We start from the raw sequence: 72,089 nt of genomic DNA on the forward strand, positions 1-72,089 counted from the left end.
TATGTATAGACACCATTGCCATAGTTGGGGATTCCCTTTATGTACTAGCTTCCACCATTGACTAGTATTGTTTAATATTTGACTATTTAGTCCCTGACAAAATGTTACATATATACGGTATAAGTTTTGTACAAATCACGTGCGTAAGCTATTTCATATAAATGGTTGTGAATTTATTTAATTTTTAACAGCTCATTTTTCCTTTGATTCGCTCCTTTAATGAGAAAGCGCTCACCCATGACATCTACCTTCTCAACCACCTTTAATGTTTTACAGCCCAAATGATGTTTAACAGTGTTGTGTGAGTGAGTGAGTGAGGCCGGAAAGTCACCCGCTGATCAACGGCAGCAGATCTGGAAAAAGAGACCTGGATACGTCTTTCTGACTGAGAAATAAATGACATGATTCTACGTTTTGTGACATCGCGGCTTTTTTCAAACATGATTTTTTCCTAATAAATTGCATTCAGTATCTTATCTTGAGAAGAATCTCGATTGGATCCATGAAAAAAAACAAAAAACAACAATAATAATAATAAGAAATAATAATTGGAATAAAACAGTCATCAAACACTTGCTGTTTAAAATAGAAATACTCCAGTATACACACTCTACGCAATAGTAGATAGACCTGAAGGGATAGTATCGGCCTGGGCCTATAGTCTACACAGCACTATTGTGTTCTCTGTGATAGCAGGGGATTAATGTTGCCCCTTTATGATGGTAAAGGGGTTGTATAAGACTAAAGAAGAAGGATTTGCTGTTTTTCCATTAGGCTCTGTTCACACTCACATCATAGGTTCCATGTTCAGAGAATCCATCGTGGATATGATGAATACATTTTGCAATGGATCCCGAGGGTTACCATTGGCTTGTATAGGAATCATCAGGATTCTTGATTTTTTTTTTTAGTGATGCATATCGCAATAAACAACTATTCCGGCTGTAAAACAGCAGCAGAAACTTTACAGAATGAAACCTAACACTAGTGTGAACATTGCCGTATTTGTTATTTATAGTCTTTTTTTTGTAAATGAGGCATAACCCTACACTAACTGCATAGGCCGTATGATACATGGAGCCGCCTGTGTACCTTTTAATAGATAATAAACGCGTCTCACAGAACAGGAAATTCTAGTAATTCCATGTCATAAGTATCACAGATTCCATATTGCTCACTAGGTGGCGCTGTTGCTTCATGTTGTAAGAAGCAGACATTTATGGAAAGTCCCATGACACTCTTTAAATCATTGTTCAGCTCGCAGCTCGCCACATGAAAGTGGAAAAAGCTTTAAATTGCCACTTTCTGCACCGCAAACACTGTTAACAACCAAATTCATTAACTGGGCCATCCATTTTTCACTGACAATTGCACGGGGCTCGCCGAGTTGCCTGGAGTCATGCATACTGCTGCTTGCACGGAGATTATTCGGAATATAGAGACAGGCTTCTCACATGGTACAGGTCTTCCTAGGAGTCACACTGTAGTGTCATGGAGGGATTGAGCAAGATAGACAGCAGCCATATTGCCTACAACACGATCCTTTCAATACCGGCATCACAAGAGTTAAATATGCTCCATATTACAGCTTCTTAACGGTTTCCCGGTAATAACTGGGAATGTAAATGCGCTGAATATATTACATGGAAATCTGTCTTATTTTAATATCTGGGAATGATGCCTTGCAGATATATAGGCCGTCTCCCCCTTCTTTTACAGGCCTCAGATACAAAGTCACTTCTAGGACAAGACGACACATACTATAGTCACGTCACGTCACCATCAGTCCGCACTAATGTGGACTATTTCAACATACACATTGGTTGTCTGTTGTATATGAATATTATTCTGTACAGGGGATGACCGGCTGAGATTGCAGGTCTACCTGCCAGCTGGCGATCAAGATTTCTGATGTGATCCTTTATGATCGGCTCTAATCTTAATATAGCGTCAATCTAAATTCTTGTTTTTTCTTGGAGAACAGGGAATGGACACCTATAGTCCCCCACAGCACTGGATCGGGTTGAGGTACCCTTTGATATTAGCTCCACATGCTCTAATAGGAAAAAAGAAGAGGTTGTCTAATGTAGAGACCCCTTTAAGAGAGGATGACATTTACATTCATAGGGCCATTTACATGAAGTCATCTTTCTTCAAATCCGAAGGACAATGAGAAGTAGAAAAGATTGTCCCCTTGGTTCACCAAGGAGAATGACGATGACAAATGTCATTCATCATTCAGAGAACTGGTTGTACATTTTAAAGACTTCCGGTTGGGGGAAATAGAAGCTGATATGGTTAACTTGGTGGTCGCTCTGTGTAAATGGTCTTATAGCAGGAGCCCCACATAAACCCAAGAACTTGCTGCATTTCTGACATGTGAAAGAGAACCCCAAAAATCCACAATAATTCTAAAAATCAGACGCCATCTGAGAATGAAATTCTGTCCGTCTGCGTGGAAGATAGTTATGTATTTCACAATGATCCTTCTCATGTTGAACATGTTTATTTAATAATTACATGAGAACTTTCCCATACTTTTATAGCAATGAGATAATTATAGGTGTAGTCGTCATAGACGAACTTGTAATATCTATTATTACAAGATATATTTATACGTTAGCATTAGAGCTCTTAAAATAAACAGAAACATGAGCACAGTGTGGGGGAGGGGTAGGAGGATTGTGGTAATGGGTGGGAGTGATAAGGGGGAATATGGCAATCCGAATACCATTGAAAGCATTATTTCTAATTTACAGTGAATCTTTTTTATAGCGACATCATCAGATCTACTGGCACGTCCAGTACTTCAATGACTAACAGACAAGATCCCTTTCAGTACTGTATAAATGGCTGTCAGAAAGAGCGCCAAATTATAGCATGAGATAAATGGGCAGCTCATTGTAAAATTGGGAATAATAGAGCCAGCTGCGGTATTATGTAGGTACTATATGGTAGTATTATTTAGGCACTATATAGTAGTATTATGTAGGCACTATATGGCAGTATTATGTAGGCACTATATGGCAGTATTATGTAGGCACTATATGGTAGTAGTATTATGTAGGCACTATATGGCAGTATTATGTAGGCACTATATGGTAGTAGTATTATGTAGGCACTATATGGCAGTATTATGTAGGCACTATATGGTAGTAGTATTATGTAGGCACTATATGGCAGTATTATGTAGGCACTATATGGTAGTAGTATTATGTAGGCACTATATGGCAGTATTATGTAGGCACTATATGGAAGTATTATGTAGGCACTATAGGGCAGTATTATGTAGGCACTATATGGTAGTAGTATTATGTAGGCACTATATGGCAGTATTATGTAGGCACTATATGGTAGTAGTATTATGTAGGCACTATATGGCAGTATTATGTAGGCACTATATGGAAGTATTATGTAGGCACTATAGGGCAGTATTATGTAGGCACTATATGGCAGTATTATGCAGGCACTATATGGCAGTATTATGTAGTCACTATATGGTAGTATTATGTAGGCACTATGTGGCAGTATCATATAGGCACTATATGGCAGTATTATGTAGGCACTATATGTTAGTATTATGTAGGCACTATGTGGCAGTATCATATAGGCACTATATGGCAGTATTATGTAGGCACTATATGGTAGTATTATGTAGGCACTATATGGTAGTAGTATTATGTAGGCACTATATGGCAGTATTATGTAGGCACTATATGGTAGTAGTATTATGTAGGCACTATATGGCAGTATTATGTAGGCACTATATGGTAGTAGTATTATGTAGGCACTATATGGCAGTATTATGTAGGCACTATATGGAAGTATTATGTAGGCACTATAGGGCAGTATTATGTAGGCACTATATGGTAGTAGTATTATGTAGGCACTATATGGCAGTATTATGTAGGCACTATATGGTAGTAGTATTATGTAGGCACTATATGGCAGTATTATGTAGGCACTATATGGAAGTATTATGTAGGCACTATAGGGCAGTATTATGTAGGCACTATATGGCAGTATTATGCAGGCACTATATGGCAGTATTATGTAGTCACTATATGGTAGTATTATGTAGGCACTATGTGGCAGTATCATATAGGCACTATATGGCAGTATTATGTAGGCACTATATGTTAGTATTATGTAGGCACTATGTGGCAGTATCATATAGGCACTATATGGCAGTATTATGTAGGCACTATATGGTAGTATTATGTAGGCACTATGTGGCAGTATCATATAGGCACTATATGGCAGTATTATGTAGGCACTATATGGCAGTATTATGTAGGCACTATATGGTAGTATTATGTAGGCACTATGTGGCAGTATCATATAGGCACTATATGGAAGTATTATGTAGGCACTATATGGCAGTATTATGTAGGCACTATATGGCAGTATTATGTAGGCACTATATGGCAGTATTATGTAGGCACTATATTGCAGTATTATGTAGACACTATATGGCAGTATTATGTAGGCACTATATGGCAGTATTATGTAGGCACTATATGGTAGTAGTATTATGTAGGCACTATATGGCAGTATTATGTAGGCACTATATGGCAGTGTTGTGGGTTATTTGGCACTGAATGATGGAATTACCTAGATGATGTATAGATCTTTTATTTAGATAGTATTATGGCAATATTTCTCTAAATCTCCCTCCAACATCTAAGGTCTTTGACCTTGCCCTGGATGGAAGCTTAGCTGCTCTCGCTCCTCCCTGGCTGGTGACCACATCTGCAATTTATTGCTTCAGTGCTGCTGACGGATCTTTGATAATGTTTCTTGCTTGTGTCCATTCTGAGCAGGAAGATATCTATTAGGCTAGGTTCACACCACATTTTTTTATATCCAGTTAAAAGTACTGTTTTTTTTTTATTGGACAAAGAACACCAAAAGGATGTCGGCTAGATAAATCTTGTTTCTTTGATGGGTACCTTTCTTTCTAAGGGCCTGTTCACATTTGCGTTCAGTGTTTCCGTTGCTCTGCTCCTAACGGAGCCTCCATTGAAGATATAAACAGGCTCTACTCTTGAAAAAGACAGGATGCAATAAGATGGGGTGAACAGAGCCTTATTTGATCTGTATCGCAATTGACCCTGATCTTTTCAACATCACCGGGTGCAGAATAAAGCAAGGACAACATGATAAAGGATCATGGAAAGCAAAGGCTTTCCATTTTCTATGGTGCAATGCAGTTCTGCATCATAGGTTCAAATAAGTGAGATGCTGCAGATTCAGATCCAAGGGGGATTATGTTTTAATAGCAAAATGATTGCTTGCAGCCATAGCAAGAAGTGAAGCAGCAGTGTCATGAGAATGCGCTCCCAGGCGTGTGCATGCCTATAATACTTCACATGAGCCGCTGGATGTGCGAGTGGCCGGGGACACGGAGTCAATGGCTGCACTTGTGTGACATGCCGGGGCAAAGCTAAACCTGGGGAAGTCCAGGTGTGAATAACATCATGGCACGTCGCCGTTACATTCTCCACTTCCTCCAGCACTGGGTAGATAACATGCGGATGTCTAGACACAGGGGGGTCATCTACAAAAAATGTCTCCGACAGGCGACATATGCATACAAATGTCTTACGTTTTATGAGGAATATGTCACAAAGGAGAATCCTTGCGATCGCAATTTGCTATCATACATTTCCGGCACTTTGTGTTATAGTAAAAGTAAATGTCGCACAATGACCAACGCTACATAGAAAACACAAATAACTTTACATCAATTTTTCTTTTTTTTTTCCTAAGGACATTTGTCTTAGTCGTATGTGAAAAAATGACTCACACTGTATATGTCACCTATAGGACCATTTATCACAGTTGTGTGTTTTATAATGTCGCTACATATTTATCTAATGAATGACAAGTGTTACGTTTTTGTCAAGACAACATAAAAAAAATGGCTGTAACTTTTTAAATATATTATTGTAACAACTATGTGAACCATTTTCCATAACAATATGGAAAAGGGGCAGTTTATGGGTTAATAAAAGATAGATAATAGATACATAGATAATATAGATAGATAACAGATAATTGGAAAGATAGACAGACAGACAGACTGACAGAGAGAGAGAGAGAGAGAGCGAGAGGGATGGATAGATAGATAGATAGATAGATAGATAGATAGATAGATAGATAGATAGATAGATAGATAGATAGATAGATAGATAGATAGATAGATAGATAGATAGATAGATAGATAGATAGATAGATAGATAGATATTAGATAGATATGAGATAGATAGATAGATAGATAGATAGATAGATAGATAGATAGATAGATAGATAGATAGATAGATAGATAGATAGATATGACATAGATAGATAGATAGATAGATAGATAGATAGATAGATAGATAGATAGATAGATAGATAGATAGATAGATAGATAGATAGATAGATAGATAGATAGATAGATGGATAGATAGATAGATAGATAGATAGATAGATAGATAGATAGATAGATAGATATTAGATAGATAAATAGATAGATAGATAGATAGATAGATAGATAGATAGATAGATAGATAGATAGATAGATAGATAGATAGATAGATAGATAGATAGATAGATAGATAGATATGAGATAGATAGATAGATAGATAGATAGATAGATAGATAGATAGATAGATAGATAGATAGATAGATAGATAGATAGATAGATAGATAGATATGAGATAGATGATAGATAGATAGATAGATAGATAGATAGATAGATAGATAGATAGATAGATAGATAGATAGATAGATAGATAGATAGATAGATAGATAGATAGATAGATAGATAGATAGATAGATATGAGATAGATGATAGATAGATAGATAGATAGATAGATAGATAGATAGATAGATAGATAGATAGATAGATAGATAGATAGATAGATAGATAGATAGATATGAGATAGATAGATAGATAGATAGATAGATAGATAGATAGATAGATAGATAGATAGATAGATATGAGATAGATAGATAGATAGATAGATAGATAGATGATAGATAGATAGATAGATAGATAGATAGATAGATAGATAGATATGACATAGATAGATAGATAGATAGATAGATAGATAGATAGATAGATAGATAGATAGATAGATAGATAGATAGATATTAGATAGATAAATAGATAGATAGATAGATAGATAGATAGATAGATAGATAGATAGATAGATAGATAGATAGATAGATATGAGATAGATAGATAGATAGATAGATAGATAGATAGATAGATAGATAGATAGATAGATAGATATGAGATAGATAGATAGATAGATAGATAGATAGATAGATAGATAGATAGATAGATAGATAGATAGATAGATAGATAGATAGATAGATAGATATGAGATAGATGATAGATAGATAGATAGATAGATAGATAGATAGATAGATAGATAGATATGAGATAGATGATAGATAGATAGATAGATAGATAGATAGATAGATAGATAGATAGATAGATAGATAGATAGATAGATAGATAGATAGATAGATAGATAGATAGATAGATAGATATGAGATAGATAGATAGATAGATAGATAGATAGATAGATAGATAGATAGATAGATAGATAGATAGATAGATAGATAGATAGATAGATAGATAGATATGAGATAGATAGATAGATAGATAGATAGATAGATAGATAGATAGATAGATAGATAGATAGATAGATAGATAGATAGATAGATAGATAGATGATAGATAGATAGATAGATAGATAGATAGATAGATAGATAGATAGATATGACATAGATAGATAGATAGATAGATAGATAGATAGATAGATAGATAGATAGATAGATAGATAGATAGATAGATAGATAGATACATAGATAGATGATAGATAGATAGATAGATAGATAGATAGATAGATAGATAGATAGATAGATAGATAGATAGATAGATAGATAGATAGATAGATAGATATGAGATAGATAGATAGATAGATAGATAGATAGATAGATAGATAGATAGATAGATAGATAGATAGATAGATAGATAGATAGATAGATAGATAGATAGATAGATAGATAGATAGATAGATAGATCTATGTCCCAGTGAGCAGCACCGGGCTGGCTGAGGCAGTGACTCTCCGTAGGTTATAAGTCTCAGTCTCTCTCTCTCTCTCTCTCTCTGTCTCTCTCTCCCTCCGTCTGGAGATGACGGGCCAGTCCAGGTAAATGGGGAGGGGCATGGTCTACCCCTCTCGCCGACCCTCTCCCTGTGATTGGTTGAAGGAATATTGAGTGAAGGAAAGCCCAGCGGCCCCGCCTCCCTGGCAATGTCTTGCAGCCGTACTAAAACTTGAAGCATTTATTCCACTGGGATACTGCAGGGAAGTAGAGCGGGCACAGAGTGTGCAGTCCCCATCATCATCATCATCATCCTCCTCCTCCGTCCACAGCTCCAGCAGCCACCATGGCTGGGATTATTGTACACTGCATCTTGTCTTCTCTGTTCTTTGGCCTCAGTTGTGCAGTTACGGGATCTAGGATCTATCCAGCCAGTGAAGGTAAGACTGGGATCACTGCCGATCACTACTACTGCAGCTACTGCTACTCCGCGGATCCTCTGGGCTTGGTATATGCACGGAGCTCTCGGGTCAGGGCTCTGGAATGGTGGTGACCCTAATATTAGACAGAGGTGGATTTATGGAGATCTACTGGATCCAACTACGGAAGTTTCCTCGTGGATGAGGTGTGCAGCACAAGGACGAAGTTTCACTGTGATGTTGCCGGTGGATGGAATAGAAGTTGGATGTGGATCTGATCTGGATCATCACTCCTGGGGTCCTGTGTATAGTGTCTGCACTCCGCAATAGACTTGACAGCTCTGCACGGGGTATATGTGCAGCACCATACTACTAGGCTGCCCGGTGTATATCTGGGTTACTATATATATATGTATATGTGTGTATATATATATATATATATATATATATATATATATATATATTACTAAACTGCATAGACTATATGTGGATTAACACATAAATATGCGGATTACTAGATTGCTAGGCTGCACGGTGTGTATGCGGATTACTAGATGTTTGGACGAGTGTATATGTGGATTGATGCACTTTATAAATGGAAAACTAGATGTACATTATCAGATTACTAGTATATTTATTCACATAATTCGATACCTACATGTGTATTATTTGATCTATATGTGGAATACTGGATTACTAGGGGGTATGACGTGTATGCAGAACTCTGAATAAATATGTTGGAATGTAGATATAATGTGTGTGTATGATATGAGATGTATATGTGGATTATTAGCCTGTATTATTTAATATGGATTATTGCATGTATATGTGGATTATTAGATTCAAAATATTGTGGTAAAGCTATATTGTCTGTGTATATATAGATGTATATAAAGAATAATATATGTATATGTGGATTATCGGATGTATATTTGGAATACTAGAGTTTAAGTATGTCTGTAGAATACTAGGATGTATGATGTATCTATGGATTATTAGGTTACTATGATGTTTGTATGGATTATTAGGTTACTATGATGTTTGTATGGATTATTAGGTTACTAGGATGTATGATGAATATTTAGATTACTAGGATGTATGATGTGTATTTGTTTACTAGATTACTAGGATGACTGATGTGTATGGATTACTAGAAAGTATGATATATATATATATATATATATATATATATACACACGGATTACTAGATTACTAGGATGAGTAATGTGAATATGGATTACTAGTTTATTAGGGTGAATGATGTATATATGGATTACCAGATTAATATAATATGTAGAATAGGAGATATGTCTGTGAGACACTAGATGTATATGCTGATATGAGAATCTGGTAGGAGCTGTGTACTGCACATAGTGTTGTGTGTGCTGCAGGGCTGCGATACCCGGGCACACAGAGTGCTCACCTTGGCACCTGAGGGTATAGTGCGCTCATTGGGGTGCCAGCTCCCGCTATTATCCCCGCACCGGACGCGCAACCTGTTAGTAGATGTGGATTCGCGGAGCCACACTATGTGTACTGGCCACCAAGGATGGACTCTGGAATCTGCAGATTCGTGGGATATTCTAGGGAATATAGCTTTATATTGGGGTGTATGGAAGGACATATAGCTTTATATTAGGGTGTATGGAAGGACATATAGCTTTATATTAGGGTGTATGGAAGGACATATAGCTTTATATTGGGGTGTATGGAAGGAGATATAGCTTTATATTAGGGTGTATGGAAGGGCATATAGCTTTATATTAGGTTGTATGGAAGGGTATATAGCTTTATATTGGGGTGTATGGAAGGGTATATAGCTTTATATTGGGGTGTATGGAAGGACATATAGCTTTATATTGGGGTGTATGGAAGGACATAAAGCTTTATATTAGGTTGTATGGAAGGACATATAGCTTTATATTGGGGTGTGTGGAAGGACATATGGCTTTTTATTAGGTTGTATGGAGGGGCATATAGCTTTATATTGGGGTGTATGGAAGGACATATAGCTTTATATTTGGGTGTATGGAAGGACATATAGCTTTATATTGGGGTGTATGGAAGGACATATAGCTTTATATTGGGGTGTATGGAAGGACATATAGCTTTATATTGGGGTGTATGGAAGGACATATAGCTTTATATTGGGGTGTATGGAAGGACATATAGCTTTATATTGGGGTGTATGGACGGACATATAGCTTTATATTGGGGTGTATGGAAGGACATATAGCTTTATATTGGGGTGTATGGAAGGACATATAGCTTTATATTTGGGTGTATGGAAGGACATATAGCTTTATATTGGGGTGTATGGAAGGACATATAGCTTTATATTGGGGTGTATGGAAGGACATATAGCTTTATATTGGGGTGTATGGAAGGACATATAGCTTTATATTGGGGTGTATGGAAGGACATATAGCTTTATATTGGGGTGTATGGACGGACATATAGCTTTATATTGGGGTGTATGGAAGGACATATAGCTTTATATTGGGGTGTATGGAAGGACATATAGCTTTATATTAGGGTGTATGTAAGCACATACAGTAGAGCTATTTATTTGGCTATATCACAAAGTATTATCTTGATATTGGGTTGCATATAGCTGTGTGCTGGGTTGTATCTAAGGGTATATAGCTGTGTGCTGGGTTGTATCTAAGGGTATATAGCTGTGTGCTGGGTTGTATCTAAGTGCTGTAGTTTTGCACTGGGTTGTATCTAAGGACATATAACTTTATGCTGGGATTTATCTAACTGCTTATAGCTTTGTGCTGGGTTGTATCTAAGGGCATAATTCTTAGTGCTGGGTTATCTAAGGGCATAAAGCTTTATGCTGGGATGTATCTAAGGGCAAATAGCTTTGTGCTGGGGTGTATCTAAGAACATATAGCTTTGTTCTGGGATGTATCTAAAGCTATATAGATTTGTGCTGGGATAGGGCATAAAGCTTGGTACTTTGTTGTATCTAAGGGCATATAGCTTTGTACTGAGGTGTATCTAATCGTATGTAGCATTGTACTGGTGTGTATCTAAGTACACTTAGCAGTGCATTATACCTTCTTTCGTAGAAATATCATCTGTGCATGGTCTATCTATCTATCTATCTATCTATCTATCTATCTATCTATCTATCTATCTATCTATCTATCTATCTATCTATCTATCTATCTATCTATCTATCTATCTATCATCTATCTATCTATCTATCTATCTATCTATCTATCTATCTATCTATCTATCTATCTATCTATCTATCTATCTATCTATCTATCTATCTATCTATCTATCTATCATCTATATTATATGGTGTGTGCCTTTTTTTAAGATGCAGAGCTTTATGCCCATGGTAAACTTGGCAGCCATAAAGTTGCACTGGAGGCGGTGGTGTGAATGCTGGTCACGTCTGCCTTTCTCTTTCCCCTTATTCCCTCTTTTTGTATAAAATGAGACCCATTGTTCTCTTTGTATCTCCCATCTACCTTAAAGGAATCCAGATGAATGTAGATTTCAGGGCTGCCGAGTAAGTGCGGGATCGGGGGGATATTTTCCTGAAAATAGAGACATTGGGATTTGGTATCAATTGTAGAAGAAAACTGGAGAATTATTATCCATGAGTCACATTACTGCCTCGATGGCAGAGGGGACTTCACCCGTGTGTGTGAACTTATATATGTATTGAAAATGTATATGTATCCTGATGCATATACAGTATGTGCATGTATATATATATGATACAGAAATCTTTAAAGGTAATTAAACACAAGAAATATGAGATACTGTATTACAGTAATGCAGATACATAATCTATGGGTCCCACCATATGGCCTATAACGAATGAGTTCCTCTACAATGTATTAACAAAGGAATTTGTTTAACCTTTTATATATATAAATATATATATATATTGTTTCTGTATTCAGACATATATGTTTATAACAACAGTGCATTTTGTATATAAAATAAGAATGATTTCATTATTGTCTCAATGCAATTCTCTGTCATATTCTGAGATGGAGCACATAGACTATTGTCACATATTCCAGCATGGATTTCATAGACTATTGTGAACCAGTTCTGTATAGTATCCCAAGATGGAGCCCTTAGACTATTGTGAATCATTCTTTATTGCACATGTCGCTTACAAGTATCCACGCTCTTCTCTTTTCAGTTACCCTCTTGGATTCCAGGTCTGTACAGGGAGAACTTGGCTGGATAGCTAGTCCTTTAGAAGGAGGGGTAAGTTCTTGATTTTGTACAATTAATAGAAGATAATGGGATGATTGACCCTTTGTGATTCACAGAGGCTCATTTTGGGCTGATTATACAGAGTGGCCTATTACCTCTGCAGTCCTCCATATCAGTTACCCTTTCTGGGCCTGTAACTTTATATTTTAGTTGGTTAACTGTCGCCGACAAATTATTATTTTTTTTGTGTGTTTTTTTTGTGAAAACTAAGATTGTGCTGGATCACTTACCAATAATAGGCAACATAATATAGTTATCAGGGGTGAAGAATTTCTTTTATGGTATTTTATATTTGTGTAAATTCATCGAATAGAGATAGAAGTTATAATGTTTTTGGATTTGTCAATAAGATTGCTATTCTAATTTGTATTATTTTTCCTGGTAGTAAACCCTAAAATACCTCCGAGGACTCTGTACGTGAATTGTTACAACCACTAGGGCATACATTACGCATACGAGGTGTGAATGTTAAATAGATTCATTTACATAAGATATCCATATCAAGGGAATATAGGTATTCTGCATATAGGGAACTAACCATCCCTATATCTGACCTGCTCTACCTCTGGATTCTCTAGTTGATGTAATGGTCGGAGCAGATGTCGGCAGCAGAGGATCCAGGGGGACGGACAGGCAGCTGGCATCATGTCCAGCTTATATTTGCTTCTTGATTGTTGCAGTAGACGGTTTGCTTCACATTTCTTTAGCCTATGGGGCTTTGTTCCGAGAAACAGCCTGTCCCTTTCCCACACAAGCCATGTAAGGTGTAAGAGTTTGGGGAGACCGAATCACATGCATGTCAAGGTTTGGTGCCGTCCATCTGATGATTTTTCAGTATGACCTTGAGGAACATCATCATTTATCTACTGAGGCTTCTAACAATGTAACATAATGCTGCGGAATATGCAGTAAACTGTAACTTTGTTCTATGGACCAATGATGTCTTAAATGGGTGACATAGGTTGGTCCACTTTTCTTGCACTATATTAGCCCTTCGCCTCATCATCATTTGGCCCCATCAATTGTTCAGGATCGTATTTTGCATAGACCTGGACATCTTTTTCTGAGTAAGGCCTATTTTATATAGTCAAAAAATAAATTGCCTTTTTTATTTCTGTTTATTTTTATACACCAGAATTTTATTGCAGCTCTTTGCCATACATTCCAGCCCCAGAAATGTATTAGAAATAGACATATAATCTTGACAGTCACCTATAACCTGACATGATATGAATGTCTTGCAGTATTGGTAATATGGAGACTGGCAGGGCTACAGTAATAGTTAAGTGATGCTGATTTCAGTTGCCACTCTCCTGTCTCCCTGTGGATATGACAGTTTCCTCCAAACCTTGCATACGTATGTAGGTTATTTTTATACTGCTAGTAAAAAATTTAATAGTACATGGACAGTCAGAAATCCTCTGTAGGTGGTAGCATTTGTTCTTTCTCAATATTCACTTAGGTTCTCTGCTGAAAAAAAGAATAATACTTTATTCTGAAATTGAGGTTTTCTTAAATAAAATATATTTTGATAAACAGTTTAGTCGATGGCTTATAACAGAGGCTCACTTTTTTTGAAAGGGGACACAATTTAGGTTGCAAAGGTTAATTTTTGAATACTGGGCTTGACATCTGACTAGATAGTAAATATTTTTTGTATAATATATATATATATATATATATATATATATATATATATATATATATATATATATATATATATATATATTTGTTCATTTGTTAAATATAATTTCTCACTGTCAGCAACATGCACTTTATTTTCTGTGACCAACAGGAGGCGCTAGACAAGAGTACTGTGGTTTAATATAATAAATTATTCTGTGCTAAGGAAAAATATGTGTAAGAAAAGAGTTTCTAATGATTGATTTCATTGCAGTGGGAAGAGGTTAGCATTATGGATGAGAAGAACACACCTATCAGAACCTATCAAGTCTGCAATGTAATGGAACCAAGCCAGAACAACTGGTTAAGGACTGACTGGATCCCCCGAAGTGGGGCACAAAGAGTGTATGTTGAGATTAAGTTCACTTTAAGGGACTGTAACAGCTTGCCTGGAGTGATGGGCACTTGCAAAGAGACCTTCAATTTGTACTACTATGAATCCAACAATGATAAGGAACGTTATATCCGTGAAACACAGTATGTTAAAATTGACACAATTGCAGCAGACGAAAGCTTCACTCAGGTGGACATTGGAGACAGAATTATGAAACTCAACACTGAGGTCAGAGATGTAGGTCCACTTAGCATGGAGGGCTTCTACCTTGCTTTCCAGGACGTGGGAGCATGCATTGCTCTTGTATCTGTTCGTGTTTTTTACAAGAAATGTCCATTGACTGTGCGAAACCTGGCCCAGTTTCCTGACACCATTACAGGGTCTGATACCTCTTCACTGGTGGAAGTTCGGGGTTCCTGTGTCAATAACTCCGAAGAGAAAGAAGTGCCTAAGATGTACTGTGGAGCTGATGGAGAGTGGCTGGTGCCTATTGGGAACTGCCTATGTAATGCTGGGTATGAAGAGCGCAATGGAGGGTGTCAAGGTAAGAAACCCAACTATATGTTTCCATCTGGTGTTAAATTGTGTAATTGAATCTGACATAAGACGAATAGAAACAAGTCATTAATTAGCCGATCCCCTGGGATGGCTGTTGACAGAAGGGTTGTACTCACAGGGCCAAGAGGTCCAGGTGGCAAGGGCTGGCATGGAAGGTAGAATGAACACATGGCATGGCAGAAGGCAGGGAGACGTATTCAAGATCTGGCTGAGTACATATGACTATGAATTAATCATTTTTATATCCAAAAACTACTTAAGAAGGCTGGATGAGTTAAATTCCAACCATCACTACCTGGGGTAATTTTACTAACACATACAGTTATGCATTCTAGATAGTGGATATATGTGAAGCATTTAAAGCACTCACCCAGGCCACAAAACTGAGATTAACCCAGTATTTTATTTACTGGTTTCTATTAGGTAAGAAAATGTGTGCATAGCAAATAATGTCACTTGTAAATATTCTGTTTGCATTTTGTGTGTGGAACCCTTGTCTTCTGTTCAATGTATCTGTATCTTGACCTCACGACTTTGGAATACAATCTTACAAAACGACTTATTTTTGACATTTAATATTTGAGTGGGTCAAGAGAACAATCTACTTATTTATTGCTTATTCTCTTCAGTAACGTTGGATACATTGTGTGTGGCGCATTGGTTGGCAATACAGTGTCTAGTTTGCGGTTTTAGGTTATCTGACGATATTTAAAAATATATATATAATGCTTGACACAGGAATAATTCTTTCCTTTGGCAAAGACATTGGTCTGCTAGTGGAATGGTGTTTTCTAAGAAGCAACAGGTTGCCCATGATCTGTTTAATTGAAAGGACTGTGAACTGCTTTTAAGTCTTGCCACCCTTTTGTGTCCCAGAGTGCCATAATCCCTGCACAGGTCCTCAGCAAATTACTCAGGGTTCAATTCTCTTGTAAAGCATTTATGGCACCAGTCCTAAATGGATCCATGCCTCAAACCCTTTGTCAGATTAGGAGAAGATGATTAGTAGGCCAAATAAAAACGGGTAAGTCCATGTAAACTCACACACAGATGTATAATATAGATGCGCATAGATACATTCTCTGTACCCATGACTTTATGTATCTCATTTTGTATGGCCTTGTGGCCTGAGCTTCGCTGGTAACGTTTCGTTTGATGGTTGCAGCATCTGGCATGCCGGACACCATTTGTCCGGCTTTGTATCATATCCCTGCCAACATACTCACTCCATGATGTCAAGGCACTGTGCCTGATATTAAATTATCGGCATTCATTCAACCTCTTGGGATTTCCCTCTTCAATGTCCAGTTTTGTCATAGATCTTATACAGATGAAAGCTATGGACGTACATTTCGAGAAAATGAATTGTCTCAGTGAGAGCATAAGAAAGCTACACCAGCCTGGAGGTTGTGACCCCTGCTAGCAGGTTGTTCCTTCACTGTCCATAGGAGGTTGGACACAAGCAGAGCGAACACAAGAAGGAGGTCCTGCGGTCATTCAATCCCTCATCTATCTTCTTCTTGTCATTCCCTGGCCACAACCAAAGATTGATTAAGATCTTCAGTTGGACAAAGGCCCGCAGGCTCTCAGTGGACAAGGGTCAGGGCTAGAGAATCTCCAACCTGAAGGCCTTTAAAGGTTACCTCGTTGGTTTAGGGGCATCAGAAACACATTGATCTCAGGTCAAGTAGTCAAATACAAGCTCTCGTGTCTACAATTACCTGATCAGAAAGATAGCATTTTATTCTGCTGATGGCCAGAAGCTATTCATATATAAAGTATATATTTAATAGATACATTTATAATCTGATAGGAGCAAAAATGTAAAGGTCCTTGTAAATGATATCTTGATATCTGGCAAGTAGCGATCTTATCAGTGGTGTTTAGTGAAAGCGATGACACATTATGATAGAATACACTATTATTGAGGGCATTGCACTGAGATAAGTATCACAACATGAAAGCAACATGATGAAACACTTGGCCTCTATCCTTGTATATTTGTTTTTCTAAGAGGTGTATTTGATCCTTATATACATTTACTTTAGAGGTAGTAAACTATATATGAGAGACATTTTCTTCAATCCGCCAATGATACATCTTATTTTCCATAAAATAAATACCAAATAAATACCCATTCTAAAGGCTTCAGCATTATTAAATTGTAGTAGGGACATTGCTGCGTAACTAACAACCATTTTCAATGGAGCAGCAGGTGAATAATATTCAACTTTGCAAACAATAATTTACCTAACTACATGTTGATATCATGAATATTCATGAGTATCATCTCCCATACCAAATACTGTCTAGGAAACCATTTCTATGTGTATCTTCTTTGCTTTTGTGTCTTCTGTCCTTCTGAATGGAGATTGTCAGCTATCTGTAGAGCTTCTCCCATTCTGTTGCATGGCATGGTTTCCCATTTACATATTGCATATGATTCTTTGTACATATTGAACATTGCTTTATCTGGCCACCAAGGAAATAAACATAATTTTACAAGGATTGGGGCCTAAACCTCCTACCTATTGAGGGCCTGGCGGATAGTGATCAAATCATATGCCGTTCACAAGTTCAGAAGGGAGAAGTGTTTAGAAGCAAACGTCTTTTTAAATCTGTCTCTCACCCACCTCCTGCGAGATTTTTCTGGGGGGTCTACAATAGTCTCTCCCCAGTGTCCCCTCTTTATATTTAGTTTTACACTGCAGCGAGCCCTTTGGTATGGGAGATTTTGCATTGGGAGGTTTGTGAGGGCTTGAATTTATTCACTTTTTTATTAAGGGTCTAATCACAGGATAAACAGTAATTAGGACACAAACCGGCTCGCTGAGCCGATCTAAATTTTTTTATTCCTATCAGCATGAAGTCTTAGCAGTGTGTTTCAAAGCAGTTTGTTGGTTGACACTTGGGTAGAAGGAGGGTTAATTCCATGAGGCCATGGTTGGATTTTATGGCCTATACAGGGCCTGAGAGAGAATTAACCCTGGATGCATATTTCTTGCTCCTAGGCTCAATAAACTCTAATATTTCGATGAAACCTAGTGAAGTATCACAATGACGTCATCAAACCAGTTCATTTAGTCTGTGTACAATACAACACTTCTCTTTTGAGAATATGATAAAATCATTAATGGTAGAAGTTTTTTTTTACTTCTAATTTTGGATTTCAGGTCTACAATGACACACACGGTTGGCTCCAACTGTTGGAAATCATTGCCACCATGTATGCAAATAAAAGCAATATAAGTTAATAGGTTGTAACCAAAGTTAACAGACATTTGAATAGTCTAAGATTTTCCAGCAGTGTACTTTGCCACGGCAGTGACCCTCATCTGTAAGTCCCTAAAAAAAACATTCAGACTTGTTGCCCAAAAAAATAAAAAATGATCCTCCACAATTGTATTAGTGGGTGGTGCTGCTAACATAATGAATTTTCCAACATATTTTCCTGTAGAGGGAAAAACTGAGCCGAGTGTTACGCTCCAGGAATTACGAAGGGTGAGTTCTATTACTGGCTTTCAGCAGTATTGCTTTGTGGCTGTTTTAGAAGGGATTTTCCAATGTCCCATGAGTGCACCCGAGCCCAGTCCACCCCTCCTTGAACAGTTTGTTTCCCATTTTAAGCTTACCCTGTGCATGAGCAGCGCAGAGGAAAAAAAAGGGAAGGAAAAAAATCTACTATCGAAAATCCATCTCCTTTTTGGAGTGTGCCAGCAATGGACCAAAACAAGAGCAGGACCGTTGCAAATGAATTAGCATGTCAGTGCTTTCCTTGAATCAATACTCTTTCTGTTTTCCATTGCCTCTTTTTTTTAATCGCCCCCATCTGCTTCATGTTTTTGGCGCTGTCCGTTCTCTACTGTGCCACCTTCACCCTCAGTGCAGATTTCTGGCATTGGATATTGGAAGAAATACCCCAGATGATCCGTCTGTCCTTGGGAAAGAGGATGTCATCTTTATTATATTTTCCATAAGTACCAGAGGCCTAGTCAGTCGTAAGAACATGAGGACAGTGCGAAATAAGTGTTGTTAACCCATTCCATTTGTCATTTTATGGAGAATTTGGTGCTCGGTAAAAATCCATATAGACCTTGGCAGGGTTAAATGGCATGTCTAGCCACGGATTATGCAATTTCCCTCAGCCTTAGTCTGCAAATCTTTTAGAGGTAATTTTGTTTAATGCGAGCTTCCATAGCAAAATTTGAGCTAGAGGTCTTATTTTTCCAGAATGTTAAGGCTGAAAGCAGTAAAACACATCCGGGACATGCCCCCCACCCCCCATTATACCCTGTGCATTTCATGTTTGCTGTCCCTGTCCCATAGGTAATAACTAGGCTGTGGTCAGGAGTCATTCTGTTTATCCACGTACAATATGTGAAGTGTCCGGTGATTCAGAGCCCTGAACCCTGGGTGGAGGGTGTAACACACTCAGAAGGGTGGGTCAGGGCTGCGCCACCTTTGACGCTGGTCTGAGTTCTTTATGTTTTCTAGAACTTACATGTTCTCATACTGTTCTTATTCTGCATATTAAGTACATGTTTTGTGTTGTAGTAAAACAAAATCGACTTCCTTCCTCTGTATTTGTGTGACTCTTCCTATTACTGCTATTTGCTGATAAGAATTTCTTGCTGTTTTCCACCTTTTAACTCCCAAAGGGAGTCCTAACAATTCATTAATATCTGCCTGCTTGTTATGGAGGATCATGGGAACTGTAGGGGACGGCGTTCCCTCTTTTTAACAATTGTTGCTAGTAGAAGTTAAAGAAAACAAACAAAATTATTTTGCATATTGAAAAATATATACACCAAAAAATATATAATAATTTAAAAAAAAATACAAAAAATATGTTACAATATACTGGTAATATAATATACTATTGTGATTCCATTCCTAGATGTGCAATATTGCTACCAAAATTTTGCGTTTTAGGACTTTTTATTAAATTCCAAGAGTCCCACGTTTGTGAGCAGTAGTGCACTCTTCTAAATTGATCACTGGGGGTCCCAGGGGTGAGGCCACCTGCGATCATAGATTTAGGTGGTAAATGTTCCTAGTAGGGAAACCCCTTTCATAGTGATCCCGGGTCCACCATAGACTATAATTCCATTCTAAGTAAGTTGACTGGTGTTGGTAGTATAATATAGCTTAGGGCACGGGCTGCATACAAGTTGCGTAGCTGTAGAATGCATTTTAATTCATGTGTGTGCCTTTTTTCTTACAAAATCTAGAATTTGTTAACATCCAGATGCAGGTAAACAAAGCTCCAATTTGCATTTGTAATGCTTTAGTATGTTTTGTCAATAACCACAAGGTTTTAATGCCCCCCAGCTCCCTATTGTCATCCCGCACACCGTAGGGGGCAATTAGAAGGACTTCAGTACAGTTCATGATGTATACTACTGCTGACACCTGGAGTTGTTTCCATAGACAGACAAATCCCAGACGACAGACATACATTACCCTAAATAGGAAGTCCTAGAATGCAATACTTCAGTGTAGGCAGGTAAAGCTGTGAAAATATGGGCACAAACACACCTGAGAACAGAGGATGCACCTCCAATGATCACCTTGGATAGCAGCCCCGTACGTGTTTGCTCAGGAAGGCAGTAGGAGTGGGGTTCGGCACTGACATGACTGTCTTGTTTGTGTTGAAATTCCGAGTATTTGAACATTTGAGTCCTGACATACAGTTCAGATCTATGGGAATGGAATGGGAGCTTGGTGGTAACATACTAGTCATCACTGTGAAATGAGAACAGATGCCAGGTTAACATAACAAACCAGAAAGTAAATATTGCTAGAAAGAAACTGATTATGTTGTTCAACCAGTGTATGAAATCTTGCCTAGAACACCAGACCTACCTGTCACATTTACTCTACAAACTATTTTTCATTACTGAGATCATTATATAGGCAGATTTTTTTTTTCTAACCTTAAAAACAACTTTGAAATTTGGCAGGTAGCCCTGGACCTCACATTAGAGATGTCAACTAGGGTAATCTGGCCACCAGACCTGACTGCTTAGTGATGGGTTAAGAGCATCAAATAGGTCTACTCCAGATGGAAGAAAACTGTGTCTAGTGCCACCTATAGGTGTCTATCCTGTAAAGTCAATATCTAGCCCCTTAAAGGGAATCTGTCAGCAGATTTGATCCCATAAACTCTTAACAGTGTTGAATAGGTACTGGAGAAAAAAAACACAAATATCTCCCAAGTTTTCTATCATAATCCAATTACACCAGAGAAAATGATCTTTTATCCTCTCATAGCCATATGTTAATGAATTAATAAGCATCTCCTGGGCGTTCTTTTATCTGTGAAGTGTCCTGCGGCATTGGCGGCAACCTCTCTTAAATCTCACCCATTTCCCTCCACCTTTGACTAACGTCTCCTGCCTCATCCGACGTCCTTTCCAGGAAAAGTCAATTAAGATTGGAGGATTTTAGGAGGGGTGGCCGCCAATAACTCATTAGACTTTACAGATGTAAGAACACCCAGTAGACACTTAAAGGGGTTATCTAAGAAGTGATTTTTTTTGTCTAGTAGGGGCTGCAAATGAAATAAATAAACCAAAAAAGCAACACTTACCTATCCTTGTCCCCCAACGATCCAGCGCTGAGGCTCCGGTGGCATTTACATGCACATAGCATGTGACCACTGCAGCCAATCAGAGGGCTCAGCGGCCATATGTTGCATTTCTGGCATTATGCCAGAAATATGATTTGTCACCACAGGGTCCCGCTGAGCCCTCTGATTGGCTGCAACGGTCACATGCTACATGCATGTAAAGAACCACCAGGACTGCCGATGGCGTCTCAGCGCTTGATCGCCGGGGCTAAGATAGATAAGTATAAGTAAGCACCTATTTAGCAGTGTTAAGAGTTTATGGGGGTCATGTCTGCTGATAGATTCTTTTTAAGGGGCCTTTATGCCCTAAAGACTCCCTATTAGCCAGATCTCTGCAAGGAAAATCAGTATGTTTCCTGGGTTAAGCATTAGACAGGCATCACAATAAAATTGACCAGTACCCAATGTCGTTGACTAGAAGACACCTTATGTATCCTACTATATAGTCTGATGTTTAGCTACATCCGGGTATACTGACAGACCTCATAACTGGGTGATATGGCGTCTTGTCACCTATGATTGGTAATGGTTCTCTCATGTCCTTGGGGAGATTGCAACATTAAATCCTCCCAGGGTTCCCTGCCCCCTTGTAACACGCCTGAGAAACTGCTGCTTCATTATCTGCCTGGCTGTGCAATGGTTGATTTATAAAGCACCCGGCACTAAGGGGACGCAGCGGTCATTAATAACTCCGGGAATTGAGCGATGGCCTCTCTTACCAGCCCTCTGTGCATAAGAGATGAGCTTCCAAGTTTTCTGGAATTCACCTGTGTGTTGTCCTGGCATTTTGCCCAATTTCGCGATAAGGAAATTCCTATCAAGTTATTTCCAAGCGGAGCTTATTGCGCTGATGTAAAAAGCCAATTCACACTGATGAGGGCGCTCCTGATAGCTTAATATGATGAGATGTATAATCAATACTGAGGAGAGTTGGCTAAAAAATACAGCGTATTCTTCTCTTCATTTCTTAGGAATATCAAACCTAAGATCAGACTGATAACAAATGGAAAAAAGTTAAAAATTCTTAACACAGCTGCTCTTGGCCAATCTATCTGGTGAAATATAAGCAGAAAATATTGAGCCACATAAATGTCTACCTGATGAATTTGGTCATCTGGTGCGTCTGGAAGTGATTGTAGGTTCTTATGCATAAACATGACGGTATAACGGAAGTCAATCAGGGGAACGATACGTTTCTTATAAGAAAAGCCTCAATTATTTCCAAAGGTCATCTGCATATTTCTAATCTGTGTATGTGAAATGAGCCATTTGCATTGAAAGCCCTACAGGTCATGATAGACACGTTTATTATTAGGATGCCCGTCCATTGTAGAGTGGCAGGGTTACTGACGGGTGTATTAATAATTTGCTTTGCTTTAAAGCCATTCACTTGATTAGAAAATATAATTACATAAGGTATATACTTTACGCATAATTACATAAGGTATATACTTTACACATAGCTTCTCAGCAGTATGTAGGGTCAATTCCATAATCCAACTCCCGCTGACGGCTTATTTTCCATAGTAATTGCTTCAGCTCATGCTTGCAAACTTAGAACGTGTCTGTAATCATTGTATCAAAGGGCATTTCATTGGTTTTATTAGCCATGATTATTCATCCTCTGTATGCTGAATATGTCATATCTTGATCTTGGATCCATACACAGTGATGGGGGCACTAGTGCAGAATTAACTTTTAGTGCATCCTCAGATTTGTAGTTCAAACACATTCTCAGGCATTTTAACTTGTACAAAAAGGACAGAAGAGAGTCCTGAAGAGGTTACAATTCCAAGTATAAGAGGTTTGGTGGAATAAATGATGGAGGTATTTCATAGTCTCCATAAAAATGTCAGCAGGAGTCACAACCCCTTGAAGATGTCCTGCATGTCTTTGTCTTTTCTTTTTGTGGAAGACCACCCATTTGGGCCAGTCGTCGCTTTTGGTGGGCAGAAAATGTTACAATCCATCATGGCTACCATGACTCTCGATGTATAGAGTAATGCAAATACAAAAATTGCAGTGAGTAGAAAGGAGAAAGAGGTCAGTGCTATTAATATGTTCACAAAACACCAAGGGGGGCCGCAGGGAACATTTACTGCCGCCCCTAAATAATATGCACAATGCGTATAACAAAAGTGTCCGCCCCAATTCATTTCTTTCATAGATACGTTGTGGAAGGCCAAAGAAATGTATCAAATTTGGGTTGTGCATCCCACACGGAAAGCATTATCCTTCAAAGGGAGGTGATAAGAGGAGAACTTCCACTGACACGCATAGAATTGCGATTGTGTAATTGGACAAATGGTAAATTTTACCCGACCCCAGTATATAACGTTATGGTCGTAAAGCCTTCAGTATCTTCTATTATTACAACTATTGGCCTCAATAGACAACAAGGGCGTAAATACAGGGGTCTAGCGTCATCACACTCAGATTTTGGAAAATTATGTGGTGCCGAACCGGGAGAGAGAAATTTTATTTTCCGGCTACAGAACTGGAAAACTTTGTTCTGCCAACGCTTTGCCCACAACAGCTGATTCCTCCCGCTGCATCTTCTGAACAGATTGCTAAGTGATGGCTGTTCAGTTAGTTAGGATGAGATCTGAGCTTAGCTGCATTTCAAGCTGCTGAGTCCTTGCAAAATAATGCTACAAACTTCACAGACGATGATAACATCTTGACTAGTCCTTTGCTATATAGTCTTTTAATGTTCTATTAAGCCCCCTCTTAATGGCATTATGGGTGGCATTACAGCTTCCGCATGGTCTGCCACTCCGCTTTCCCAGACTACGAGAAGGCAAATCTGCTTAGTTATGCAACACTATGGGGGGAGAGGGATGTGGTACTGGACAACTTGGCGGAATTGCTCTTCAGGAGTCTGGGTAAGAATGGTGGCAACCCATGGGGAGCTGTTAGGACAGTCATATTGGTTGTCATCCAGCTTGGTCAAAACATAAACTAAGACACGAAAGACCCAACAGTACAGGACAATTGAAAGGATTTATATTTGCAGTTCAATTTAGAGGGAAATACTGGAAACATTATTATTTATATGGCAATAATTCATTTGTTATTCCATACAGGGTAATACAATCGTTAAAAAATTATAGCATTAGTAAGCCAGATCGAATAGGGAGCAGAAACCTGCCCAAACAAGCTTACCGTAATATATCCTCTACATTCATGGCTGGGGTATGCTTCTTTTCCCACTATTTATCTGCTGTCAGATCCCAGGTTATGGGAAAATTAAAGGATAGATTCCAACTATTTACAGAGAAGACGGGGCAGAAAGTCGTTCCTCTCTCTAGGGTGAGAGCGCAGAAGAAAGGGCTTTAAATAACAGGATTAACAGATGTCACTCAGCAGTTAATCAATTAATTAGCTCAGGGCATGGGCAAGCAGGCGACTGGCACTTTGGCATTTTGCTTTCTGCAGACACGGCACCCTCTTATTGAGCTTTTCAAGCTTCTTACAAAGGGAAAAAAAATATTGCATTGTTGAAGGAGTTTTTCGGTTTGTCGTTTTCATTTTCTTGATCATGATGACAGCCTGTTTGTGTCTGAAATATTCTATAATTCTGTTGGTTTGGTAAAATATAGTCACAACCCAGTGACTTGACTCTTTTTCCAGCTCAGTAAAGTATGCATTTTAGCTTAAGAATACATGTATATAATTTGTATAAATCACGGTGTGCATAATGCATGGATCCTGTGCTGCAGCTCTTGCTTGACAGCAACTACAGAAGGCGCCATATTTCCTACCTCCTGAATATATAATATGTTATATTAAAATGATGGAAGCTTTTTTTGGCCCGGTAATGCACCCTGCCCATACTTCCTAAGAAATAGAAGAATCATATGGATTGTAAACAAGGCAACTTATTGGAGGCACCCGTCATAATTATTCATTGTAATACTTGCTGGGAGTTGTAGTTAATTGAAACAGTACTTATGTCATAAAGTAGTGGGTGCAAAGCAGCTAGAGCTCAATCCACCGCTCAAAATACCATGCGAGAAAAAAAGGTTGCAGGTGCAGCACTCCTACAAGGGCCAGTACACAATCTGTGGTTTGATTTGCCCATGTTTAAAGCCAAGCGAAGTTTCAGTTCCATCATGGATCTTAAGATTAGATAGATAATAGATATGACATAGATAGATAGATCAGACGGACGGACGGACGGACGGACGGACAGACAGACAGATCATCTGGGACCTTCATCCAAGGGATTAAAGGGTCACTTTCTGTGGATGTAGATGTGTGTGTGCATCCTGATATGGCTGATCTATAAGGACAGGGCTGTGTATTCGAGAATCCTTCTGTTGTGTTTAAGATTCTTTTTCTCACCAGTCTTGATCCTAAACCTTAACCCGTTGGTGTTTCTGTGTCATCTGGGTTGTGGATCTCCTTTTGTTGACTAATGAAATAGAAAACTCATCAAAGCCATGCCAAATATATTGAATTTGTGGCTTGTATTGAACATGTGAACTAAGCTGAGGACAAAGAGGATGGACCTAAAGCTCCGGCAATAACCCTTTTCCTCCTCCTCATTCCCCCCACAATCTTACCCAGCAAATCCTTAGCAGAAAAGCATAAGGACAAAACACAGGACAGAGAATTAAGCATGCACCACAGACTTTAATTTGTGGCACAGAGAATAAGGATTTGGTGTGAGAATGTATTAACGAGACACAATGAGGCACACAATGGCATCACATACACACTTAATGAGTATCTCTGGCAAGCAGGGTGCCTCCAGCATTGGTCTTATTAAATGTACATATATAGGAAATAACTTTTACCATTGAATATACACAATCAGGATCGTATGATAATCTTTACACCGGAAGATACAGGCCAAGGAAGCATATTAAGACTAAAAATCACCTGCCCATGCGATGACATCCCTGGTGGGAGCTGAAAGGCATTGATTGTTATTCATCTTCTCCAGTAACAGATGTATACACCCTTAAATCTAGATATTTTTTTTAGGTAAAAATCCAATTTTAGAGCGGTTGCCAGATTTGCAAAATCCCTTCTTGTTTGAAGGTTCCCCCGACAGTGAGCTGGTCACAGGGTGTCCCGCTACTAAGACCCTTAGTGATCACCTGTAGTTTTTAGGTACATCCAGCAGCAAGTGTTACATTTCCCTACAGTGCCACCATAGGAGACATGAGGTATTACACAGTTTCCATAGAAATCAATGTGCTGCCTATACGTGACAAGTCCTCTAGAGCTGCTCTGTATTCTGGTTTATAGATGAGGGTCCTAAATAGAAGGACCCTCTTTCTATTCCCTAGGAAGGTATTTAAAAATGGATCTTAACCAGACGACCCTATTCAGTCATCTCACTCCATAGCATTTACTAGTATGTAGTGTATGTAATATGTTGATTATTAAAAATAAGAAAAATAAGAATAGTAATAATACTACTAATTATATCATGGTTTAGTAATGCTGTCATTGTTATAAATTGATTTCATTTCCTTAGAATCTATCTGTTTTTCTTTCAATACGGACACATAACCGAGATTTTCTAGAGCGAGCAGTTCAGCGCCATGCTATAAAATGCAGCATATTCATTTCACTGGGAGCATTTTGTTCCTGCTGAACATGAAATGCAGCGGTAAATACACAGAGGCGACTGTGTTCATTCAGCCGTATTTAAAATGTTGTCAAGTCCAAAGGAGAAAAGTGAGGCCTCCTTGCACACAGTGGCGGGCTGTACACAAGCTGTCTTTGTTTATCGGTGACGGCTGAGTGACATGCACTTTCCACTGGGTTTGGATTCTGTGTGCAGGGGATGAGGCCCTGTTTGATGTGGGATCGAGGCCTGACCTGAGCCTATCTGTCTGCCAAGCTGTGGTTTGTGATTCGTATCAATCTCTCCCATGGGTCTGTTTTCAAATGAAACTAATCAAACACCTAGCAAGTCATCAGGCCGATGCAACACACTAAGCAAAGTTTACTCGATGGCCTGGGAAAGAGATCTATCACAGAGCAAATAAAATAATCAATACTCGCCATATCACACCGCCATGATGGCAGAATGGATACAACTAGCAAAATACCCACATCACATTGACATGTAGCAGAGCTGAGAGTGCCATTTGGCACAAATCATCATGATATCATCACTTAGTTGTAGTTTTTACATTGTACTGTAGACAAAACGATTAGATTATTACCCAATGCACAAACAATGGAGCACCCATTAACAAACTAATTCCACTCTGCTACATCTCTACAATTACTAGAGCTAGATTAAGAATGACTGTCACTTCTGTATGGCAGGGGCAACTATTTTGTTAGCTGCACCAACTCTTGAGTATTTATTGAATCAGCCTAAAATGTCCACAATTTTTATACATTATTCAAGTAATTCATGAAAAATTGTATTATAACATGTTTTATTCACAATGATATTTTTCTCCGCAGCCTGCAAAGTTGGCTACTATAAGGCCCTCTTATCGGATAAAGCTTGCTCCAAGTGTCCTCCCCATAGCTTTGCACTTCGAGAAGGCTCTACCTCCTGCACCTGTGATCGGGGCTATTTTCGAGCTGACAGTGACCCTGCCTCCATGCCGTGCACCCGTAAGTTACATGATGCTTCACTAAATCCCTCTCTTGCCTCCCTGCATGCAGTCACTCTCTAAACAGTGGTCCTTGTCATCTTGATATATGCCTCTTCTATCTTTTGTACTGTACACTCCATACAGTATAGCGGTTACTTGACAGCAGCTGTCACAAGTACAGGGGCATTTCTGACGGTGCCACCCATTGTGCAGCCAGGGTTTATGTTGCACTAAAAGAAGCTGAGATCAGTGGTTCCCACAGCCTCGCTGACCTCCCAGCCATGGCTCACAGTGAAGAGACTCATTGTCATCTAGAATCGTTTGTGATCACATATCAGCTGTTTTGCAAATACCACTAATATATCTAATTTTTAGAACTCTTGATATGTTGTGTTTTCATAACGCTCTAGAAATGTCAGCCGATGCTCACAGCAGCGTAGAGTAGTCCGAGGCCTTGTTCAGAAGGGCGCATGGTGCCCCTATTGAACTGCCCGTATTGCAGATATAAGAACCGAAGTACCGCGGCAGTACTACTGAACTGAACTTCTAGCGCTAAAGGTTGCACTCTCCCGTCCGAATGAGCCCTAAGCCCAACTATACAATTTAAAACCCCAAATTATCAAATGTCCTCAAACTCAAGATTAATTTTCCAAGGGATATCATACTGCTCAGTGACCAATTTATGAATAATTGTTTGCATACACTCTATTAAAACAGCTCCGGGCCTTGTTGTTAGTTTCAATACCATTATATAATTCATGTATTTAGATGCCATAAAAATATTTTGTGTGAATACAGGTTGGTAAAACAGTCCACACCTATCAACAGTTTAATGTTTTCTAAGTCAAGTAATAACTAATAGGGGAATAAAATAGTATTTGAAATAATAGAAAGTAAATGGAGTAACTAAGATCAGTGCACTCTAGAGCGCTCTCTAGAATGTCAACAGTGTATTAGAGAGTGGCAAGCTACAACCGTTTATATAGCTTTTCATTGTATTTTTTTTCACCCATTAGTCCTGTCAGTACCTGATATCTCAAACCAGTATTATTGAATGAAGATAGATCCTGTCAAGAAAGACCCGGCGATTAATGCGGATTGTTGGAGAGATAAAATAAACCTGTACATAAAAATACCATAAACTTTTTTTGTATATTCAAAGAAAAACAAACAAATAGTTTGACAGCTCATGTTTAATTTACATAGAGAAAATGATTTTCTGGTAGACAATCATTTGCAGGGTGATTATTTGTCTGAAATGGAGCGTATGACTCCATCATAAAATCTATGCCCTCTGGGTTACCACCAGCACGCTTTCTGAGTCTTTCATTCATATCTTTTTTTTTTCTTTAAATAATCAGATTTGCTGCTCGGGCTGTTATTTCCTCAAGTAACTATATTGTTTTTAAATGGCCATTGCAGCCCTATTAATCTCGGCCGCTTCCTCTAATGCATCTTGACAGTCATCCGCGTAATGAACCCTAATGAAATGACTGGTGGAACCTGCCTGTGAATTCCATTGCTGCCACCGGGAGCTGGCTTGTTGAAATGTAAGGGCAGATTGAGAAGCCCAGCCAACCTTCGCTCGCTCCCAAGGTCAAGGATGAAAGCTTAGCATTTCTTCACTGGGTTGTGCATGTTGAACATCTCTCAGCGGGGTTTATTCACACTGAGTGTATTTTTTTTTCTACTGCTGGAGGTATCTGCAGTGCAGAGTTTTCATTATTCCCCAGCAACAAAATAGTTAAAGCTGTTATCCTATAACGTTTTCTCCTTTTAGGTTTTTAACCTTCATCTGAATTTCTCCTTTCGCTGGCTCCGAAGCACGTACAGAACTGCACAAAAGCAATTATCAGGGAATCTGCAGTGCCTGGTATTTTCTCCAGGGGTGCTGGTATAACGGATTCAGCGAGTGCTGCAGCAAAATTCTAGCAAGAGCGATGCTTAGCTTCAACAACATACTGAGTCTTGTGCTGCTCGCATGGTGGAATAGTCAGCAGTGCACAACCACATGTGAAGCCTTCAATCTGTGCAAAATTGTATATTTAGGCAATAGTCCAGAACCTAAAAATGAAGTACAATACATATGAAATATAGTTTACGGTTGCCAGAAATATATTATTTAGTCCTATGTTAGTTTTACTACAGAATGTAGAATGTAAACTATATCATTAGGGTTTGTAGTGAATAAGACTTATTTGGATCTGGGAGAATCAAAAGAGAAGATATTTTTGAAATATTTGCTTATCTATAAAATGGGAAAATTGATTCCGCAGGTTGGTGATTTGTGGTAATTCACCTTTTGGAGAATAAATGGAGAACATAGTTTTCAATGGTTTGCTCATTTTTGCTTGATTGTCATTGCTGTGTTTGAGGAACAGGTAGCGAGATAGTAAAAGATGACTACTTGAGGAGGCCAACGAGGGACCGAGGTTGCGTCTTTCTCAGTTGGGTTATTATCAGAAATCCGCCACAGTAGTTCCTTTTCTGTCATCACTCTGAGTGCTGCACCTGAGTAGATGAACACAATTAATTAGCTTGGCAGACTACTGGTGGCACATCTGTCTTGGGTTCTCAGCGTTCCCAAAAGAACAAGCACCGCAGCGCAATTTAGGCCGAGAGAACCAGCTGCTTCATTGTGATCCGCACTGACCTTAAGGGAGTTTATGGTGTCATTGGTTTAATAAGAATCTCCTTTGTAAAAGTTTAGACTCCACAATTGTATAAGAAACTGCACTCCAGTGCTCTTGAGAACTCTGCTAGCCTCTAGGGAACAGTGGATTAATTGCAGGTTAAAATGTCTTGAAACACATACCAGTGCTTCATAAATTCTTTGTATAGTGTCTTTGGAATCGTCTGATATACCATAGACTCCTTTTTTTTCGACCTCTCATGTATGCATCTCAGGGGGTTGAAAATTAAGGTAAGTTTTTTCATTTAAGAAGTTTTGTATTAGAATACAATAGTTTCATATATCTTCATAGGTAAAGAAAACATAAGTACATCCGTTAAGTGGCATATGCCTACAATATGTACTTTTTGCTGATCGGTAATACGATGGCTACAAAAAAGTATTTTTTGGCATACGGCTTCATTGAATCTGACAAATATATCCGTAACAGTGCAAGTTATCTAGGAGTTGGGAGCCAGTTAGTCATCAGCTTGTCATCTTTGGAAAGTGGCCAAAAAATGGTGACAATCGTAAACTTCTAGGCACTTTGGCCATTTAGCTTCTGGGATTTGTCCGGACCTGAAGCATATAGTAGAAAGATTGATCATGAGGATAAAAAACAAGATTTGTTTTCAGGTAATGAAGCTTGACATCACGTTGTATTATATAACATAAGCTACATGTTCCACCTTGGTTCTTTCTGTACCTAATAGCCAGACTGGTTCCACAGTCTTCCATTTAGGGTCATTAATCACTTACTAGACTTGAGACATTTCATCTCAGGTTATATTATCTGAAGAAAGAGAGCTGGGATCTTGTTTTTACAACTGTCACACGCTGCTACTTTATTTATCAATCGGCAACTACTTTCCTCCTTTCTTAAAACCAAGACGGAAAGTCTTCTTATTGCATTCTGCACTGAGCGATGAATCCTTCCCAATCACCCGTGTCCAAATGTTAATTTACCAGCCTGTAAATCTTACTTGGATAATTTAAAGTATTTTATCCACACCCCAGGTTGTCTTGAGACTCGTAAACAATTTCCATTAATGCACATTACTATTGACTGTATGTAGGCTTGAGAGATTACTGCCCTATACCACCACATTCTTCTTAGTATCTGACTGTATAAGTGCAAAGTTGTATTTGCTTCTTCTTCTTAGCTATAAAATGATTAGCTAGTACTATCTTTTCAACAATTTTGCTCACTTTCCTTCGAAAATTATTTAGAATTCTTGTAATCTTCTCAACCTGAAAAGTTTGTTGTAATTAATGCTAATTTTTAAACATTATTATGAGCAATGAATTCATTATTTCGCTCAGGGCATATTTGGATACTGAATGACAGGTCATTGCCATCAATGGAAAGGAAAAACAATAACACAAAAACATTGCACTAGGCTTCTCTTTGTCATTGCCTTTTCTTGAAACGAATCCTATCCTACGACACACACCCTCTCCAGTCCAAACTCGCCTAGCAGAGGAACAAAAAACTGTAATTTACAGGACTGTGTCAGAGTCTTTATGAGGAAATTGCAGAGCTCAACAAAAACAAAATTCGACTCTAGAATTGACTGTAAACAGAACCTGAATCATACAGATAAATTTGGGAGGTGGAGAATTAATACCAGCAATTCGGCTATTCTTATTGAAAAACCATGAAGCAAGACTTCAAGGTCACTTGATGAGAACTGGAAAGGTCAGCCTGGTCTTGGTGTGATTAGTATGAGAATAGAAATCTAAGGGGATTGGAAATCCACAGATCTAGGAAATAATTTTTAATTAACCAAGACCAGTATTTTGCATGGCCTCTACCCCTAAATAGGGTCAAACCAACTTGAGTATTTGAAAAGACTCTGACTAATTTGGTTTGATGCAATAGCAAAAATTAGACACAACAGATCTGTCTAAAATGAGAACGGCTGCAGAAAATAAACCATCCATGAGCTTTTCTACAGGTTTTTGTTCTGGGATTTTACTTCTGAAAAAATACATAATTTAGGAAATATTCTAAACAGCTTTATTAATGAATAAAACATCATTGTATGTAGATATGAGATGAGCTTTAGTTATTTATTTTCTTGGAAAACATGCAAGTGTGAACAGAGATATCAGCCTGAAATCAACCTGCCTGGAATGGCACCTCTGTTTTTACTCATTGTCATGGATAACGTCAAGGTTTTTGCCTGTCTCCTCCTTGATGCTCTGCTCAACTGTCACCCCCTCCTCTACACAGACCATCTCCATTCATATTGGAAGCAGAGGGTAGGGGGCTCTTTCTAACCCATCTCTCTCTTCAGACCTGCCAGCATCTGCGTGCCTAGTTTTCCGCTTGGCTGCCCCTGTGTTCAGAAGCTGCCTGGGCCACGTCCCACATACCAATTACTGACTTTTTGCTTTCTGAGGATCTTGATTCAATGTGGCACATTTTCCCACGTGAAAGTGGACATAGCCGTTTGGAAAGGTGCCCTCTCGAACACGGTGGATGTTGAGAATGGAAAGTAGTGCAATGGTGTTAGAAACAACATGTTCCTTGGTTTTAACCCTATGTATCACAGAATAATAACATTTTGAATCAGACATGCATTGTTTTAGACTTGGTCCTGCATGGTTCCCTGTAATGTACATGATCTTTCTCGTGTTTCCAGTTTTTCACATCTGCTGTTTTATTCAACAGGACCACCATCATCCCCTCAAAACCTGATATCCAATGTCAATGAGACCTCAGTAAATTTGGAGTGGACTGCTCCCCAGAATACTGGTGGAAGACCTGATGTCACCTACAATGTAGTCTGTAAGCGGTGTGGTGCTGACCTTACTCGCTGTCGCCCATGCGGTAGTGGAGTTCACTACAGCCCCCAGCAGAATGGATTGAAAACAACCAAAGTCTCTATCACTGACCTTCAGGCTCACACTAACTACACATTTGAAATTTGGGCTGTGAATGGTGTCTCCAAACATAATCCTGGCCTGGACCAGGCTGTTTCAGTTACGGTTACAACCAACCAAGCTGGTAAGTGCCCATGCAATGTTTGCATTATGTAAATATCTACAATTCATATGTAAAGCAAAATGACAATGATTATTATCTTGATGGTTTGATGGTTCAGAACTTGGTGCTTGCTCTACTAATGGGCCAGGTTTATTAACATTCGCTCCACCCCGTCATTAAATAAGGCGACTTAGATATTCTCACTGTCTCAATGAATGACTGGCTATAATGTCACCACAAATAGACGTCATGTGAAGAAGTTGGAACACTAAGCAGTTACCGGCTTGCACCATGTGAAATTCTGCAGCCGCTTTTAATTTTAATATGCAAAGAAAGTATGCTAATTTGAATATGCAAATTACATAATTCATTGTTTTTTGGGCTTTTTTCATGGACAGTGCATTTACCCATCAGGAGAGTTATTTTTCTTGATCAAATTATGACAGCGCTTCAAAGTCTGAATGGTGCTCCTCTCTGACTGGAACTCCACAGGGAAGGGCAAGGGGGGGGGGGATCCCATTCAAATAACAGTATTGGGAGATGACAATGCTGTCCTTGAATACATTTCGAAGATTGTTTTCACTTATGTTGGATTAACAATCATTGTATATAGCAAAATGTGGAGCCTCAAGTATCGCATGTCATTTATAGTACTCTGCCGTCTTGGACCCCCCTATTGCACCAAGGCCCAGGTGCAACTGCAACCTCTGCACCCCTTGTTATTCTGCCTCTGACAGTTGATATTTGGGTTATACAGGAGTAAAATTCACCATAGGTTTAATGACAATACAATTACAAAGTTAAACTATGCGTTTCCATAAAGATGATTTGTGTGTTTAGATAGGGTTGGGGAGTCAGCCTGCACAAACAGTGGAGTAAAATAGTGGCTTGTGATCACAATCCATCACCCATGAAATGTAAGAAAGTAAACCAGATGAGGATTGGAAAGAAAGACTCTCTGTTGGTCGTTTTGCGCCCCTCAGTTTACAAGGGGGGGGGCCTCTCCGCTGAATACTATTTCTTTTAAGGACTCAGCAGTCTTGGCTTTGCCAACAGACATAAACAAAACACGTTTGGGATCAGTTACCCAAACAAGTCACCTCTTGCTCTTTCCCTCCGTCACATCACAGCTTGCTGGACACAGGATACGCCAATTAGCACCGAAAGTGTGTAAATAAATTGAACAAGCCTTTTTCCTTAGAGAGGCGACAGATAGTTTTAAACAGCTGTTGGCTGCTCAATGCGAGACCTCTTTAGAAATATGCCAAACACGGCGATCATAGCATTGTGTTCTAGGGTGCCACATGAAATGACAAAACTGTCTAATGACACAGACAATCACCACACTAATTGCCAGCCCTTTGCCGAGCACTTCTTAAAATCCCCAGATGCACCCACGGGTGTGTTTTCATTGGTGCCCGGCCCCTGTTCAGCTGCTGCATTGTGCATAATGATGTGGCATCTTCCGTAAGTATCAGCAAGATCTGGCGAAAGGAGAGTTATATTATAACAGATGAAGTATAATTCCTTTTCTAACTTATGTCAGTGGCTTGCGATATATGATAATGTAGTTCAAGGCCTCATGCACAAGGAGACCTTAAGGTGGCTTGAGAGCGCCTACGTCTCTCGTAGTGTATAATACCCCAATACGGCACCATATGACAAAAATATTCTCCGCTAGAAGTAAACTTTATAATTGTGTGTTCATTTCATGTAATCAAGTATTTACTGCATACCTATATGCAACCTATATCTACTGGAATCATCCCAATATATAAATAGCCATCCAAACAATCCAAAAGCAATATAAAAAAGCAGATTGTTGATTGGTACAGGAAAAACAAATCAGTGTGTAAATACTCGGAGCTTCTATATGGTTAATATTAATATTTAATCTCTACATGGTTGAGAAACAGCATCTCTAGTCTGGGTGGAGGTATTTGCCCCAAGGGTGAACTGTCTATCCAGCTTCTCATTGTTTACCAACATTGCCGTGTCGTGGGTTATAAGTGAAGACATAATCATCGGCCGTGTCGTTCCGTACACCGGGTGTTATAAACAATCGCAAGTACCGTAATACAGGATAGAAAAAGGGTCTAGAATACAGGACATCTGCCCTGCTCTACTTAGTGACATAGACGGAGCTTACCAGTTTTCTTCCAGCACCAAGAAACATTTGCTTTTCATAATTACAATTCATTGGCTGCATTTGAAGTAGTGAGACGTATATTTCACAATACATAATACCTTTTATTTATAGCGTCCTAGTTTCATAGCTAATCACTTGCAACTAATGGCATTTACAGTGTATTGAGGACAAAGGGTTAAACAGCGACATTCCCAGAGCTAAGCAGTAATTACATTGGCTCACTATTATCTGTGACTGGTTTTGTCCTTGCTTTGTAAAAAAAAAAAAAAGCTTTTGTAATGAAGATATATGCTACAGCTAAGGGCTGCAGACTTACATGTACCTTACGAGGAGGTACTAGTGGTGGGGGCACTTCCTGGTAAATATTAATGATGTTATTAGCCAGACCACCATTGTCGGCTTGTAAAAGCAAATGCTTTCACCTGCTCTGCTCGGAAGGAAAAAAGCGTTTTGTAAGACAGGACACATAGCCCTGACCCCTGCTGTTTTCAGTGTCCCTGGAGTTAGCATTTCAATATTTTGGGCTCTGGAGCTGGCAAATAGCAGCTGTCCTCCCCCATTTGTCCTTGGTAACAGGAGAATTGGGGGTTTCAGCAAAGGAGGGCAAGAAAAAAGAGTTATGTTTCACAAAGACTTATAAGTGGTAATTTAGTCTTTCAGTAGTTATTGTGGTGCACGTCCACATTCCAGAAAACTCTAGCTAAGGCCATTTTTTATATTTCTGGCACTAAAAGTAGTTAACACTATCAAGAGTTCTTGGATGCAGTATCGAAAATGTGCAAAACATATGTCATGTGTGAACATGGCCTTATATGCCACTTAGGGTTTATGGAAGCTGGGTGACAATCACTATGGGTGCTGCTGTAATATTTGTCATAAGTGATGGTCACCCAAGAAACCAGGATTTCTCAAACAAACTGGTAGAAGATATCACGTAAAGACATAACTGAATCAGGCCTCATGTACACGTCAGAGTATCTAAGAGTCTTTGCAGCAACCGGTGTTCGATGGAACATAACACCATTTTTTTCCATTGGATTTGTACAGAACCTGACAAAAAAAAACTCTGGCATGCCTGTGTATGAAATCCGAGGCACAGTAGGGCCCCATCAAAGCCTACAGGTGCCCTATTATGGATCTGTACAACTTGAATATAGTACATGAAGCCGTACTTATAGTCGTTTGGTTTAGGAAAAATGAGTCCATGTAACAGTGTAAGAAACTACAGGCTTAGACCTCATGTACACAATCTAAATTTTTGTCCGCAATTACAGACTGTAATTGCGGATCAAAATACGGTTCCATTTATTTCTATGGCCCATGGACACCTTCCCGTATATTTACAGGAATGTGTCCGGGCCGTAGAAAGCTTCCATAAAAAATAGGTCATACTTTATAATGGGAGCACCGCCCGCAAAAGCGGTTGACTGTCCACGGCTGGCCGTGCCCGTATGCCCGTGCACGGGGCCTTAGTAAAGTTTTTTGAAGAATCGTACAATCTGACCATCCTGAAAGACGTATTCCACCAGCAGCCAGAATGTCTTCACATGTTTGTCACTAAGTCCTTTAACAAGCCGTGTTCCAGCGCTTAACACCGCACTTAACTCTGATTTCCCAATATGCTTTGCCTCTTTTCACTCTCCAGAAACTTTCTTTTCCCTCCCTGGAGACAAATCTGTTCTTGCGATGCCACATGATTGATTGGGGAAACAGAGGGGGCACAGAGCTGGTGTTTGAGTAATGTTAAGAAATCAGGAGGACACAAGACTAATCAAACACACAGTCAGGGCTTGTGTTTTAACAAGATGATGGATTGCACTTCTGTGTTTTCCTGTCCTGCTCCTCAACATCTACTTTACTTTAATAACTTTTTTTCAAGGGCTGGCCTGCAATACGTTGTTATTCCCTTGCCATTAATTAATTGCTTCCTCCTGCACTACTTATACTATAGACGCCTCAAGTTTATCTTACATTTATCTGGGAATGATAAAAAGAAATTCACAAAAAATGTAAATACATGTACTCATAGAGGGGAATTTATCAGGCGCAAATGCTGCAAAAATGTTAATTTGTGTCAAAAATCGACTTTTGTGGCATTTGCCCCATTTATGGCATTTTACTAAAAAGGGATCCATGCTAAGTGAAAGCAAGGGGCTTTCTGCGGCCCAATAAATTTACTATAATACTATAATTTACGCCAAGAAATTGGCGTAAATTATAGTGCTAACTTATGTCCGCTCATAGCTGGTGTAGATTGGACTTTCTGGTGCCTAAATAAATGTTTACATTAAAATGAGATCAAATCCTTCATGGCTTTGAATGCTTTTGTGGGACATTTGAGGGTTAAAGACACCTCAAAGGAAATTTGTATTGTGAAAAGGTTGTTAGGAGTCAAGGATAACAAAGAAAAAAGAAAAGAAAAAAGAAAAGACTGTGCAAACTTTACTATGTGGAATGTGGTTGACGAACCAAACTAAATCTACCGGTGAAATGGAGAGTGAAGCTGCTTAGGAGAGGATTACATAACGTGGTACAGACATGTATACACATTAGCAAAGGCAACAGCATAAACATAGGTGGCTCCGAGCATGTGCAGTTATGTGTTTGGTTAAGGATTTGTCCTTTTTATTAAAAAATAATGAAACAACCCTAGTCTGGGCAAACCTGGGATACACCTGAATAGATGAAAGGCATGCTTCATTAACACTAGGAATTTCCACAGTAGAAAGAGGCAGCCGTTACAACGTTTTCTGTTCCTTGGTTACGATTATGGGACTAAAACAGCCGTGGACTCCTCTTGTGGGGTCTCTAGATTGGAGGTTTACATGCTTCCTTTTGTATGTTAACTTCGAGCATTGATTTAGCACAAGCAAAAATAGACCCTTAAAGGGCATCCCCCCCCCCCCCCCCCCCCCCGAGATATTCATGTTTCTACTAAAGCTATGGTGACAACCAGTAAGGTAGAATTACAGCTTCAACAGGAGTTGTCACCCAAGTTCCTCAAACTCATTTGTTCTACATTCTGAATAACAAGGCAATGCTACTGATACATTGTAACAAACTCTCAACTGTGTTAACAGGATTATTCCAGGGGTTTTAGCCTTTTAAATGCAAAATAGACTGTTTCCATTCACTGACAGAAAACAGATCTTCAAAATAGTAACAAGTTTTCCGTTTTAAAATAATGAAGCTATATGTACATGGGACTGGACAACTCCTAAGAGTTGCACGTCTTCAGTCTTAGGTCCAGACTATGAGGTCTCCATCATGACATCACTAAATATCTTGGAGTATCTGGAATTGATGATCAGACATGTCACATATGGAAAGTTGTTTGGTTTGGAGTCATTGTTCATAGCATACTTTGCAAGTCTAGGTCAGGTTACAAGTTCCTGAGAGTAAAGTTGTTTCTCTTGTGATTGCCTTGAGGCTGTGGAACATTTATTGTAGCTGTTTGCTTCCTCCTTAGCAATTCTTCTCTTTATTTTATGACACCTGGGAGGAGAATAGGGGATTTTGTAGCTGGCGCTGTACTGCCAGTCATCATGTACATGGGTGCTACCAGTAAAACTAGAGTTCGGTGTTTAATAACCCTGGCTACGGAAGTCAATGTCAGACCGGGATGTGAAACCTTCGTGAAACACACAAACCCAAGCTTTGAACTCTATCATATATGTTTGGTGCTATGTGTTCTGCGGCCTCTGAACCTTGTCTGCAGGCTAAATGGCAGAACAGCTGAATTACACCAATAAAACCAAAGACCTACTATTTCGAGCTCTTCAAAGAGTCCACAATGGTGTCCACTTCAGAAGTGTTATCTGCACGTTACCCACAAGTTACTGTATAGTCTGTGTCTGAAGTCTCATTACGAGGTGCTGAATAATAGTTATACATAGAAGAAATGATAAAAGTGTGTTCTGTTTTATAGTATGTAATGGGACATAGCTCTGAAGAACCTTCATGTAAATGTAAAAGCGTCATATAATATATAAGGCTTTTTTTACGTGACGTAGACTGCAGAAATGCAAAATCAGCCGTTCCCTCGGAAAGTAGTTTAAATAGGGTTGGTGTTTGAGTGCCATGAATGTCCATTGAACACAATAAAAGGTTTCTAATAAATCCGGTTGATGGATTCATTGGCCAAGCCTTATTTACTGGTCTTGTTGTCCGTGACCGTGTCACTTTAACTTCCTGTTGCTCATCACAAATAATACCTGATTTGTCATGGGCAGTGACCTATTGTTATACTATAGGCTTAATATTAGAGGAATATAACAATAAAATGTTCTGTCACTAGAACCCAGGATTCATTTGTATTAGTTCTTAGTCTCTTATTTATTATCCCCCACGTTGTTGATGGCACCTGGGTGTCGGGATGAGCCACTGATTCAGGAGACTTTGTTACTTTTGAGTCAGTACTAGTGTCATGAACCTTATCTTAATCTTTACTCTTTATTGAAACATGTTGAGTTACAAAAAAAAATAGATTTGTCTCATTATGGGTGTTTCCAGCATTCTACGGCAGATTTCACATAGGTGCAAATTAAATAAGAAAAGGCCACGTCCTTAGTTTCACAAGCACTCGGGAGGCACCCTGAGCTTTCCTAATTAATATCATCCCTCCTATTAATGTGTATTGCTATTTTCGGAGAGGAGAACGGATATTGAAATTGTAGCTTAGTAAAAGGGCGGCACGTAATTGGATTTAATTAGTGCTCTCTTAGTTTTATATGATAATTGTTTAAATAAAATAATTAAAAAATGTGGTATTTGTTCTTTTTAGCTCCTTCAACTGTGACCCAGATTCAGCCTAAGGATATCACCAGACACAGTGTGTCACTAACCTGGCCAGAACCGGACCGGGCCAATGGCGTTATCTTAGAATACGAGGTCAAGTATTATGAGAAGGTAAGATAACCATTTCCGATGTCTCTATCTCGTTGTCACCAATGCCTGCTTTGTTTAAAGTGAGTACATGTACCATTCATTTTTCAAAAATCTTTTTTTTTCCGCCCCAAAGGACCAAAATGATCGCAGTTATCGCATTGTAAAGACTGGGTTACGTAGTGCAGATATTAAAGGCCTTAACCCACTCACTGCATATGTGTTCCATGTCCGAGCCCGAACTGCAGCAGGTTATGGTGATTTCAGTGGACCCTTCGAATTCACCACAAATACAGGTGAAACATCTTTATTCCATAATGATGTCATTGGAATGTTGTGTAACAGTTTTTATTACTTTAGTGGTGCCGCATAGATGGTGGCACATTCTGTCTGAGCAGAATATAGCTTAGTGCCAGCTGACTATATATAGCCGTAGTGCCAATACAAAGGAAATAAATGGCTTTCATAAACGGAAGGATAAATTGAATCCTCAGTATGAATTTTAGCACCTCTCAGCTGTGTGGCTTTGAATTCATTCTAATCCATTGTGTTTCTTTGCTATTTATAGTCCCATCTCCTATGATCGGGGAAGGAACCGGTCCTACTGTGCTGCTGGTGTCTGTGGCTGGTAGCATTGTCCTCGTGGTCATTCTCATCGCTGCCTTTTTCATCAGCCGAAGGTATGGGGTCGGCTTTGCCAATTTCATCCTTTAAAATGAATAGTAAAATAAAACATTGTAAACCACTGCTAAATTATTCATAGGATGCTGTGTTGGGAAAATCTTCAGAGATTGTGATGAAAACAGTAAGTCACAAAACGACAACAAAACCATCTTATGCTTCATTTTTTATTCTATTTGCTTGTTTGCTTCCCGAATGAAAACAGCTTTACTTTTTAAAGTCTACCTCGTCCCTATTGGGATCTGCCGGATGTACGGAAGAGTCAGAACAACAATTAGAGGGAAAAAAATGCAATAATTAAGGCCTCAACAAAAGCAACAGAAATAATCGTAGTAGCATTACAGTCTAGTAGCCAAACCAGTTTAACGAGAACTCATGTTTTACTTTCATATGTAAAATGTGGTGGTATCATTCAAGTGGGTAAGACGTTTTTGAGAAAATATGTTAGGTATTTTTAGGATTCTTAGAATGCCTATTTTTGCCTTTTGTCTCTCTTCTATACCACCACTTTTCTCTTCTGGGTGGAGATCAAACTTGAAACAAAGAGATATTCTCAGATTAGCATCTAAACATAGCATTCTTAGTACAAACCCCTACCAAGATGTGTGATCTCCGCAGCACGAGAGCAGCAGAAGCACCCTGCCGTTTAAGCATCATGTCTGCAGCAGGAGACCGCTTCAAATGGAAAATTAATTCCACTAATTCCCGAGATCTCAATTTTATGTTATTTGAGCTTCTACCAGTATGCCACCACCCTATGCAAATGGTTGTTTGTTTATTTAAAAGGGCTGTGTAGGTGGTACGTCTGTTTGAGGGCTGCCGTAAGCAAGGAAAAAAATAGTTACCGATACCACATAATCAGAAAATAATTTGAGACCCTCTACCCAGGTTGTACTTTATCAGTCTCCCTCAGATTATTATTTTACGAGTCCGTCTGTGCAACCACCATTAACATCTATGGAGAGGGTGGTCTCGGGTCGATAGAAGGCCAGCAGTGATTGGCTCTCAATGGATCACTTTAGATAAAAATGAAACGTCAACCTTTTGGACTTTCATTGATTCTTCTTTAGTGTCAGCCATAAAGCCGTCTTAGGGAATGCAGCCAAGGAAGCTTGAGGATGACAGGCTCACGGCTCCTAATGGGAATTCAAAAAGGTTTTTTTTTTGCTCCGCAATTGAACACATAGAAAAATGTGCCACACTATGTGGGTTATAAAATGTTTAAATGCCTTTTCATTGTATGAAGTCAGCAAGCCTATCAAGGATGCATTATAACTATATAATCTGATCTGTTAAATGTTAGACTATAAACAAAGGGTCCTGAATCCAATCCTCAATTGAAGATGTCATAGTGAAATGACAGGAATGTACAACTGAATGCACAAGAAGCATTCCAATGACATTCATGGTATAATACATGGAGAAAACTGCTGGGAATGCAACCTGGTGTGGACTAAAAAGGACTATTCATAGTATCCTTGCTGTCCCACTGAGCTCGCAGTCTGCTATGCGACTTTTACATAGGTGGGGACGTATGCATTCAAGTGGCCTGTCAATCTAAGCATCTGTGGATATCGCTGGAGTCCTTGTCAAAAATTCCTTACCGCAACTTTTTTTATTTTTTAAGACATCGGCAAAATAGAATCTACAACTGGTCAGGAACTGTCAGCATCTCTAAAAACAAGCCTCCAGTTGCTAGCGCCATGTCCTTACCAAGCCGGCCAGTTCTGAACATTTATTCCTGTGCACTTTAATGAGGTTATGTAAGCAGTTGACAGAGAGGAAGGCAGATGGTGTCTCTGTAGTTTCATAGCAGCTTGGCACCCCTGTACATGGCTTCAATCTCTACATTTCTAATGCTGCTTTTTAAAGCGTGTTTTTTTGGAAGCGGTTTTCTTCAAGCAGACTTCCATGTTAGGCTGGAAGTGAGTCACCCTGTTTTTTTGCCTTACAATTTCTGCCATTAACCATTTGTATGCTGCATCTGTTCAACTGATCATTTAGGAAGTGGTTCTGGAGTTGAGTAAATTCTTATCTTTTTTTGGAAGCTGATTATAATGAAATGTAATATTCAGACAATAATCTGTTTATTTAGAATCTCTTAAGCGGTTATTCTTCCTTCAGCTTCATGTGACATATCAGTAGGGATATTTTCTATCCCGCTATAGATAGTATTGGATGAGTATCACATATGCACTTGCTTTGTGGGGTGTGGATATTTTCTATCCGGATATAGATAGAATTAGATGGGTATCACATATGCACTTGCTTTGTAGTATTGGATATTTTTTATCTTGATATAGATAGAATTGGATGGGTATCACATATGCACTTGCTTTGTAGTATGTGGATATTTTCTGTCCCGATATAGATAGAATTGGATGAGTATCACATATGCACTTGCTTTGTAGGGTGTGGATATTTTCTATCTTGATATAGACAGAATTGGATGGGTATCACATATGCATTTGCTTTGTGGGGTGTGGATATTTTCTATCTTGATATAGTTAGAATTGGATGGGTATCACATATGCACTTGCTTTGTAGTATGTGGATATTTTCTGTCCCGATATAGATAGAATTAGATGGGTATCACATATGCATTTGCTTTGTAGGGTGTGGATATTTTCTATCCTGATATAGATAGAATTAGATGGGTATCACATATGCACTTACTTTGTCCCATTTTACCCAGTGTCATCAGTCTTGGTCATTGAAGGTCTCATCAAAGCTGACCTGGCTGATACATGCACCTATTTCATTGTGTATTTATCTGATATTTGAGGATGACTGTTCACATTAGGTTTCAATTCGACAACACACCAGCTTTCCAGTCTTTTGTTTATAGAGAAATCCTGTGGGAAAAGTTACCTCTTGTTTGACCCTCTCACCTGTACAGATTTGTGGAGGAGAGGCAGAACTGACCATTTCCCCAGTAGTTGTCGGACTTGAAACCCTAGCATCCCTTTTCACCATGACTATTGTGTATTTCTGCTCCTCAAATATTTTCGGAATATTGAACACTGCCCACATGCCATTTGGCTAAAATGTGAACATTCCCCATAGATTGCACTTTTCCATTCTGATGAAGACCTATATCAGACTTTGCCAAGAAGTGACAATGATAACCTGCAGTGTCCCTAATAGCACACAGGCAATGAAAGGTCAGACAGGTGACAAGATATGCGTGGGGAAGGGTTTTATGGCAAAGCTATCATTAAATACTCAAAGCTTCAATTAGGGTTTTATCAGTAATCCTCTGTTCTTTAGACAAAGCCCCATAGATACAATGTAACCAACTACCTAACTGTATCTACTCAGATAATCCCAGTCCTGTTTCAATTTCTGTCTTTTAAATGTTTTTAAAATCCTCCCAAATGGAAACAGTGCGGAATTAGACGAGTAATCTAGTGGTTTGAGAGAAATACATGTATATTCTTAAACCATGTGTGTTATTCTCGAACAGTTTCTTCCTATTTGTTTCTACCCATAGCCAGTACAATAAGTGACTAAATGCAATTTCTATGTAACTATATATATATATATATATATATATATATATATACATATATATGTGTGTATATGTATATATATATATATATATATATATATATATATACAGGGTGGGCCATTTATATGGATACACCCAAATAAAATGGGAATGGTTGGTGATATTAACTTCCTGTTTGTGGCACATTAGTATATGGGAGGGGGGAAACTTTTCAAGCTGGGTGTTGACCATGGCGGCCATTTTGAAGTCGGCCATTTTGTATCCAACTTTAGTTTTTTCAATGGGAAGAGGGTCATGTGACACATTAAACTTATCGAGAATTTCACAAGAAAAACAATGGTGTGCTTGGTTTTAACGTTACTTTATTCTTTCATGAGTTATTTACAAGTTTCTGACCACTTATAAAATGTGTTCAAAGTGCTGCCCATTGTGTTGGATTGTCAATGCAACCCTCTTCTCCCACTCTTGACACACTGATAGCAACACTGCAGAAGAAATGCTAGCACAGGCTTCCAGTATCCGTAGTTTCAGTTGCTGCACATCTCGTATCTTCACAGCATAGACAATTGCTTTCAGATGACCCCAAAGATAAAAGTCTAAGGGGGTCAGATCGGGAGGCATTTCTTCTGCGGTGTTGCTATCAGTGTGTGAAGAGTGGGAGAAGAGGGTTGCATTGACAATCCAACACAATGGGCAGCACTTTGAACACATTTTATAAGTGGTCAGAAACTTGTAAATAACTCATGAAAGAATAAAGTAACGTTAAAACCAAGCACACCATTGTTTTTCTTGTGAAATTCTCGATAAGTGTGATGTGTCACATGACCCTCTTCCCATTGAAAAAACTAAAGTTGGATACAAAATGGTCGACTTCAAAATGGCCGCCATGGTCAACACCCAGCTTGAAAAGTTTCACCCCTCCCATATACTAATGTGCCACAAACAGGAAGTTAATATCACCAACCATTCCCATTTTATTTAGGTGTATCCATATAAACGGCCCACCCTGTATATACATATATATATATATATATATATATATATATACACACACACATACAGTTTTATATATATAATATTTTTTATTTATTATTTTGCCTGACTCCAATAATGCTGCATATCTAGACAGACCTGCCATTCAGGAGTCAGCGAAGGCTGGATTTTTAACGGACACCATAAAGATCGCCAGGTTTTCTAGAGACACAGATCATGTCGAATAGAAGTTCCAGTACTTTAAGATTGTATTGATATATTTTGTTGTAACAGTATTATGTGCATGATTCTTATGGCTTTGTTCTTTTTTTTATCTTCAGGCGGAGCAAGTACAGCAAAGCTAAACAAGAAGCCGATGAGGAGAAACATCTAAATCAAGGTAATGGTTGTTAAAAGGGACCAATCTCAGTATTATATATGATGTATTGTATTTCCAGAATATTTCCATGTTTCATTAATATGTTTGGAATATGGAGCTGACCTTATGAGTTTCTTTCTAGGTGTGAAGACTTACGTAGACCCATTTACATATGAAGACCCGAATCAAGCAGTACGGGAATTTGCAAAAGAGATTGATGCTTCTTGTATCAAGATTGAGAAAGTAATTGGCGTCGGTGAGTACACATGTCCTGCTCATATATATATATATATATATATTTTTTATGTATATATGATGTTAAAACTGTAAACCTTGTTTCTGACTTTGTATATGTTAACCCGCTTTCTTGCATACAGGTGAATTTGGGGAAGTGTGCAGTGGTCGTCTGAAGGTTCCTGGAAAAAGGGAAAGTTATGTCGCCATCAAGACTTTAAAAGCTGGTTACACGGATAAACAAAGACGAGACTTCCTTAGTGAGGCCAGTATAATGGGCCAGTTTGACCATCCAAACATCATTCATCTCGAAGGTGTTGTCACCAAATGTAAGTGTTATGTAACCTCAATACTACATATTCATTACATATATCACGAGTGTTGCCGTGTTACGTGACGCAAGAATACACTATCAGTTTTGTATAGCAGACAGCATTCATTGCAGACAGGTCACATTATCTGTGCCACTGTTTTTCCCGCAGGTAATACGGCAAAGATAATGTATTCCTTTATTTGACATTGCAGTATTTTTAGATATGTGTCCTGTAGAATCTCCTTTATTTTCTGTGTATATTCAGAAGCATAATAGATCTTCCCACCATAGATTTAAAATTTGGTGTGAAATGACAGATGGCACAGCTTCAGTATTACCTAGAGCAGCAGGACGGAGTCATCCATCTTGATGTCAGATAAAAATGGCTTTGGTGATTCTCACTGATACCCTTTCCCTAGACGAAAGTGCTGCAGGTTTTTGAGAGAGGTGCATGTAGGAAACATTGCAGGATTGTGGGAGATTTATCCGAGTATCGGCAGGCAGCAGATGGCTGCAGCTCTTCTCAATTTTGGATAGAGGAAGGAAAACATGGTCTATAGCTTAACCTTCATTGGCACCACTTACTGTAAAAAAGATCCCACCAGTGATAACGGATGGCACATCTCGGAGAAAGCAGCTTTCATTAAATCTCATTTCACTCATCTGCTGTAGCAATATCCTTTGGAATTACATGCTACTGCCATTAAATGCTTACCATGCGCCGTCTTCTTAGTTTCCAGCCCAATAACTGTCTAATGATCAGACAGAACTCCTAATTCTTCCTAGCAGCTAATGGGTTATATGGACTTTTTATGATTCCCATCTGTTATTTCCACCTTGCCTTATCCTTTATGCCGGAGATTTGGCTCTGCCGGTATGGCAGTGTGTTGCAGTTAGGTGTATGAATAACAGGCTTAGTGGCTAATTTTAGTATTCTTCATTGTGAGGTGTAAATGTTGCGAGTACTGAGATGCTGGTCCTCGCTTTTCCTACGTTCCAAGCTGCTGATTTAGATTCCAGCAGTGTCTTATTATCATCTCTGTGACTTATGAAACCATAAAATCTGAATAAAACCCTCACATGCACAGCATTAAAATATGCCGCTTCTCTAATAACTGCAAGAGAGGAGAAAAAAATAAGTGTGCTGCGTGAAAAATAGTTCTAAGACAGAAAAGTGCTTACATTTCCATATACATTTAGATGGTAATTATTCGAAGAAATTGACACCCACTATGAACCTGTCACTAGATTCATGTTTCATAGACTAGGTCAGAAATGCAATGAAATAACAGCTACAGATAAATAGTTAAGTAAGAAAATAGTTTAAGGACAATAATTCACCTACATTTTTTTAATATTCTTTTTTTATTATTATTATTTATATAGTCATTAAATGTTACATTTTTGTTTTAGGCAAGCCAGTCATGATCATCACAGAATACATGGAGAATGGCTCCTTGGATGCTTTCCTTCGGGTAAGAGACACAGAGATATTGGCTTTGCTTTCTGGCATAGTCGCACGGGCATATTCCAGCCGCTGGCTTTGGTCTTTACGTTCGTCACACATTAGGCCGCATGTACAGAACTGTTTTTCAGGATCTAGTAGCATCTGTAAATAAAGTGCGAGAACACCACATACTCCATTTTATTACTATTAGGGTTGCACATACCAGACAATTTTTATGACACCTACTGGTAAAAGTAATTATTTTTTATGGTTCTTTTTTTTTAACTTGTTACTACTTGCCAAATCTTGGCTCAAGCTGACCTAGACTAAAACACCTTGAGTGAGGCAGGGCACTGGTTCCAGGTCAGCACTGAATTAATGACAGGAAAGCCGCTAGCATGTGATTAAAGTGCCATTAAAATCTGCGATTCAAGTACTTACACCCCGTGAAGTTTTAACCCATTAATTATGAGGAAGCCATAATGAAATTCTCAAGCCTTGCACAACGAAAATGGCAATGAGTTCCCCACTCTTTTCCTCGATGAGTCTACATTTTTCTCTTTGGCACAATATAAACGTAAAAGTAATAAAAATCCTATTAATTATCAAAATGTATATTGTAGATAACTACCTAAGAAAATATATGATTTAGCTTAGGCAAAAACAATGATAAGTGGTATAGAGCAGCCATTGATGGTCATACTGGTACTTTTTGTGCTCTGCTATGGGTAACGTATAAGTAATGAAGGTTGTTTTCTTCCAGAAGAATGACGGCAGGTTCACTGTGATCCAGCTGGTAGGAATGCTCCGTGGTATTGGATCTGGCATGAAGTATCTCTCAGATATGAGCTATGTACACCGGGACTTGGCTGCTCGCAACATCCTTGTCAATAGTAACCTAGTCTGTAAAGTCTCCGACTTTGGTATGTCCCGTGTTCTGGAGGATGATCCAGAGGCAGCCTATACAACCAGGGTAAGTAGGAAGATCAAGTGATGTAGAATTCAGAAAGAGATTAGACCTTTATTCTATTGCACTGTAGAATCTGACATGGACATAGCATATGGGCACAGTTGGTGGCAGTGGGCAGAAGCAGAAGAAGTGGAGCCTTATGTATTGCGTCCACTTGCTACAAAAGCAGGAGCAAATAGATCTCTGTACAATTACTGGCGGGCCATCTCACCTCACATATCACAATGGGCAATGCCTTGTTCCTACACGGCATTCCAGAGTCTCCATGTCTTATAGTTTACATAAACAGCTTGGAGCTGAACAAAAAAAAGTACTCAGCGAAGGAAGGGGCCACGGGAAGGGAACACACTTTGTGCATTACCACAACAATTAGGTGTATCAGTGGTAGGATCTCAGCCAAGTGAATCGACGAGAGATAAAAATCAAGAAGTTTCTTTACAAACTTAACCAAGCACTGAGGCCTGCTACGGAAGCCAAGCCCTTGTTGGCTTTTCCATTAATTGAAGGCATACCAGCACGGATCTTGTTGCAGATGATGTGTAACACCTTCACTGCTGGTGTGTGACATAAATCACATCTCAGTGGTACCTGGCTTGAATTATACAATATATTCTGTTAATGAATGGCATGGTGACAGCTTGATGACCACAGGCCATATCTGTCACTTGCAGTCACCTTGCTGCTAGACAGGCAAGATGAGCTATTGATTAAGGCCACTGCTGACAGTATGGGTTGAGGTGAGAAATACATTACAAGACATTTCCATCTTCATTAGTTCATTTTAAGAGGAAGGAAAAATGGAATAGCAGCCTGTGAACATCAACTGGCTAGGTTGTTTTTTAGATTTACAGCTAGTGTCGATTTTCCAATGAGGAAATGTATGTACTAAGATCCAGGCTGAATGTAACATAGTAAAATTAAACCAATTTTCTCTTTCCGTGCTTTTGTATTCTCACATCAAAAACGACATATATAGATAACATGTGAACCAGGGTGGGTATGCTACCTCTGGTAACAAGTGATACCCATATTTCATATTTAATGCCCCTGCATATATTAACATGTAGTCTGCAGTCCTATAATGGACTAAAGAATCAGGTTACTTCAATAATCTACAATTTTTTGTAAATTTTGGTAAAGCTATGCCATTTAACATGCATGCGATAATGATTATATGGTCAATAAATTCTCTTCGGGCAATTAATATTAAATATCTAACTAGAGATTAAATTCAGTATTTTGTGTATTATACAGGGAGGCAAGATCCCAATCCGATGGACAGCACCCGAAGCCATTGCATACAGGAAATTTACATCTTCTAGTGACGTATGGAGTTATGGAATCGTCATGTGGGAGGTCATGTCCTATGGAGAGAGACCTTACTGGGACATGTCCAATCAAGATGTAAGCAGCATTTTTCGCAATGGTCTAAAGTTTTTCGTATATTAAATGTTGATTTGTGGGGACTTTTTATGAGAAAGAGTTGAACTCTCAGCTGTCATACTGGTGTGATGCACTAGTTGTGTAAATGTTTTAATAAGACTTTGTGTTTTAATGAGACTTTGCACTGTGATGTCACAGCAGGATTTCCGATTATTTAATGGTATGACATCCGCGCATAAATCCTGAGCTATAGACAGTGTAAGTAATATAAGAGCAATGGTCTATGTGTCATTAACCAACTCACTGGGAGATCCGGCCTTGTAAAGCACAATGAGCTTAGTGTAATTATCTCTTGGGCCAATTAAATGACTGTCTCTAGGGGACATTAAAAAAATAATTCTTTAAATGGCCCTTCTTAAATTATTCATATCTTTTCTAAGTGTACCATCTGTAAAGCCTCATAAGGATTATATTCAGACAGCTGTCTCTGGATGACCCACTGAAACTTAAGAATAGTGATGGGAATTATCCCGCATTGTATTTTCACATACACAATAACAAGGAAGAAGATTGTTTTTTTTTTCTGTTGTTGGTTTCCTTGAGTGCAATCCCATAGTATATATCTGGAATCTGCATTGTGTACAGTTTCCCCCTATTCTGGAAAGAAATAGTTATATATATCTCATTCACTCATACCAAGATGTCTTCTTGGTAGACCCTGCAGACACTGTCCAGGTGCATCTGGAAATATGATGCGCTCATGTCTACTAACAGGGGAGGTAGCCGGGGATATATAATGAGGGGGTCATCTGGTCAGCACATCCTGAAACATAAGATAGAAAATGGTATTCCAGAGATGCCTTTTTTTGAGGTCAGACAACTTGTCATCTTCTCACTTACTAGCTATATTATATCTATGCTTATTATTAGTTTTTAATATATATATAGTTTTCAAAATTCTTATCTTGAGTTTTGTGTGTACCATTACATGTAAATCTAGTTTCAACCCCAGACGAATCAATTGCAATATTTTGGTCAATTTCCTGTTAAAGGTCATCAAAGCCATAGAAGAAGGATATCGTCTCCCTCCCCCCATGGACTGCCCCGTTGCCCTACATCAACTCATGCTGGACTGCTGGCAGAAGGAACGCAGTGATCGGCCAAAGTTTGGACAGATTGTTAGCATGCTTGACAAACTCATCCGAAACCCAAACAGCTTAAAAAGGACCGGACTGGAAGTCTCAAGGTTTGTGTACAGAGCATCATCCACTAATACTGTATGATATAGTATTCTAAAGATCCAGTAATTAAAATACATTGGCCTTTGATGACCCCGTTTAATATAAATTGGTTAAAAGTCCCATGGGGTAATATTAATACATAGTCAGAAGTTTTCGTCAATCTGTTACATTTTCAATTAACTATAACAGGAATTAATCCCCCCTTCTCCTGACCCTCAGTCAGCCTCCGATCAGTTTACATTTGTAACTGCATTGATCAGACTTTTAAGTATCTGTGTTTATAGATATTGATCGGATACTTTAGAAAGCTGGCTGGCTCCCTTGGGCTGCAAAGAAGAAGCTCAGTCTAAAAAATTTACTGGAGCTATCTGTTATAACAATACTATTCTATGTTGCTTTTAGCGTTTGAGTTGTGCCTGCGGCTCCATACAGATTTACTACATGGAAGGGTTAAGTGTTAAAAAAAAAAAGAGAATAAAAAGTGTTTTTGGTAAAAGCATTTCCGAAACCTGATCCACTAATAAGAGCAGGCCGTAAGAAGGTCTTAACATCAGCATCAGCAGGCGGCTCCGTGCTCGGCAGTGAGGGAGTTCCTGACACTATGCTAGTGATATGTTTCTGCTGAGAACGTGGAGAGCTTTCCACGTGGGACTTGTAATTTTTCCGAATATGATGAATTCTGTTTCTTCTATATTTCTAATACTTGCTAAAAAGATAATTAGACTTTTTTTTCTCAGCAAGAGAGTGAAAAACACAGCAGTTGCCTGGCCTTTTTGCGCATCAACTATAGGATATGTTACTAATCACGGCAGTGAATCTGCTAAAGCAATTACCCCAAAGGTCCAGCACAGAGGGAACTGAAGAGAATTACATTCCTCAAACCCAACATCAAAGTCCCCCTTATTCTAGCCAATTCCATGGTAGGGCCTGTTCAGGAACATTTTGTTTAAATAGCGGATTATCTCCCCTGCAAGCTGGGCTTTGTCTGCTCTTAGAGAACTGGTTGAGGATCTAGTTGATTGGGTGGTTTCACTGCAAATGAGTTCAATATCAGCAATGTAAGTACAGAAAGGCTGATCGGAACATAACCCCTACATATACAATGCATAGTGGCAATTTGTAGAAGCCAACCAACGTGACAACAGTACTATTGGAATAGAAACCCAAATCACTGGGACACAGTTGGGCAGATTTACTAAGACTGGCATTTTATATGCCAGTCTTCGTATGAAGCCCGCAGAAGTCAGCTGTGATTAATTTATTAAGAGACGCATGCCTCCTGATAAATTTGTCGCATTCTCTGCTGCCTGTGCGCTAGAAGGAGAAATCTACGCCAGCTACGAACTGACTTAGATTTTCCTATAATTTACAACAGCTTCTGTTGTAAATGATAGTAATTGTGTCGGGCCGCGGATGGCTCCTGAGACTTTACTGAGACTGGTAGAAGACTTGGTTGACAACAGATGGAGTGTTGTAGGTAGTCTGTCACACTGATGGATATAAGGCGACATTATTTTTATATTAAACGTATGGTCTGCTTGTTAATAACACCCACATATTATGCATGGAATATGTTTGCTGTACTAGACTAATACTCTTATATTTTGACTGGCAGAACAAACACAGCTCTTCTGGACCCCAGCTCGCCCGAATGGTCCCAGGTGGTCTCTGTGGTGGATTGGCTGCAGGCCATTAAAATGGAGAGATATAAAGATAACTTTACAGCAGCGGGGTACAATAACCTGGAATCGGTCGTCCATGTCAACCAAGAGTAAGTATTTAAATGATTTCAGGGAGTTTTTTGAGCGGATACGGGTTGTGTAGCGTTACAGTATGTATTGTATTGCTGGGATTTTTAGCGTGATGTAGATGTAAACTATTGAAATAATATTTTGATATTTTTTGTCTAGCGACTTAACTCGGATTGGGATCACTTCTCCCGCGCACCAGAACAAGATCTTGAGCAGTGTTCAAGGAATGAGGACCCAGATGCAACAGATGCAAGGCAGGATGGTTCCTGTCTGAATTGATAGTGCATCAGGGCAAAGATTCTCTCTCAGAACTCTTGAAAAAATTAGTTTACCTCATCCATGCACTTTAATTGAAGAACTGCACTTTTTTTTATTAGCCTCACCCCATTGGACAGAGACTTTAATTATCAAAGGAGTGAGGAAAAACCCATTAAAAACACAAAAATAAATGTAGTCATTTGTGCCACACTTACAGTAGATCATACATCAGGAAGCTACAGACAACCATTGAAAGTGGACTGGGCACGCTCATGTTGCTTGATGCATATGTTATACAAGACTTATTTCTGTGGATTGTTTTTGCGTGTCACATGGACATCTTTTTTGGAATGGGTGCAAACATTTTTTTTTTGTCTGTGTGGACAAATGGAATAACTATGATCTTTTGCTGGAGATTCAGACCGTTGTTGCGGTCTATGGAAGCCAAATCCTGTGCGTCATTGATAACCTTAAGGAACCTGTAGTCATTTGGTCATCTGCTAACTCAGAGGATATGTCAGGATTGTCCTGGAACACCTTGTTAGGAATGGAAGTGTGTTTCTACTACCTAATGGCGGCAACGTAGAGAAGCATATGAAGGTATGTTTTACATTTCTGAGGTTTAGTATTCCTGGACCATCTGCACGATGGCTGTTTTGCATGAACTACTAAAAGCACCATCTTGCTCGAAGGATTTAGTTTGCGGGCAGCAACACGAGACAAAGAATCGTATTTCTCTCTCCAGCTGTATCGTGTTTCTACCAGATTTGACATTTACATTTTTTAGAGAAGGATTTTATTTTATCGGAACATTCATCTGGGAAAGATTATATTTATTATTGAACGCTCAAACATCAGTAGTGTGATTATAGTCCTAGATTACATTGGTATTTATAATAGAATTAAGTGGACGAATCCCTTCAGAATCAAGTGCTGTAAATTGTAAACACTTAAGATTTGTTTTCTGATTTTTTTTTTTCTTTAGAGAACTGCACTCAACTTCCTTCAGTCATCCCTGGCAAGCTCAAGGTTTGGATACACCATTCCACTAAAGACAGAATGTTTCTACAAGCTACAGAGAGGGGTCCGTGGATTTCCCGTGTTATCGGCAGAGCTGCTTTTTCTCCAGCAAGAAAAATGTCCAAACCGTCCAACAGGTCTTCCTGTGCACTCCATGCCCAGCTATGGTCTGCCCCTTATGAGGCAGGCGATGGAAGTCCGCTGATGTTTACTAAGGATGCCATGTTTTCATGCCAGGATATTGTACTTGCCTTAGTAAATGGTATTTCTGAGGCCACTCAGCATTATCCATTTTATTTTCTTCAAAAAAAGGGAATAGAGGCACTTCAGATGAGATTTTCTTACACCGCAAAGCAAAGAGCAAGAGGATCATTTGTGGAATAATGCATTGCGGACAAACGGCAGGTCATTATAACGGTGATTATAATCCAGACTATCCTTAACAAGGGACCCAGCTTGGTATGGGCTAATGGACAATTTTTGCTTTATGGCTTATTCCATAATGAAGGATGGTGTACTCCGGTCAAGGCCTGCTCCTCATCTGTAACAGCCTCTGTAATGTAATATGACTTTACTTTCTACATAAAAATATGCAATTTATCCGTTTCAGCATCCTACTGGTAACAGTGACAACCAGACAGAGCTGCCAATTAAGTTTATATATATATATGATACGCCAAGATCCATTTTATATATATAAACTTATATTTTTGTGCTTAACCTTTTGTCTTTGTCTAAACTCCTTCACCTCTGTGCTGTGTAGACTGACCACAATGGAGAACTAGGAATATCAGGCAGTCCAGGGGCCTGCAGAACAACTTTAGTGAGTTTTATCACCAGATCCTATTGCATTCCCTACTGAGATTCCCTTCCTCCATGTGTGAGCTCCTAAAACTAATGATGTTAAGAACATTATCTGCAGTATTGCTAATAAAGAAAGTACTGCCAGCCATAAGGGATTTTGAAAGAAGAGAATGTGGGGGTACCAAGCATAACATAAAATTAGATCAGGTTTCTTCCATTCTGTAACACGGACATAGAACAGTCCTCACAACACTTGTCAATGCAGAACATTGAGATATATTGCTGGGTGGAGAACTCCACTTTGGGGGATCATAGGAGGGCATTGATAGTAGTGAGATATTTCAGCAGAAATACAGTCAATGCTTAAGCACCCCATATCACCTAGGATGGTAGAGAGTACTTCATGGGATCGTATTCAGGCTGCAAGTGAGGAGTGATATGCATAAGAATCAGTATTTTGTGTTACTGCCAAAAACTATATGTAATTTCAAGAGTTGTTTACCTAGCAATACCCAAATTCTAATGGGATTTATTAACTTCCATGTTTATAATTGAGCCCTATGATGCTTTAGGCCAAGTTATAATTGAAATATTGTGGAATGATCCAGTTTATTAATAGCAGTATTTTTCACTTGTACCTAACCCACCCAAGAAAAAAAGCAAAAGGGACATTTATAAGTTTTGTGTCACTGCAAATGAGGAATATTAATTTAGCTTATACTAAAAAATGGAAAAAATAAACAAAAAAATATTCTAACAGAGCATATTTTTTCTTGGTTCACACCTTGTTTAGACTTGTTATGTTTTCCAATTTTGTTTCATTTGTAATTTTTGCCTTTGTTTTGGCAAAGGGGAGAGTAACTGGTTCCTCTTCCCTGGAACTTAGGTACGCATAACTTATCTTCTTTATTTATGGTCTTTTTATACCTAGTTTGTAAAATTGTAAAATAGCAAAGTTAATGCAAATGTTTGCATTCTGGACAAAATAAAACAAAAAATAAAGTAGTTACTGAATACATAAGTGTATACTGTGTCTTTTCATTATAAACATCAATGTTTTATTACATTTCTACTATTTGGACAGATGTTTAAAGGAATACTGTACATTTTATCTCCATTTTATGTGCACTCCACATGGCTATCAACCCAACAAATGTAGACTCCAGACTCCCAAAACGGTCTAGTTACACATCCCTTACCCATACAGGGCCAAATCAAAATTGGTGGAGGTTCTTGGGGAAAAAATATGATGAAGGACCCCCCCCCCCCCCTTCCAGCAACAGTGTCATATAACGCATGACTAGCTGGACATACTCATTAGATAATTGCCTGCAGATCTCGCAGAGGGCAGTGACAATGTACTATCCTATGACATCTGCCATACAAAAACAAGATTGGGCATGCACAATCTTACTGTATGTACAGCTGGGAGATAGGAGTGAGCCAGAGGTGTCAGGCAGCTGCTTATCCCCCTCTCAAAGGCATCATCTGAAGCTCCTGCATGATCTACTTAAGGGTATCCCAAGCATCACATACAATTTATAGTACCACTACCTCAGGTACCAGGGTCTAAGTGCGACAGTAACCGAGGCACCTATAGTTATGGCCCTGATCCCCCTCCCTAGATCAGCTACTGGATTTCTTCTAGTTAGCAGAGCAGGTAGATGGGGCATCGATCCTCCATGAGCTCCGACAGTTAGTAACACTTATTGATAGTACAGAGAGAAACAAAATTAAAAAAAGGTTGTCACTCTGTCAGGCAGCAAAGTAAGTCCAAGAGGCAAATGCTTCAACACACAATGGTGGACAGCAGCTCATCCAGTTAAGTTGTATATATTCGGCACAACTCTGACCAAGGCATGTAGAAGGACACAGAATCCAGAGTCCGTGGCATCAGTTGACCGAGAGTTTTCTCAAACAATATTCCAAACTTGATTGTGGGCTGGTCACCAAATGTAGCACAAAAGCACAAAAAACACTACTCAACCTGGATCGATTTATTTCGGGCCTTCAGGAATAGAAGTCTTCAGAGGCGACAGATGTATTTTCAGAGTGTATTTATTAATAAACATACAAGGTGTTTCAACTCCGAGTGGGAGTCTTTGTCATGTACATAATCCAATATTAAAAGACATAGTGAATAAATAGTAAAAAAAGTAATATGGGAGTGGTTAGATGCAGTGCCTAGCAAAAGTTTTCAGCCCCCTTGTTGATTTCCTGTTTTGTTGCATTACAACCTTGAAATAAAATGGATATTGGCGAGGCTTGTACCATTTGATTTGCACAACATTTTTTAACACTTTGAAGGTGCAAACTATTTTTTTCTGTAACACAAACAATAGTTAAGAGAAAAAACAGAGAACTTTAATGCGCATAAGTATTTACCCCCTGAAAGTCAATACTTTGTTGAGCCACCTTTTGCTAGAATTACAAATACAAGTTTCTTGGGGTACGTCTGTATTAGTTTGGCACATCTAGACACTGGGATTTTTGCCCATTCTTCCAGGCAAAACTGCTCCAATCCTTCAAGTTAGATGGTTGCGTTGCTGTACAGTAGTCTTCAAGTACAGCCACGGATTCTCAATTGGATTTAGGTCTGGATTTTGACTAGACCATTACAAGAGATTAAATGTTTTCCCTTAAACCACTCCAGTGTATCTTTAGCAGTATGTTTAGGGTCATTGTCCTGCTGGAAGGTGAACCTCCGTCCCAGGCTCAAATCTCTGGCAGACTGAAACAGGTTTTCCTCAAGAATTTCCCTGTATTTACTGCCATCCATCTTTCCTTCAATCCTGACCAGATTTCTAGTCCCTGCCGATAAAAAGCATTTCCACCGCATGATGCTGGAACCACCATTCTTCACTGTGGGAATGGTGGCCTTAGGGTGATGGAAAGTGTTGTGTTTGCGCCACACCTAGCATTTCCCATAATGGTCAAAAAGTTACATTTTTATCTCATCTGACCAGAGAGCCTTCTTCCATGTGTTTGTGGAGTCTGCCGCATGCTGTTAAAGGGAATGTGTTGCCAGCAAAACATGTTTTTGGTTTTTTTAGTTAAACAATTAGTGTATAGGTGATTAAACATTGTTCTAATTTATTTTTTTTTTTTCACGAGTCAGGAAATATTATAAATTGGATTCAATTGGATTCTAATTTATAATATTTCCCATTGCTGGTCACTAGATGGAGCCATTCCCAAAATTGCAGCATTGCATGTGGTAAAGCAACCACATTGCTTTATGCTGCAAAATTGGGTAAAAAGCCCTCGCTCTAGTGAGCTCTCAGCATCCCCCCCTCCTTTATCCTGGCTAGTGCCGGGAGAAACGAGGGGTTTGAATGGTCTAACCTCCTACACTGTGTGTCGCCATTTTTTGAGCTAACACACAGTGTAGAAGGTTTACATACAGTAGTAAACACACACTGAAACACAAACATACATAGAAATCCCTTACCTGCTCCAGTCGCCGCCGCTCCCTCCGGTCCATCCGCTCCGTCTGCTGCCGCTGCTCCATGTGCACAAGTCCGGAAGCCGCGACCGGAAGTAGTAATCTTACTGTCCGGCCGCGACTTCCGGTCCACAGGAAAATGGCGCCGGACGGCGCGCATTTCAAATTGAACTGTGTGGGAGCGGCGCATGCGCCGTTCCCACACAGCGGCGTACATGTTAGTGGATGGAACGGGCCCCGTTCGCAGTCCCTATGGGACTGGAGCTGCCGTATTCCATGTCTGTATGTGTCGTTAATCGACACATACAGAAATGGAAAAAAAAATGGCAGCCCCCATAGGGAAGAAAAAGTGTATAAAAAAGAAAAAGTAACACACAAACACACAAATTAATCCAAACGTTTTTAATATAGCACTAACATCTTTAACATATTAAAAAAAAAATTGTGGTGACACTGTTCCTTTAAGTAATGTTTTCTTCCTGGCCATTCCTCCATAAAGTCCCACTTTGTGGCGTGTATGGCTTATAGTAGTCCTATATACAGACACCTCCATCTCCGCTGTGGCTCTTTGGAGTTCCCTCAGTGTTAACGTTGGTGTCTTTGTTGAATCTCCTTGCCAAGAGTTTTGGTGGGCAGCCTTCTCTTGTCAGCTTTGTAGTTGTGCCATATTCTTTCCATTTTGTTATAATTTTTTTTTTTTTATAACTCAACCCAGATCAATACTTCTTCATAACTTTGTCTCTGACCTGTTTGGAGAGCTCCTTGGTCTTCATGTTGCTTGGTGGTGTTGCAGACTCAGGGGTCTTCAGATCAGGTGTATTTATACTGACGTCATGTGACAGATCATGTGACACTTTGATTACACACGGGGAGATTATTCAACTAATTATGTGACTTCTGTAGCTCATTGGTTTGACCAGATCTTATTCATAGCAACGGGTGTGAATACATATGCACTTACAACTTTTTAGTTTTTTGTTTTTTTTTATTTCCCCTGTAATAATTTAGACTATTGTCAGGTCTATTACATAAAATCATATTTCAATTCCATTTTAATTCCAGGTCGTAATGATACAAAACAGAAAAACCACCAAGGGGGTGAATACTTTCACAAGTCACTGTACTTCTTTTTTTACTATTTATTCACTGTCTTTTTTAGTATTGGCTTATGTACCTGATGAAAAGTTCAACTCCCATATCATTGCATAAATAAACAAATTTATAGTTAGGAAAGCTGAGTGACAGCCCCTATGGGAACTGTAAGTTACAACTTGATACAGTTTATACTTATTAGTAATTTTTTTAACAGAAGGAAATGCTCTTTTTAAATGCAGTCTGTTCTTAGCCTCCCAAAGCACTAACACCGCTAGTTAGCTATAGGGTAAAGCAGTAGAAACAAAATAGTGTTGAATATCTTAGTCCTTGCATCAGGTTAAAAAAGGAGTTTTATCCTGCCATGCACCGTATGCAAATCACCCCCCAAACCACAAATCACCCACTTGCCCTATTCAGCGCCATACAAGCGGATCTGTCAATCGACTGCAGAGGGGAGAGGTTGAGCCCGAGATACCGGACACTTTCTGGTAAGGCGGACACTGCAGACCTAATTTGGATTTGTCCCGGGGCAGGAGGATTTTTTTTAACCTAATGCAAGGACTAAGATATTCAACATGGGTAGGTTTCTACTTCTTTATTCTTTAGCTAACTAGCAGTGTTATCTGTTTGGGAGACTGATGACGGGATCACTTCAAGGATAAGCTAGCGTTTACCATTCAATTATTATAAACCAAGTAAAATATCTTGAATCATAAAATATGTGTTTTTCATAGATCACCATCTGTTACACAGAAGTTTGTAATATTAACAGTATTCAAACAATACATACAGTAAATATTCTGTACATTAAACTCAATCTCATGGAACATCACTAGCATAATCATTCACATAAATAGAAAAACCTCTAAGAGACTTCATCTTCTGAACTGAGCCTTTATAAAATTGTGAAGAACAATTATTTCTCATGTTGAATTGTAGAGAATACGGAGAAGAAATAATCATACAATTTGTCTAATTCTCCGCCTCAGCCTGAGCACAGCATGGGGCACCCCCACCGGCATCTTGATGTGCTTTAGATAATATGTGCATGAAGGGTTAAATATTTTGATAACCAAAGAAGCTTGAAGATTAAAATGAATGTAATAGATCGTCAGTGTACGGGTGTTTGTGCAGTGGATATTTAGTTCATAGGAACGACATAAATATTTTATGCAGTCATTATACTACAAAAAAAATAAAGAGAAGAGTTTGTAAAGACAGTCTTATCTGCTCTTAGTTATGCAGTTAGAATTTTTTTGTGTAATTGTTAGGCCTTGTTCACTTAGTGCAGATTTGATGCAGATTTTGCATGCATTTTTAAGCCAAAACCAAAATTGGATCTAGGAGAGGAGACACTTTAAGGGTATGTTCACACGCAAACTCAAAAACATCTGAAAATCAGGAGCTGTTTTCAAAGGAAAACAGCTCCTGATTTTCAGACGTTTTTTAAGCCACTCGTGATTTTCGCTGCGTTTTTGGAGCTGTTTTCTATAGAGACAATGGAAAACAGCTCCAAAAACATCCCAAGAAGTGACCTGCACTTCTTTTTCGCTGCCGTTTTTCCTAACGGCCACATAAAAAAACGGCCCGTCGGAACAGAACGCCGTTTTTCCCATTGAAATCAATGGGCAGATGTTTGGAGGCGTTCTGCTTCTGATTTTTCGGCTGTTTTTCGTCCGTTTACGGCCCGAAAAATGGCCGAAAATAGGCCGTGGGAACATACCCTTAGGCCTTGCTTTTATATATTTCTCCTGTCTAGGTTCCGTTCTTGGTTTTAGCTTAAAGAATACGCGCAAACTCTTGAGAGGATCTCCGTGGCCATGTTTTTCTTATTTCTCACTTCTCTATCTCATATTATTGTAACTTTTCTTTCTCAATAAAGCTTTCATTTAATTTCACCGTGAGACAAGAGAGTTTGTTGAAGATTTCCTTATCATACTCAACATTTTTTCCAACATCTTAGCCAAGTATATCCCCCAAACTGTTTTCTCCATCAATTGCCTTGATATCATCAATTCAAAAATAATAAACATTGTACCTTTGCTGTTCTTAACCAGTACTCTATGAAGATCATGTTCCTCTAAATTCATTCACTAGGTAAATTTTACTGCCATATGATAAAGTTTCATATTTGGTATTGCCAGAACCCATATCTCAGTGTAGTCAAATAGGCCAACTTCATCCTCACCATTATCCCACCCCAAATAAACTCATTAAATAGGTTTTTCATTATTCAATTTTTTTTATTAGCAATCCATATTGGGACATTTGACAAAACTTATAATAATTGAGGCAGAATTATCATTTTTATAAGGCCAATCCTATCCGCTACCGTTTAAACTATTTGATCCGTATCCCAACCCTAGAACTAATCTTAATTACTGGAAGAATGTTTAACTACGCATAGAGTCGGGTATCTGGGTAGACCAATATTCCCAAATGTTTAAAATTATCCTGATAATCAAGACTTTATAGATTTGTTTCCCTTAGTGTCAAACTCCGGTCCAAGGGGAAAAGATTTATTCCAGTTAATACTTAACCATGAAAAGCTTCCAAACTGATATTCCGTTCATAACTATCTGCTTTAGGTTTCCCAAAGAGGATTATAATAAATTAGGCTTCAAACCCATATCACCCTAAAATCCCCCATACGGTAGGTAACTTGACTCCAAACTGTCAAACGCCCTCAATGCAGCCAATGACAGTATGAAGTGGAGGAATCCATTTTGAGCCCACTGAACATTAGCAAATATTCTATGGATGTTCAGAGATGTCGACTTTTTAGGCATAAATCTGCAGTGATCCTATTAATTTGTTCATTATCTCGTAGTCTGTCCAACTTTTCCTTCATTACCTTCCACCACATCCCCTGCTTATGTCCCCTGCTATCATAGGGCACCCTTGTTTATCTAACATAAATTTATTAAGAACAAATAGCAGTTCCAGTGAATAGGGAGCTGGTAGATAACACCTTAATACATTGTCACGTACGTGTATGTGACAAGCGTTAAGGGAAAGTCTGGAGCGCGCTCATTGGCTGAACACGTTCCATACTGAGCGGGTGTTGTATGTTACAGTCGACACGTCACTGTAATGGGAGGAATCAAAGACCACTTTGATTCCGTTCGTCTAACGCCTTAGATGCCACGGTCAATAGCGACTGCAGCTTCTAAGTCGTTAGTAAGAAGGTGGCGGCCCCCCCTGAAAGCCCATTGCCCCCCCCTCCGCAATGTAATCGCAGGGTGCCACTGGTTGTCATGGCAGCCTGGGGTTGAATGAAAGCCCACAGGTCTGCCATCTTTGTGCTCCTATTAAACCCTAATATTAAAATTCCCATTTTTTTCTCTAAAGTAATGTTAAAAAAAGAAAAATTAACATAACTGGTTTTGCCACATCCGTAAAATTTGGAACTATTACAATATAACATTATCTAACCTGCACAGTGTACTTTGTAAAAAAAAAAAAGTTGCTATTTTTTTGGTCACTTTAGCTCCCCAAAAAAATGAAATAAGAAGTGATCAAAAAGTCACAGGTACCCCAAAATGGTATGAATAAAAACTACAGCTCGTCCCGCAAAAATAAGCCCTCATACCGCTCAATCGTTTTAAAAAATAAAAAAGTTATGGATCTCAGAATGTGGCGTCAAAAAACAATCTTTTTAACAAATAGTTTTTTCTTTTCAAAAGTGGTAAAACATAAAAAAAACTATACACATTAGGTATTGCTGTAATCATACCAACTCGTACAATAAAGTTGACATGTTTTTACCGCACGATTAACTCAATAAAAACATTATATGGTACATTACATTATGCAATGAAAAATCTTATCCCACAAAAAACAAGCCCTCATATGGATATGTAGACGGAAAAACAAAAAAGTTATGGATTTTGGAAGAGGGGAAGAAAAAACTAAAATGAAAAAACAAATATTGGCCTGGGCATAAAGGGGATAAATGAATGCTAAAACACACCGTGTATCTTTAACTTCTGCATATAGAAAAGTTAAACCACCGTATTTTACAATTTTACTAAAAACGATTTTGCATTTAATAATTGTGCATTTATTTTTGTGGTGTAAAGGGAAAGGTAGGCTAACACCTCTGATGTAACCTGATTAGGACGTTAAAAGACACTTTACAGTTTCGACTTAAAGGGGTTGTCCACTACCGGACAATTGATGACCTATCCACCGGATAGGTCCACAGTATATCATCCGTGCGGGTCCAACATCAGCTGCTCCCATTGCCTGCGGGCACTGGTTGTTATTGCACAGTATGCAATGTACGGAGCCAGAAGCAGTTGGCTCCGTACATTGCATAGCGGCCGTGCTGCCAAACTGCAGCTCTGCTCCTGTTCACTTGAATGGGAGCAGAGCTGCAGTACTGCAGCTTGGCCGCTATAGCATTAACGGAGCCAACTGCATCCGTCATGGACGGTGCCAGGAGGCAGCCTGAGTGGCTGATCAGTGTGGGGTCCGGGTTTCAAACCGCCACAGGTCATGTACTGATGACCAATCCGGTGGATAAGTCATCAGTTGTCCGGTCGTCGACAACCCCTTTAAAAGCTTTGTAAAACTTTGAAAGGTCAGTCACTTTATAATTAGTTTTTATCAAAAATGATTTTTACTTTCTGTACTTTGATGTGGTGGATAACAGACGGATGCTGCGTGTCAGAGATATGCAGGACCCAATTTTTTTTAACCCGTTAGGTCCTCTGAACAGAATTTAGCTAATGATACAGCTTCTCTGTATGCAGAATACAAAACAGCTGTATCTCAAAAAGTTAACATTATTTTTTGTTCAATAAGTTTTATTGAAGTTTCGTAATAAGAAAATAAATACGTGTATGCAAACAATGTACGCATTAGATTAGTACATAATAACAAGTAGAAACGAGCATCGTATGATACAACAAAGAACCGTGAACAGGTATCACAGAGTCTCGGTCAATACATGATGTTAACAAATTATGGCATTAAGCAATGGGAGAAAAAGAGAAAAAGAAGGAGAAAGAACAAACCAAAACACAAAATGTGGGAGGGAGGGAGGGGGGAGAAGGGAAGGGTAGGTGTGAGGGTAGGTCTGAGAGCTAAGAAAAGATTACAAGTCACTTATCAGGGTGGTGGGTAGGTGAGGGTAAGCATAATTGGTCCAGGGGGGCCAAAGTTTCTCAAACTTAGCATTCCTATCCAGTAAAATGCTGGTGAGCTTCTCCTTAATAAACAATTGATCCATTCTTGATTTGACTTCATCGAATGTGACTGAACGTTTCTTCCAAGAATGGGCTATGGTTATTTTAGCTTCTAGGAGAATGTAGGAGAATATATAACGGGGGAAGATGTGTACCCTACATTGAGTTTAAAATATTCATTCACAGCGTCTTTAACTTGTACAAAGGTATCCTTAGAGGACAAAAGGGAGTAATTGAGGAGCCAACTAAAAGTGAGCCCCCGCAAAACTAAAGATAAGGGAGACCTCCACATGATTGTGATCAGACGAGGGAGTGCGTAAAATTTTAGCTCCAGAGCAGAGTTGCAAGTATCTTTGGGAGGTGAAGACGTCGTCGATGCGGCTAAAGGAGGAATGTGGACAGAAGATGAAATCTTTCACTGAGGGGTAAAGTTCATGCCATATATCGTGGAGTACATGGAGGGGCAACATGTCGTTGAAGTCAGAGGAGGAAGTTTGGGGTGTAGATGCACCCTGAGTGGGGGTTTTGTCTAGAAAGGGGTTCATTATTATATTCGAGTCACCCATGACCAATAAGAGTGCTTGGCGATGGGTGTCAAGGAGTTTAAATAGATGAGAGAAAAATCGTATCTGGAAGTCATTTTCGGCCATGGTAACCTACAAGAGTCACGTCGACATTATATAGCGTTCCCACCAATATCATGTAGCATCCTGTAGGGTCAATAATTTCATTAGTACAGACAAAAGAAAGATTCTTCCTAAAGGCGATAATCACTCCTCGTCTCTTCTCGTGGCCATAAGCACCATGGAAGATTGGAAAGTGCCCACTTTAGTATTTTGGACGAGAGGTAGTGGAAAACCCAGTTTCCTGAAATGATGTCGGCGTGACAAGTTTTGTAGAAGTGGAAGGCCTTTCATCGTTTGTGTGGGGAGTTAAAACCCTGACATTGTGAGAGATGATCTTCCGGGTTGCGGGAGCAATGTCAGAGGCCAAATAGTGGAGATGTTAAACTGAAACTGACAGAGGGAGAAGGGAAGAGAGAGAGGAAGAAGGGTGGGGGGACATATGTAAAGCAAAGAACATGGTGTGCCTAGAGTGGCAGAGTTGAGTTTAGTAGTATGGTGTATACTACTTTCAATTGTGGGGGTCACCAGCACCTGGGCACAAAGGTGCAGCAATAACGTCATTGATGAGGCGAGTGAAAAAAAGGGTGAGAATGCGATGTTGAGGGATGGACATTAATGGATGGGAAGGGGGTGAAGAGGCGTATTTACACCAATAAACATAAGTTGATAAATGGTGATGGTATGAGTAATTCAGATATCGAATTAATAGAGCTCTTAGTAGCACGCCCAGGTAAGGTGTAATATTTATAAGGTGGGATTCGTTGCGTTAGGTGGGTGTTGAGCCGAAAACAATTGAATCTTACAATAGGTGGGAGAAGGGAGATCACTGGGTACAGTGGTTATGTGGCATAGGTAATACAGTTGTGGATACAAACTAGAGGTGTTTTACAGACTCCCCAACCTTGTAAAAAGGGCATCTCGAGATGCAACCAGTTGATAAAACAACCCACTTTTTCACCTAAAAGATGTATGGGAACATGATGTAAATTTACAAATCTCTACAGACCAATGGGTATCGTCTTTCAACTTTGTTAACAAAACTTAAAAATGTCTTTCACACCTAGAGAACTCTAGAAAAAATTTCTATCACTGGTATCTAACCCCAGTAAAACTTCAAAAGATATTTCCTAGGTTCTCTACCAGTTGTTGGAAATGTAAGACCTCAGAGGGAACTTACCTCCATCTATGGTGGGAATGCCCTGTAGTCAAAGCGCTATGGACTAAGGTGTTCGACCTATTATTAAGATTATGTAATGTCCATTTCTCACCAAACCCAGGCCTGGCATTACTAGGTTTAGGCCTAGAACAATTCCCTGCTGATCATATCACAACCATATCACATTCTTTAATCACAACCAAGTTGAAAATTGCCCAACTTTGGAAGGGTGACTGTCAACATTTAAAATGATAATCAAAGGCATTAATGACAACTGTTGGCATGAACTTACTTATGCTGGTGTTAACTGTAATCGTCCTATACTACTATCGAAATGGAAACTGTGGCTAGATTCCACACACAACACTATTCCACCATCATATTTCTAGATAACCTGGGAATCCATATGGATATATTTCCTTCTCCTCATGTCGGTCATATTCATATGAGTTTACATTTGGTTGCATCTGTATCTTGCCACTCATTGACCATCATTGTATCTGTGTCCACATCGATTTATTTTTTATTTTTTGTTATGTAATGTATTATTTGAATGTTTTCAAATGTACTTACCATTCTTTGTATTTGATATATCTTTTCAATAAAAAACTTAATGGAAAAAAAACAAACTAGAGGTGTACAACCGTTTAGACAAAAATACAACGGGCCAGAAACACGATACAAACGTATGACGATGCAAGATGTGTCTTGCAGGCTGGACAATGGGCCAATAAGTGATCTAGTGGGAGGAAGGAAAAATTAGTTATGCACAACATTCATAAAAATACAGGTAACACGTTATTGGTGATGACACAAAGGGATACACATTATACAACTACACATAGCATTCATGTGATATTAGAAATATGATAATGGCAGCGAAACAGGGATAGAACAGCTGGGATGCATAAGGCCAAAATAAAAATAATTCAGGTAGTGAGGTATACTAGAGCTATTTTATGAGGGTCGTCTCTAACTGTGTAAGGTCCATCAAAATGTGGTAAGGGATACACAGTCTGTTTCGGACAATCAGCCCAGGTATTATGGAAACTCTTAACAAGAGGATTTCAGAGTCTCGGTCAGGTGTCAGAATAAAAGTAGAGCCTAAAGGCGCATGTGATTCCCCTAAATCAGGGTAGAGGAGAAGGAGTTCTGGGGAGAGACCCTAGAGTTCCAGAGATCGGTGTAAACAACTAATGTACGTGAGTCTGACTTGGTTGAGGGAAAGTCAGTCAGACAATAATAAAAAGGTGTGAAGAGAGAAAGATTAAAGTAGTTATCCATCAATTAGGGTCGTCTTGGAATCTGGTCAAGGTGCTTGGTCGTGTGGCAGTTCGAAATAATTTGCTGGGAGGTACCCTGTCCCAGATGGGGCGAAGTCGGGAGCCATCTTGAGATGACTGGGACTGTTGGCTTGAGCAATCTGCAGGCGCAGGTAGGAGTTGTTGGGTGATCAAGAGGTGCTTGAGGTCATCAGCCATGCAAGATGAGTAGGTTTTATTGTCCAAGGAAAACTGAGTCTTAACTGAGTACACCCAATGGTATCGGTTCTGGTGCTGTTGAAGGACGGCAAGGAGAGGATTCATGCCGCGTCTCTTCTGAATAGTGACGGATGACAGGTCAGCGAATATTTGGTATTCGTGGCCCTGAAATATCATGGTAGATCTGATCCTGGCCTTTTGTATCAGGGTTTCCATGGTAGCGGTTTTGTGCAATTTAACCACTATGTCGCGTGGCTTACCATCTGATCCTTTCGGGCCGAGGAATCTATGGATGCGGTCCATCTCCAACCTGTCTATAGGATAGGTTTGGCACCAATTCTTGGAAGAGCACCGTAATTAAGGAGTTCAGGTCCTCGTAATACTCGGGTAGGCCTCTGATCCGGAGGTTACCCTCGACTTGCACGGTTTTCGGAGTCCTCTAAGCGTAGCAGTGCGGAGTCCAGGTCCGCTCTTAGGGAGTCGAATTCTGCGTCATGTGCAGACCGCACATCAATGGCGTCATCCATTTTAGTTTCTAGAGCAATTGTCCTGGCTCCTAGTTCACGTATCTCTTTCGTGAGGTCTTTGTACAGCTTAGTAGCTGTTAGTTGCAGCTCCTGCTGAAGAAGTAGTTTGCATTTTCGTAGCAGGGAGGCATCCCAGGTGGAAATCTGTTGTTCTGAAGGTTGTGACGAGGGAGAACCCACATCGTGAAGTTTAGTAATGAGTCCAGGTGATGCCTGCAGGTCGTCCACTGATACTGCCGACATGGTGGGAGAGTCAGTGTTCTCTGGCACGAGGACAGGACTCAGATGGTTTGTGATCCTTCCGCCTGTTACGCTCCTCCGGATCATGGACAGTCGAGTCAGGGGATTATCAGGGAGAAAAACTAGGGCAGTAGGTAGAGATATTTTGCCTCAGAAGTTAGGTTTAGATAACTGTTGTGCCCAGGAGTCTCGGAGCTACTTCAATGTGCGGCCGTCTGGGTTAGCTGCTCGCGAGCGACCCTGTAAAAATAATTTTTAATAAAAACGAATTATAAAGTTGCTCCAATCACACAGATTGACATTGGCATTTAACACCCTTATTAAAGTTGCAAAAAATTACAAAAAACTTAATATTTTAATACACTTCAATAAAACATCACAAAACTGTAAATAACAGACATAGTTGGTATCCTCGTATCCTTGTACATGTATCAATTCGTACAATACAGTGAACAAATTATTTATGGTGATCAGTTAATGGCATAAATAAAAATAGTGCAACTGCTTATATTCTCTGCATTTGACCCATAATAAAACTTAATATAAAATAACACTGTGCATGGCAAATGGCTCCTAAAAAAAATACAGCTCATCTTGCAAAAAACAGCTATGTTAACGTAAAATAAAATAAATAATGACTGTTATGGCAATGAATGAGGGAAGGCAAAAACAAAAATAATCTTCTGGCTATCTGCACCCATACATTCCAGAACATGCCACAATGTGGGATCTGTACGGAATCTGAGAGAAATAACCTCCGCATTCCTCCTTATACAGTACAATACAGAGCTGTTATAACCATGATTCTTAGGCCAGATTCACACAAACTAGGGCAAACTCGGGCGTGAAAAACTTCAGATGTTCACGTCCGAGTTGAACTCGTGCGGGTCCCGTTTTCACGGATCCCCATAGACTTGAGTCTATCGAGGAATCCGTGAAAATAGAACAAAATAGGATATGTTCTATTTTTCAACGGACCCATCACATGGTCCGTTGAAACAACGGACGTGTGAACGGCCCCATTGAAATAAATGTGTCTGTGTGACAGTCGTTGTTTTAACGGCCGTCACAAAGGACGTATACTACGGCTGTCTGAATTTGGCCTTAGACGCCCGTCCCCCCACCAGATCTGTGACAAAAGTGTCACATATTAGCTAAGGGATTTCTCAATAAATTGGAAAATCTCCGAACTATATTGAGTACTTGAGTTCAATTCACCAGATTAAAGACCAACAGAGGATTGGGCTCATATTTCTTGACAATGTTTCAAAGCATGATGAATATTTTCAAAATGTTCCTATAAGTGCTACGTGTGGGCAGACTATCACATACAGTTGGCAGTTTGCATCTAAAAGGCTCTGTTCACATCTGTGCTAAGAATTCAGTTTTTCTGTCAAAGGAGCAGAACAGCAGAATTCAATGCTGTGATGAATCCATCACGACAGAAAACAATGGCGTACGGCGGACCCCATTGATTTTAATAGAGTCAGTTGGGTTTCCATTATGGTCCGTCATTTTATCGGAAATTATAGCATAGCAAGCAAAGTCTAAATTCAAACAAAATGTATCTGGCTGTATAATGTTCATCGACAATAGACTTCTATGAGTCATGCATATGCTTAAATTTTGTTATGTTTGCATACGTCTGGCAGGATTAAGTTGGAATTCAGTTGCCCCAACTTTATGAAAAAAGCGTTGTCAGCTATGCTTTTCTCTACAACTGTATGCAAAAAAATAATAAAAAAATACTTTTTCAATTGGAGTTAATGACAAACTTATGTAAGTGTTTAGGCATACAGTTGCATACATCTGGGCAATATGTTTTCAAGCGGCCTCGCAAAACATAAGCCCGAAAAGTGGTGTGAATCTAACCTTAGGCCTCGTTCAGATCTGCGTTGGAGGCACCATAAGGATCCTCCGTCGCAGATCCGCCCGAAAATACTGGAAACAATAGTGCAGCATGCTGCGCTATTGTTTCCGGTAAAATCATGGACACACTGATGGAAACCCGACGGAACCCATGAAAGTCAGGTGCCGACAGTGTCCGCCATGCAACGGAACTAGCACTTCCGGTTTTTCCCTCGTTCTGCTTCTCTGACGGGGCAA

At 39.2% G+C, this 72,089-nt stretch overlaps 1 protein-coding gene across 2 annotated transcripts; it reads left to right on the top strand.

Annotated features, from left to right (window-relative positions):
* The first annotated feature begins 8,339 nt into the window (after nt 1–8,339).
* Nucleotides 8,340–57,241, top strand: EPHA4 (EPH receptor A4). 2 transcript variants are annotated; one of them, XM_075861424.1, is made up of 18 exons: nt 8,340–8,547; nt 12,704–12,771; nt 14,678–15,341; nt 28,425–28,580; nt 33,910–34,245; nt 41,157–41,281; nt 41,394–41,553; nt 41,826–41,937; nt 46,763–46,821; nt 46,943–47,056; nt 47,178–47,363; nt 48,761–48,822; nt 49,558–49,767; nt 51,019–51,168; nt 52,200–52,393; nt 54,004–54,159; nt 54,299–54,997; nt 55,383–57,241. In XM_075861424.1, the coding sequence occupies exons 1-17, from the start codon at nt 8,454–8,456 to the stop codon at nt 54,411–54,413; spliced, it is 2,961 nt and encodes a 986-aa protein (XP_075717539.1). In that variant the 5' UTR covers nt 8,340–8,453; the 3' UTR covers nt 54,414–54,997; nt 55,383–57,241. The 2 variants fall into 2 exon arrangements, with proteins under 2 accessions (XP_075717539.1, XP_075717540.1); XM_075861425.1 differs by having other exon boundaries at nt 49,561–49,767.
* The last annotated feature ends 14,848 nt before the right edge of the window (nt 57,242–72,089 follow it).

This window comes from Rhinoderma darwinii, chromosome 4 (assembly GCF_050947455.1).
Source record: "Rhinoderma darwinii isolate aRhiDar2 chromosome 4, aRhiDar2.hap1, whole genome shotgun sequence".
Taxonomy (NCBI): Eukaryota; Metazoa; Chordata; class Amphibia; order Anura; family Rhinodermatidae; genus Rhinoderma; species Rhinoderma darwinii.

Coding starts and splice junctions, on each gene's coding strand:
- EPHA4 (XM_075861424.1), top strand. CDS start 8,454: ATGGCTGGGATTATTGTACACTGCATCTTGTCTTCTCTGTTCTTTGGC. Junction 51,169..52,199: donor GGGACATGTCCAATCAAGAT/GTAAGCAGCATT, acceptor TTCCTGTTAAAG/GTCATCAAAGCCATAGAAGA. Junction 52,394..54,003: donor ACCGGACTGGAAGTCTCAAG/GTTTGTGTACAG, acceptor TTTGACTGGCAG/AACAAACACAGCTCTTCTGG.